Source organism: Vidua chalybeata, chromosome 23, assembly GCF_026979565.1.
Source record: "Vidua chalybeata isolate OUT-0048 chromosome 23, bVidCha1 merged haplotype, whole genome shotgun sequence".
NCBI classification, from domain to species: Eukaryota; Metazoa; Chordata; class Aves; order Passeriformes; family Viduidae; genus Vidua; species Vidua chalybeata.
The window spans coordinates 3,081,644-3,152,685 of record NC_071552.1 but is presented as its reverse complement, the minus strand read 5'-3'; the positions used below and the strand labels follow the sequence as shown (position 1 = coordinate 3,152,685).

At 45.3% G+C, this 71,042-nt stretch overlaps 1 long non-coding RNA gene across 3 annotated transcripts; it reads left to right on the top strand.

The window, feature by feature from the left end:
* Positions 1-23,905: 23,905 nt before the first annotated feature.
* LOC128799260 (uncharacterized) lies at positions 23,906-65,142 on the top strand. 3 transcript variants are annotated; one of them, XR_008434685.1, is made up of 5 exons: positions 23,906-23,990; positions 26,028-26,200; positions 36,348-36,441; positions 51,248-51,323; positions 64,715-65,142. It is a non-coding gene; the product is annotated as an uncharacterized LOC128799260 (long non-coding RNA). The 3 variants fall into 3 exon arrangements; XR_008434686.1 differs by lacking the exon at positions 64,715-65,142 and adding an exon at positions 51,933-52,186; XR_008434684.1 differs by lacking the exons at positions 23,906-23,990; positions 26,028-26,200; positions 36,348-36,441; positions 51,248-51,323 and adding an exon at positions 57,065-57,594.
* Positions 65,143-71,042: the final 5,900 nt, after the last annotated feature.

Sequence of the window (71,042 nt, the reverse complement as noted above, 5' to 3'; positions counted from 1 at the left end):
AAAGAGGGAGAAAAGGCAAAATGATTTTCTTGTGGTCATCCAGAAGGAAAACAGGCAAAGATAAATCTGACCTGCAGTGCTAAGCTCGTTCCCTCAGCACCCAGTGCCTCCCGAGCCTTGCCCCACGTCCCTGATATTCCCACTGAGCTCAGTGTGGCCAAGGAAACACAAATATTGTTCCTCAGGCGTGGGGAGCCGTCAGCCATCCATGCCAGCCCTGTGACAGCGCCCATCGCCCAGGTGCGTGTCTGCAGGCTCAGTGGGGGATTTTGGGATTTTGGCTGGGGCCTGCAGGAGGAGCCTCCAGCGTGTTTGGTTTGGGTTTTCTGTGGCAGAGCACAAATAACGTTTGCTCATGAAGGCAGAGCAGGGACACGGTGCCAGAAATAGAGGCTGACAGTCCTGCAGGATGTTGTGTGGTGTTATCATATGATTCATCCACTGTGAGGCTGAACAATCGCTAACCTCAAGACACTCTCACTTTCACACCCTCTGACACACATTCCACTGAGGACAAATATCCTCTGCATGAGTAAAACCTCAGCACTGGCGTTTTTAACTCGTAAAGGTCACTTTGTGAGCGTTCAGTTTGAACTCTGCTGCCCGGTCCTTGAGCGTGGGGAGGGTTTCTGTGAGCGCCGTGACGTGCTGGCTTAGAAAATCCTTTTTGGATGCTGATCACAGTGATGGCTTTGGAGAGGGACTCCAAAAAGCCCATGGTGGAAACCACTGAAATCAATTACAAAGTGAATAAATTTGGCCCAGATGTTGTGATACAACTGAGCTGAAGGCAGGAGGGAGTTGGGCTGAGGAAGAGATCCAGGAGAGCTGGAGAAGTCATGGCTGGAGGCATTCAGGGGCTTGCAGGAAGGTTCTTCTCATGAAAAAACTCTTGCTTGGTGGCAGCAATACCACCTGGTACCGGGTGAGCAGCTGGATTTGGAGACTTTCAGTTTCAAGCTTGCACATCCTGAACGCCCCCCACCGTGGAGAACAGCTGGATCATGGACGAGCCTCTGTGCAATTCCTTCTATTGGAAGTGTTTTGTTATTGGGCCACGGTTGAGGGCCACCAGTGGCTGCGCACTTGGTGATTCTATTTATTTCATTGGATTTCATTTACTCCTGGAACCCCCTTTCCGAGCTGGTGGTGGCCCCTCCAGGCCTGGGCTCCTTTCCCTTGCGAGCTCGCAGCACTAGATGGCAGTGTAATGGCAAAAACCCGCCCTGCCGGGGAGGAAAAGGCGAATTTCACCCCCAAAACCACCCGGGATGAAATTTAAAATTTGAACGCAAAACAACCAGACTTTAAAAGTGCCTCTCCAAGCTCCTTTAATTCCCATGACGGGCTCCGGGAAGAACCAGGACAAGGTCTTCACTGATGACCCAGTGGCACAGGAACGATGCCAATTTATGCCACCCACAGGTTTGGCCCACAAAAGTATCACAGGCAGACTTGTACAGAATATTTGATCAGGAGATTTGGGTGAGGTCTAAAATGCAGAAGCACCAAAACAAACAAACATGATATTTTTCTTCAAAATGAAGCTCATAATTCCTTACCAGGGTGATGTTTGGAGTTACTTTGCAGCCCCAGAGGTGATGGTACAATAAATTAAGCTGTGGATCATCTCCTTTCCAATCCCTGCAGGATTCAATCGCAATTTTGTGGCCCCAAAAGGGGATTTAAGTGGTGCACAGGCTTGATGTTCTGTAGGGAAAATTCCATGCCATGGAGGCGCATGGGGTACGTGCATTTGGGTCTGTTTTCTTAGGTCTGGATTAACGCCCTCATTTATGACCAAACCTTTAAAAAAAAGGAGGAAAATGTCACAGTATAGAAAAATAAACAGGGTAAAAATAAATGGCAGAAGGACCACGCTGAACATGGCCCTTTCTGGACGTCACCAAGACAGCTGCTGGCCCCGAGCGAGATCTGAAGGTCTTTGTTGGGAAACGTTATTGCTGAGATTTTCACTGTTTGGATTTCCTGTTTTCCTCACTTCTGGACCCTTTAACTTTTGTAATCTAAGCAGGGTCAGGTCTGGTCATCCGTGGGGAAACAGGCTGGCTGTGAACAACAAGTGCTGCTGTAGGTGAACGCTGGGGAGGTGCTGGAGCCAGCCAGGATCCTCAGCACAGGCTGCTCTGACCTTCTGGGCACTGCTGGCCAAAAAACTTCCCTGTCTGGATGAAAAATACCCAGCCTTGGGTTTGAAATGTTGAGTGATGGAAATCCACCCACTGTCCTTCAGGAGCGCCTGCAGGGGGGAATTGCCTTTGGCTGATAAAAATGAGTGTCTTGCTTTTGGTCAAAACCTACTTAGGTTTAATCTCCTTGTGGCTCTACCTGTTTGTATTTCTCATGGAAATTTTTTCTACAAGTCTTTGATGCCCTTAGATAAAGATATGCTCCAAAAGAAGTTCCAAGAGCCATCAACTCCCAGATAAGACGTGCAAGTCTGATAGGAACCAACTGATCTCTCTCAAAAACCATAATATTTTAGGATGTGCCAAAATCCATTCAGGTCTGACCATCCACAAACTCCCCAGGCAGCATCAGTGTCATGAATGCTTTTAGCAGTCCTGGGCTGGAGTGGGGATCTCAGTGTCTCCACTGGCTGGACACTGGACAACTTTCCCTGCAATAATTAAAGCAAATTCAGCTAGAAGGGATGAAATGAAAGCAGTGTAAAGGTGCAGGACTGAAAAGAAAGGTTTGAAAGTCCCACCCACTTGTTGGCAGGGGATTATAACCCCATTGTGGTAGGGGCTGGTGTAAGATTCTTTGTCACTGTGCAATATTTAACAGTTTCTCTGAGCGGAGTGATCACTCATGGATGTGATCACAGCTGTACATGCCAGGTACCAGGTGAGCCTGGGGGTAAATCTGTCTGTCAGCTTTGAGTGGAGACTGAAGGAACAACTGCCAAGGTGTGCTGAGCTCATTTTCCCTCCTGGACATGCTTTTGGTGTAAGACAAACTTGGTCCTGTGTCACCATCCCTGGGGCATGGCCAGGAATTCTGCTGGGTACCATCAGCACCCTTTTCCTTTCCACCATTCCATTTCCTACCTCAAACACTGATTTTGGCCAGTTGGGTCTGCTCTGCAAGGTGATCTTCACATGGCTAAAAAGCTTCATTCCCTTCCTGATTATCCATGGTCCATTGTCTCACAGTTGGCTTTTCTCAGGGTCATCGTGGCCATCCATGAGTTCTTTGGGACAGTGAAACCTTTCCAGCCCAACTGAAATTAGGTTTAATTGGGGAAACTTTTACGGGGTTGGATTTGTCCCAGGACCTCCAACCAACATTTTGGTTTTCACCTTCAAATCCGTGGGTCTAATTGATGCCAGGCAGGTGTTTAGGGCTTCTCATTTATGGGAAAGGCAGGCAGAGAAATCACCTGGGCCTATATCAGTGCTGTCAATGTACGAGGAGATTTGGGTCCGTGGCTTGCTGGATGGGCAATGTGTGGCTCCAGTGAGGTTGTCAGGAATCTGGAGGTGTCAGGGCACACTGAATTATGAATTATTGAATTCTGTGTGGAGCAAGAAGACGCAGGGTGCTGCTGTGCTACGGGGACAGTGTTCCCATCCCTCCTCTTCCCGGGCAGGTGGACCGGGCAGCAGCCCCGTCTCTCCCACTCCCTGACCTCCCAGCAGCGCTGCTCCAACAGGACGTGGTGATTTACAAGGCCAAGGGCCAGCAGGAAATTCCGACCTCCGCCCCCCCGGAGCACGGAGGAAGCCGGAGCAGCTCCGTGACTCAGAGCCGCTCCTGAGTCACCGCGGCCGCGGTTCCTGCGCTGCTCCCGACCCTGAGCCCTGCTCGCCGTTCCCTGGGTCCAGCTGGAATTCACTGGTGGTGCTGGAGGAGGAAATGCGTGGTGAAAAAAAAAAAAAAAAAAAAAAGCCCGATTTGGTTAATTTAATGCTATTCTTTAATAAACAACTTATGGCAGGTGCCTGGCGGCTTACGATAATTAACGGGGTATTTGCTGGGATCAGAAAATACGCTGAGCTGAACAAGTCTCTCATCTGTCCTTGGCTCGCTGCAGCGGGATGGGGTCATTGGCTGTCTGGCTGCAGATAATAAATCAAAGGGCTGGAGAAACTGCAGGAGAGAGGGCATGAACTGCCCGAACATTCGGCTCATTGTGGCAGCGAGCGCGCAGCTTTCCCAGCCGCATTTGCACTTCTCTCCAGCCCAGCTATTCCCTGCGGGGGCTGAGCTGTCCGAGTAAACAGAGGTCACTTCACCTTGCCCAAACAATGACTTTGCTGGAGCGGGTGCCAGCTCTGGAGCAGCCAGAGCGAGCTTTAAAGGCTGCCAGGGAGAGTGGATCAGCCAGCCCGGTGGGCTTGGGGCAGGATTTAGGATGCTCAGGGGTGCTGCCGTGGTGGGATCAGCTGATCCCGGGCTCTGAGTGGGGATGGAGCTCGCAAACGAGCAGAGTGGCTGAGGAGGAAACGGCCAGGAGCTGGGGGAGTGGAGAAGGGATGACTTTCCTCTGATGTCAAAAATCCCATCATTCAGTGCTCGCCGTGAAAAAGGCGAGAGGAGAAGAATGTGGAGAGAGGGAGAGAGAGACAGGGAGAAGAAATGAAGGGAAAGGACGTGCTCGTTCTTCTCCTGGATCTTGTAGGCTAAGCTTGTCCACCCTGGCAGGATGGAGAAATAAGGCTGGTCCCGAGTGCCAAGCCCTGCAGAGCCTTGCAAGCCCCAGGGATTGTTCCCAACCCCATCCCGATCTGGACTTGGTTAGTACTGCCTTGGTATGAATAATCAGGGAGATAAAAATTGTCAAGAAACTTACAGCAGTTTCCACAGGGCTCTCTTTGCCTTAGCTTTTATTTCTGGCAGTTTGAATTTCCTGCTTACTGTGTTCGTGCCTGATCCTCACAGGATTTCTGCAGGGCTGGGAGAAAGGATCAGGGCTGGATGGAAGTGAAGAAGCAGCAGAGCTGGAGCTGCCCTGGAGCTCTGTCCAGGTTCCTGTTTCTTCCTTCCGAGGGGCTGAATATCAAAAAGGTGCCAGGTTTTGTCCTTCATGCATTTTGCTGTGTGCCGTTGCCTGTAATTAGTTTGTCAACTGAAAAAGCTTTCTTAATTGGGGAGGGAAAAAAAAAAAAAAAAAAAAAAAAAGCAGAGGCAGGAAAACCAACCCCCCACATTTTTGGCAATGGGTTGTTTTTCTAAGCAATTAATTAAGAGCTGATTTTAAAAGAATTTGAATGAATCCTTCCACTCTGTGTCAAGCGTGGATTTTGTATTAATCACTTCACTACTCGCTGGCTGAATAAGGACTGAAAAAAGATGCAGGGAGTAAAAATTTCCCCAGGAAATGAATCAGACGAGGAACCTTTGCCTCATCTCGCCTCCTCCAAGTGAAGAAAGAGAGGATTTTGTCAATGGTGGGTCAGTTTACAAACGCGTCCTTTGCAGGGTGAGTCAGAGCAGTGATGCATTTCCCAGCAATGCAGCCACAGATGCAGCTGCAAGCAGCACTGCATGGCAGCTAAACGGGAGTGAGTGCTCGTGCCCGTGAGAGCCAGGAGAACGAAAATGCAACCTGTCAGATCTGCTTGTGTGTCAGCCAGCTCTTGCTGCGTTTGAAACCAGTGTCAAAATTCCCTCTGGCTTCCATGGGAGCAGGGAAACCCCTCGGGAGTTGGGATTTCCATTTGGTGAGGGAGAGATGTGGATTTTTATACGGCGGAGCTGGTGGAGGATCCAGTTTTCTCACTGGAATTTTCACTGGGATCCAGTGTCCAGTCAAACGTGGGTGCTCCCAGGTGGGCACCACCCCTTTGGGATAAAAATCAGGAGCGGGTGGGAAGTGCTGCTGTTTCCGGAGCTAGCTGCAATGCATTACAAGTTTGGAGTTTTCCAAAATGCTGTACAAATATTTATGGTTTTTTTTCTCCCCAAGCACCAGCCTTTGTTAGTGTTAGAGCTGTTAAGGGATGTGCAAAAGCTGTCGTCGTGAAAGTACCATCAAGATTTGTTGTTGATGTTTTGGTTGTGGGCGAGATAATGACATTTAGCTGAGAGTCTGAGCTGAAATATGAAAATTTTGAGCTGAAATATGAAAAATTTTAATAGTTTTCCCTAGTGCCACTTTCCCCAGTGTTTCCCGAGTCTAAACCTTGTTACGTGTGTTAGTCCTTGTGGGTTTGGGGTTGTTTCAGTGGGTTTTCTGTAGCTTTCCTGGCTGTAAAGGTGTTTAGGTCAGAGGGTGAAATATTTGGAGGGTCAGTGGTGAGATCACAATTTCTGCTGGCCAGGATTGGTGTCCTGGAGTGGGAAAAGGGGAATGGCTGAGGTGCTGCAGGTCTTTCTTTGGGATAATGGTCATCCTTGGAAAGATCTGTAATTAAAGCACTTCCTCGATCGAATGTGTGTTTGTCAGTGCAGGTTTTCAGCCTCTTGGCTCAAAGACCATCCCAGTTTGCAAATATCAGCAAAGTGGCAACACTGGGGCAGAAAAGGAGCTGGAGAATGGCAGACCTGGAGTCAAATTGAAATTTTTGAAGTCCTTGACCAGCACTTCAACCATGAGTCCTCTTCTCTTTAGGGTTAAAGGTTTCTTCTTAGAAAAAGAGCCAGAGGCTCTTGATTATCCATGCAAAACAGGCCAGGGCTTTGATTTGTAAGATTTTTTTTTTCAGTTTTAAACGGATGAAGCTTTATTTAGATCCCCACAAGAAAATCAGAATTCGACGGCGGAGACACAGCCCCACTTTCCCTTTCTTATCCCGAGGCACCATTCCCCACCCTTCCCCTTTTTCTCCTCCCCCCCAGAAAACCAACAACAACAACAACAACAACAACAACAAAAACACCAAAAATCCTCACTTTGAACGGAGCACATTTGGGGGATAGGGGAACAATTAAAGCAATGATGTGTGTGCTTCAAGGAGAAAAGCGAGCTGCGGTAGCTGTGCTTTGACAGGTCTTTGGAGGATTTCAAGGAAGTTACACCCACTTCATTCATGATAATCGGCTGTTTAACGCCGAGCAGCTCAGTGTTATGAATGAAAAGGGAGCGTGTTTTGGCTTGCAGAACAACTCGCAAATCTAATGCTTCACTCGTCAAATAACCAGCCACGTTCACCAAAAAAAAAAATTAAAAAATAAAATAAAAAAAAAAAGGGGAAAAAAAATTTCATTCTTGAAATTAATGGAAAAAAAAAATCCTGCAACACCTAAAGCTGCATCTTCTTTTTCTGTAGGGATCCAAAAACCTTTTGCCTCCCTTTGCCATATTTGTAACTCTTTGTGGCTGGGTGAGTTGGGGGAGAAAATGCAGCCTCTGCTGGACTTTGATGCAGCTAAAGCCAGGTCCTGGTGGCTTTTTGTGCATTTGAGCAGAACATGCTGAATTGTTGGACTTCACATCATTTTGGGGGCAAAAAGAAAACAGCAGGGAAGAAAGGAAGGAATACGTTTTGATCTGGATGGATTGCAGAGGCTCTGCTGTGCCTGAGCAGACTCATTGATTAGGAATATATTGATTTTTTTGAGTATTGAAGCTGGATTTCTGGATTTCTTGGAGCTGCCAGGTGCCTTCATCCCTTCTGCTTTATAGACTTGGATGCCACCCGGGAGGTTGTTGGAGGTTTGGGATATGTTGAATTAAAGGCAAAAATACTTTGAGGGAGCCTTTCTACCTTCCCTCATTCCCAGTTCTTTGGGCATAAAATGACTTTTTTGGAGGAGCAACGCGCCCATCCATCCCCACGGCCTCCTCCAGCAGGCAGGGAAGGGATCTGTGCCTGGGCAGGAAGGAATGCAGCTCCTTTGATCCCATAAACACCCACAGGTGGTTGCAAAACGTTTGTCATGGAGCTGAGCTGAATGTTTATGAATTGGAGTTGAGGCAGGAACGTGTGGAATCATTTCCCTCGTCTGGATTTGGGGTAAAAGTGCCAGCTGGGATGGTTTAAATTCTAGAGCAGAATTTGCCAAAGCTTTAATTGGTGCATCCATCCAGGGCTGTGCTGTGTTTGTGGAGATGACCTCTCCCTGAAAGGGGAACTTTTGCTCAAAAGAAGCCAAAAAAAAAAAAAAAAAAAAAAAAAAAAAAAAAAAAAAAAAAAAACCCAATTGGAGAAAACACAATTCCAGCTGATGATCTTCCATCTTTGGTCAGCAGCTGGGAGCCTCGGGTGGAAGGTGGGAAAAGAAATTTTCCCGAATTTCCTTGCTTTAGCACTAAAATAATTCCCAGAACAGCATTTGGCTCAAGGCAGGACCTCACTGGAGCCCTTAAAAGTTGGGGGGGAAAAGGGCATTTTGGGCAAAAAGGGCAAAAAGGGCTGAAGGCAAAGGTGGGTAGGATGGAGCCTGGCATGGGAGGGAGGCTGGGCATCACCTCTCCATCTCCTACACAATAAATTAACCCCTTCTTTCTTCTTTTCCTCCACAGAGCCGTGTTTGGATGAAACCAAGAACTGAGCAGATCCTGGTTTATTTCCACTCCTTTTCAGGGTGAGTGAATCCTCTTGTCCCCACTCCTGCTGTCGTGTCCTGTGCAGCTCCAAAGTGTGACTTAAGGTTCAGAGGAAAATCTCTTTTTTCCTAATCTTTGCACTGATAACACAGAGCTTAATTTAGCAGCAGTCGGGCAGAACGTTTGGATTTTGTCATCCATTTCCAAAACTATTGTTGGCTTCTTATTCCTTTGTTTCCACACACCACCACCCCCAAGTCGTTTCAGATTTACATTTTCTTGGAGGTGCCAAAAGATAAGTTAATGCCAACTAGATGATTAATTAGCTAATACTTTCCTCTGCCCTGAGATGGAAAGCCTTTATCTGAGTCACCTATTAATTATTATTTTATTTATTGCTGCATGGGTGCATTTGAAGGGACTCGAGTTCCACCCTCCCGAGAAATTTGGGCAGGAATTTATAGGAAAAGGATGAAAGAAAGCCAAAGGAACTTCAACTTGTATTCAGAAAATAAGTCTTAATGTTGAGATCAGGGTTTTTTTAATCTATATTTTGCAAGCCCCGAGCAATATCAGAGTCTTATTGTTGAAATCACTGGAAATAACAGAGTTCTGAGGCTTTCCAGTGTCCTTAGAGATGCAGAAATCAATAAAAAGCTTGGTTTTCCAGAGGCTGTGGGAATGGCTCAGCTATTCCTAAGCTCAGCCTACTTGCCTGAGCTTGGAAAAGTTGTGGGGAAAACTCACCTGGGGCACTTCCAATGTGGAAGGTTCCAGAAGCTTGGGGCTGGTTCTTTTTTTTTTTTTTTTTTTTTTGGGGGGAGCTTGGGAGCTGGGAAGAGGCTGCAGACATCTCCTCCCAAGTCAGAGCCTTTCCAGTGGGATATTTGGAATTCAAGGTGGAGCTCAGGCCGAGGGGATGGTAATTCAAGGTGCCATAAATGCATTAACACAGGGACAGGGACGTGGAGAAGTTTAATTTAATAATGATAAAAATGGGGGAAACTGGGGTTGGGAAATGATGATGAATTTATTGGTGGGTGAGCTTGGTTACCTCATTCTCCTGCAATCAAGATGAGCAGTGAGGTAAGTGCATGTTTTGTGGCACTGAGAACCCTGCCCGTGGGCAGGAGTGAGCGCACGGGAGAGGAGCTGCACACCCCAGGGAGAATTCAGGACAGCGGGCAGCAGGAAAAGCTGGAGAATTCCAGGTGAACCACCCAGGCCGTCCCTTTGTAAACCTTTGAGGGGTTTGAAACTGTGAGGGAAGAATTTCTTCCCCATCTCCAACCTACCCCCACTGTCACTTTGAAGCCATTCCCCCTTGAACCATTTCCCATTTCCCTTTGGGAAGGCTCCAGGCAAAGATTTTCTGTTCTGTGTGAGCGCTGAGAGCCAGCTCTGCCCCTCCCTGCCCACTCCTGGATGTCCTAAAAGAGGTGGCACAGGTCTCACTGATGTCCCCAAAATGGAGATACCATGATATTATGGTCTGTGAGTGCTCCTGGAATTACCATCCCACTTTGTCCTGCTCAAATCCAGGTCCAAATGCCTTTTTTTTTTTTTTTTTTTGCCTTAATTAAGCCCTGGGCATGGTTTTGTTGTCACCTGTTAATCTGCTGAACTCACAGCCTAAATTAGAAGTGCCTAAATTAGAAGTTTTTAAGTTAGAATTAAAATTCGGAGCCTAAATTAGAAGTTTTATTCTAAATTAGAATAAAATTTATTTTATTCTAAATTAGAATAAAATTTATTTTATTCTAAATTATAATAAAATTTATTTTATTCTAAATTAGACTAAAACTCTAATTAGTTTTATTCTAAATTAGAATAAAATTTATTTTATTCTAAATTAGAATAAAACTCTCCTTGACTTCAGTTGGTTTAATCTGTTCCTGGGGCTGCTTTAAGGAGAAGGGAAGAAGGGGAATCAATGGGAGAATTGGGAAGTTCAGAGACAAAAATCTGCCCCAAAAGGGAATCTTTTCCCCTCACACCAATTTTTTTTTTTCTTTCAGGCTTAACATAAAATCTTTGCCTTCCCAAAGCAAAACAAGACAGTGATAGGGCAAGGGGGAATGGCTTCAGAGTGACAGTGGGTTTAGGTTGGATATTGGGGGGAAATTCTTCCCTGGGAGGGTGGTGAATGGATGGAGTGGATTTCCCAGAGAAACTTCCCTGGATCCCTGGGAGTGCCCAAGGCCAGGATGGACGGGGCTTGGAGCAAGCTGGGAGAGTGGAAGGTGTCCTTTTATAGGACATAAATATTTCTAAAATAATATTCTCATTTCTATTCTAATCTAATAAATTATTTCTCATCTTACGCCCATGGCGTGGAATTAGAGGAGCTTTAAACTCCCTTCCAGGCCCAAGCATTCTGGGATCTGATGGAAATTCAGCTCTCAGGGCTGGGTTTGGCAGCATGAGGGAGGAGTGGGAGGCAGCGGGGGCAGCTCCTTTCCCTCGCGTGTCTCAGCATTCCGTGTGGTCACCTCAGATGTGGGACAGCCTGCTGTGCTTCCCTCCCTTCCTGCAGGAAACCTGAGCCGCAGCCAGGCTGCAGGAATGTGTGCTGAATTCCAGCCTGCACTAATGCTGCCCTGCTCTGCACGAGCAGCCAAGGGCTGACAGAGGCAGGCTCTTACTGCAGGCATTCCCTTCCTGCTTCCTCCAGAGGCTAGGAAGGCTTGGACTGCTGAATTGTTTCATTTCACTCCTTATTTTTAATGAGATTATAGCTTTGAGGGCTGACGGTGCATTTTAATTGCTGATTCTTTAATGCAGGAGCAGGGAGCAGAGCCCAGGTTTCCCCCTTTGCCAGGTGAGTGCCAAAGGCAGCACATCAGTGAGCAATTTTCAGTGCACTAAATCCATTTTTTCCCTACTGAAAACGTGAAAATTCCATCTTTCTTTCCCCACAGCTTTAGCAGGAGCTGTGGTGAGTCAGGACAGCTGGCAGCTGGGTGTTTGAGGCACTGAGGGCCTGGATGGGCAGCACATCCTTCTCTATTTCCTTGGCCTTTTCCCACTGCTCTGCTGCAGAAATTGACCTTTTTCTAGGACTTTCTGTGTGATCTGCCGTGGTCACTGCATTTTATGCACAGGGTTGGGGGCTGAATTGTATCTGAGATTTGGGAATTACCCTCCTGGGCACCTGAGATCCCCAAGTTTCTGTGTAAGGAATCCTGGACCATTCTGTGGAGCGAGCAGATTTCTCACTGTGTGAATTTTACCTGCAGGAGCTGAAGCCCCTGCGAGGTTTTTATGGACCTTGTGAGCTGCAGAAAAGGTGAGGGCAGTGCACTAATAGCAGTTCTCTCTCTTCCACATCCAAAGGGAATTCCCAGCCGAGGCAAAAGAGCATTTGTGGAGCAGTTTCCTAATTTAGAGCAGTTGCTGGATGTTGAAATGTTGTGCCAGTGGAGCAATGTCCAGCTCTAAATTTGGAGGGCATTAAGCTACAGCCCTGGGCTCTGTGTCCTGGTGCCTTGGCATGGGGGGGTGCTTCTCCTGGATTATGGAGCAGCTGGGGAGAGCAGGGAGATTGGAGCCAGTGGAGGTAACAAAAAACAAATGTCATTTGAGGCTGAGGCTGGGGGGGAGGCACAGGGATGCCTGGGGAGAGCACAGAGCCCTCAGCTCATGTGAGCTCAGGGAGCTGCAGAGAGAAGTAAAAACAGAGAGGAGCGAGGAGCAAAGTGTCCAAAAAGTTGGGAACCAGCTGGTGGAGGAAGGTGATGTCCCACAGAGAGATGGGCTTTGGTCAATGTGTTCCTCCCCAGAGAGGTTTTAGCTCTTCAGAGGGGTCTTTGACCAGGAGGGAGAGGTGGAAATAGCAGCTCTGGGTCCTGCCTCTCCCTCCTTCCAGAGGGATTTTCCTCTCTTTCTCCAGCTCTGTGCTCTTCCCAAGGGCCCTCTCCTTTTCCCCTCAGCCTGTGCTGTTCCCTGGAGACCCAGGCTCGTTCTCCAGGCACTGTTCCATAGTAAAAAAGGGCACCCCAGACTCAGGGAAGAAATGCTGGTGTCTGCTCCAGATCAGAATGCTGAACGCTTGCTTTATTAAAACTATACTATATTCCATTAATATACTATTTAAAGAGATACTATTTTATTCTATATATTTATTTCTTACTTACCTATCTAACTCAAACTCGTGACTCTCTGCTGAGAGCCCGAGGCACAGCTGGATCCCACTGGTCACTGACCCCAAACAACCTTCACCAGAATCCAGCCCAGCAATCCCTGCAGGTGAACAATCTCCACACCACATTCCACATGGGCAAAACCAAGGAGCAGAGAGAAAGATTGTTTTCTCCTCTCCTCTCCTCTCTGTGCAATCCTGAGAGACAGAATTGTGTCTGTCTGTCCAGAGAAGGTGAATGTCACACTGTTCCATGGTGAGGCTCAGCTGAGCAGGTCCTGAGCATCCCTGCTGGTCTCTGTCCAACATCAGAGGGGCAGAGCTCCACGCTGCAGCAGCAGCTCTGCAGGCACACACCTACCACCACTCTTGGAGCATCTGTGGCTGCAAGAGCTGGCCAGGACTCACCACTATTAGCATTTTAATCCATCAGAGAGGAGGTTTGGAGGCTGCAGTGGCTTTGGAAGCTGGGGATTGCTGGCAGGAGCGAGGTGAGGCTCCTGGTGTTTATTTTATAGCCCATCAGGCTGTGCCTGATCCTGCTCACTCATCCATGCTGGGAACAGCTTATCCATGGGGCTCGGGGAATGCCGTGCCAAAATCCTCCTGTAGCCCTTCAGCAGGGCTGTCAGAGCACCTCACGAGGCTCTAGAAGGAGCAAAACTGCATCAGGACCTGGGGCTCCTTCTCCTTTCCTACAAGCAGGGGATGCTCGCAGTGGTTAAATTGTTGGGGCTTTGTAGGAGGTGTGGGGCTGAACAAAGGGACTCTGAGCTGCCAGGAGAGATTCCTCAGGGGAGTTCTTCCTCTGAGGTGTCACGTACCTGTGTTCTGGGTCACAAGAACAGCACTGCCCAAGAGACCGAGACCCTCCCTGCCCTCAGCAAGTTGTATGTGGTTTGTTTTGGAGGTTTTTTTTGTTATCTGCAGGTAAAACTCACACAGTGAGAAATCTGCTCCCTTCACAAAATGGTTCAGGATTCCTTACACAGAAATTTGGGGATCTGAGGTGCCCAGGAGGGTGATTCCTGTGCTTGAGGCAGCAAATGGATGGCAGAGGGAACAGAAAATAGGGATGGAAATGAGCAGAGCACTGCCAGGAACACATCTGTGGGTACCACACGTGGTTTGTGATTTTTGGTAAAATATTCTGTCCTGGTTGTAGCTCTGATCTACTCTCATGCTGCTTTGAACTTTGTGCTTTGCTTGTTTTAGAGAATCCCAGGATGGTTTGGGTGGGAAGGGACCTTAAAGCTCATCCAGTTCCACCCTGACACCTTCCACTCTCCCGGGATGCTCCAAGCCTGGCCCAGCACGGCCTTGAGGACTTCTAGGGATGGGGAGCTGTGCTCTGAGCAGTTTCTCAGTGAGTTTTCAGGTGTGGAGCATCCCTACAGGTCTAGGGAGGATGATCCTGGAATGGCAGTGGGACAACAGATAACATCTCCCATCCAGCTGTCCTTGAAATGTATCCCAGACCCTGCAGCCTCTGCCTGCAGCCCAGAACTGAAGGCAGGAGGGGCTCAGCGTTTCTTTGAGCCCCTCGTGGTGCTGCTGGCAGTGCTCTGCTCCTTTCCATCCCTATTTGCTGTTCCATTTGCTGCCGCCCTTCCCTCCCTCTGCACCCTCCCGACACAATGGGTTCCTTTCTGCGGTGGATCCCCTGCTCCACGCAGACATTTGCTGGCTCCTCTCTTTGGGATGCCTTTCAATGGGAAGAAGAGGGGAAAGTATTCCCTGTTCCCAGTGAAAACCAGCACTGGCAGCCTGGGTTATTTTGTCGGACGTGTGGCTTTAAGTGACGCCTTTGCCATCTGTTCCGTCTGCTAATTATGAATGCAAAACAAACGGAGCCCACAATTGCTTCATTTAGAATAAGAGAGATGGCAGTGACCAAAACAGTTTTATTTTGGTGTCAGATGCTCTTTTTATTTCTCCTGTCTCTTCCCAATCCAAAGCAGGGCTGGAGCACTTCTCCCTCTCCCAGTGTGCAGCAGTGGAGGTTGCTCTGACAAACGGGACCAACTCCTACGTGCTCAGCCTTTAGGGCCTTGAAGGGACAGTCCCACAAGAGCAAGGAAAGAGAAAAAAAAAAACTTCATTTTCAACTGGTTTCAGCTTTTCTGTTTTCAATTCAGTCGTGCTGGTCTCAGACCTGCAGAGAGACATTCAGGGTACCTGCAGAGAGTTTGCCAGCAGCGTGTGAAGCCCTTCCTCAGCCTGTCCCACCCCTGGTTCCTCTCTCCACAGATGAGTTTTGCAGCCAGCCTGGAACAGGATGGGGGGAAGGAATGATGCACTCTGCTGGGGCTGTGTCCAGCAGCCCAGGAGATGAGTTTTATAGCTTTTGGTTGGGAGTGAATCATCCCCAGGTTGGTGATCCATCTCCTCTGGTGACTGGGCTATAAGGAGCCCCCTCCATTTATTCATTGGGTGCTGTCAGCTCTTTAACATCCCCAAAATTGCTGCTGACTTACTCCAAACCGTGGGAAATGGGGGAGGTATCCCTGGCAGCACAGCCACAGATTGATGGGAGCTAGCTTGGGAAAATGGACCCTCTCTTCCTCCTCCTTCTTTCCCTCCCCAGCCATCACTCTTGCTGTGATAATCAGCATGCATTTAATTGGATTTTTTGGCTGGGTCTGTGCTGAAGGGCACTGGGCTGGCAGTGTTTTTATGCCTGGACAGTAGAAGACCTCCCTCTTTGCTCCCCACAAATCTCCATGAAAACTTGTCAGCTTGTGCTTAAAGATTATTTTAAAATTATTCTCACTGCCATCGGGTTTTCCTAAAGTTCCCATTCCATCTTTTTTCCCAGTTGGAAAGGAATGGCAGGGGACACCCTCCCAGTGAGAAATTGTATCTGAAAAGTTCTCTCTCCCCATTTCCAGCTCCCAGCAAACTGCCCTAGCCCAGCTGAGGCAGAAATACGTGGAGGGCTCTGTCATGAAATGCCCAAATCTGAGATTAAACCCGGCGTGGGCTGAGATCCCAAACTGGGCAGCCAGATCAGGATCCTGCCCCAGCCTGGAGGCCACCTCTGCTGTAAAAATGATGGGAAATGATTGAGGAGGCTCCAGCACGAGGGTTAAAGGTTCTCTTGGTGTCCCAGGCCTGAAGGATGATGTTGTGGTTTAAACATTTGGACTGGAACCAAGAGATGCGAGATAAATTCCAGGCTCTGGTGGTCACTTCCTCTGTCAGCTCCTGGAAATCTCTGCTGCTCCTTTTGCTCCCATCCTCTGCCTGTGACCATTTCAGTCGTGAATTGAACTGATAATCCAGGTAGTTTTCTGAAATCCTTCAGTTTAGGGTGAAAGTAGTCTTCTATCCCCATGTGCCTACAAGGTGGAAACCGTTTAAAGTTGGAAATGAAGGACAAAACGCTCAGAAAGTTTGAAGGGCGTGGATGAATTCCCTTTCCTCAGCCTGGTGGCAGTGAGGAACAGCCTGGATCAGTGACTGAGGGGTGACAACGCCAGGAAATGAAGGCAGGGTGCATTTTTCCCTGGCTTTGGTTAGATTCCCAAAGAATGAGTGTCCATGAGCAATGCTGAAAGGATCAATGCAAAGAAGAATTAATTTTGTACCTCCAAAGCTGCATTTAGGAAGTCATGGTCACTGAAATCCACTTAATTGAAGAAGTTCTTTGCCAATGTCACAGTCTGATGGATGAAGGTTTGTCCTCCTGGTGCCTGACATGTCAGGAGGGAAGGACAATTTCTGGATGTTTTCTTTAGGTGTGTCAACATCTATTTTCTGCTAAATTAATTTGTACTTGAAGGTTTGTGTGTCTAGAAGAGTTTACAGGATCAGCTGCCCTGGTTTGGTGTTAAAATTTGCCTTCATCACAGCTTTAATTTCAAGCTGGAAGAAGATAAATTTTCTTTTTTCTGTGGGATTTCTAGAACAGGGCATGTAGAGGTCATGCTCTGTGAAAACCCTGACAGGTATGAAAAATTTAATCCAAACCATTGATAAGGCATGATTCTCTTCACCACTCGATGTGTTTAACCTGCTCTGGGACAGCGAGTCAGCTTTTATTCCAAATATCAGCAGTCTTAGGTCAAATCTGGGCTCTTGCTTGTCAGGAATGGAAATTCTGCATATCCTGCTGGTGCTTTGTGGCCCATCTGAGTGTTTGCAGTTTCAGGCATCACTCCTGCTCTGCCTCAGCTGGAACCCAGAGCTGGAGAATTTGGGTCTCGTGCTTCTTTGCCCAAATTGTGGTACCTGTAACAAAAAAAAAAAAAAAAAAAAAGGTGTGGTTTGCCTGCTGTAGGAAGAGATTGGAGAAAATCTCCTTTTTTTTTGGTGATGAGGCAATCAAAACCACCGTGGCCATCAGCAGCAGCAGCAAGGTGGAGTTTCCATGAGGGAAACTGCAGAAGGGAAAAGGCTCCCTAAATTAAATGACCTGAGCTGCATTTACACCACATTCTAGCAGCACTTAAGTGGGGTTTTCTCCTTCTTTTCTGGGGATTTATCTACTCTGTGGATGCTTCCAAGCAGTTTTATTTTTTTTCCTAGATAACTTGGGATTTCTTTTCCTTTCATTGGGATGCACCAGCTTGTTCCAAGTATTTTCCCAAAATATTTGCTGGAAGGGAAGCAACTCTCAGCCCCCCTGCAAGGATTTTATCTCTCCTTTAAATTACCCAGTTCAAATGCACGGGTAATGACACTTGTAATGATGATAAAATGGGAGTCTGGCTGCACGGAGTAACATTTAAAAATAATGATACACCTCTAAGTAGGTCTTATAAAAGGAAATCTTAAATAGCTCCAGGGAAACAGATGCTTTGGGGGACTTGTGGATAAAAATAGTGGCTTCCAATTGGCAACCAAAACAAAAATGTAGCCCCGCTCAGTCAACCTCAGCAGCAGAAATTCCTCTGAAAACCTCAGGGCCCGAAAGTGGGAAGGTGTGAAAAGCACCTGGTGCTGCACCTGCAGTGGGGTTGAGCATCTTTTTGCCTCTTCTGCTTTTCGTCAGAGAACCTTGGAGTGGTTTGGGTGGGAAGGACATTAAAGCTCATCCAGTTCCACCCTGACACCTTCCACCATCCCAGGCTGCTCCAGCCTGGCCTTGGGCACTGCCAGGGATCCAGGGCAGCCCCAGCTGCTCTGGGCACCCTGTGCCAGGGCCTGCCCACCCTCCCAGGGGAGAATTCCTTCCCAATATCCCAACTAAACCTGCTCTCTGTCAGTTCAAAGTGATTTTTTTTTTTTTGCTGTTTCTCAGCTTTCTCTCCCTAGTGGTGCCTTTCAAGTGCTCTGTGCAGTCGGGAGCTTTGCCCAGGGTTCCTTTTTGGGGCTGCTCAGGGCTCGGTGCTTTTCAAGGATGAGAAAGGGCTGAGCCAGCCCCAGCAGAGCTGGAGCTTTCTGTTTTGCAGAGTGAGGCTTTCAAAGGAGAGCTGCCAGTGGCTGGCTCCAGGCAAAGGCAGGGAATGTTTTCCCTGCTCACCTGGGCTGGTTGAAGGTCTGCAGGCAGCTCCCTCGGGGCACAGAGGTGTGTGGGCAGCCCCAGTCCAGCTCAGCGTCTGCTTAGGTACCAAATCCACTGATTTTAAGTTAAAATAACTGAGATTTCATGGACATGAGGAGCTGTGGCTTGATCCCTTCTCCTGGCTCTGCTGTGGCAGTGAAAAGCTCCTTCAACATCCCCTTGAACCTCATTCCAGCTGTTTGTCCTTCATCAGCCTCAGCAACCACTCAAACCTCATTCCAGCTGTTTCTTGATGTGTGGAGCTCAAGGCAGGTGCCTCAACCCCACATTTTTGGGTTTGAGACAGAAACACCAGCTTGTACAAAGGAACTGAGAAAGCTGAAGAAAGGGGAATGTTTATTTTGTGTGCTTTTGTTTAACTCAGAGAAACACTCCAAAATCCTGGTTTTGTGATGATTACTGCTTTTTCCTTAAGTGTTAGGGCAAAAGCCAAATCTCAAAGGAACAGTTTTAACTTGTTGGCTTGGTATTTTTCTTTTAGGTGGTTTCTCCCAAACCAAGACAAGCAGTCAGGTGAGTCAAATATCGACCCCCTACTCCCAACTCCTGGAATAATTCTCTTGCCCGGGGTGACATGGACACAAGGAATTCCCTCTCCTGTGCTTTTGTCCCAGGTAGGCAGCAAAGATGATGCTCCTTAGGGAGCTTTGGGTTCCTGTTATGGGATGTGCTGCCTTCAGGACAATCCCTCACTCAGAGAATCCCAGACTGGTCTCAGGTTTGATGGGACTTTAAATCCCACCTCATTCCAGCCCCTGCCTTGGGAAGACTTTTCCTTGGGAGCTGAAAGTGCTCCTGAATGCTGAATGCTCCAAGGCACAGCCCATGAAATTGGCTTTTCCCACGTGTGCTGCTGCTGGTTTTGTAGATTCCTGGATTCCTTGCGTGAGGATGGAAATCCTCATCTCCTCCAGTGCAGGGCACAAAAGGAGCAGGAAAAGCAGGTGTTGAATGATCCCACTGAGCTGTCCATCAGCAGGAGAGGATTTGAGATGGAGAAGAGAGGGAAGGAGGGCTTAAAGAAAGAGATGGATTTCCTGCATCCAAATCAAGGAACAGCCAACAAAAAAAGAAAACCCCGCCAAGTTTAATCCTGTCCCAGACAAGGTCAGCAGGCACCACGCACAAATAGCTCAGGCTTTGATTTGATCTGCCCCTTCCTAAAAGTGGAAGGTGAAAATATTACATCCAAGTGTCTGCTTTGGGAACAGGCAGGGGGAGAAAACTGAAAGGGGGAGGGGAAAGAAAGGTTGTTTAACGTGGATATATGACCCCAGCGTGCTGGGAGAACGAGCCCGAGTGTCTGGTGGCAGCGAGTGGGTCGGACATGGTTAGATCTGGCAGGGATTCAGACATCTGCCAGGGAACGGGGATTTTGTCAGGAGAAGTGGGGGAGAGAGAGAGGGAGAGACGCAGCGAGAGCCTCGCAGCGTTCTATATCTGCCCGGATAACACTTCCTCTTTAAAATTCCCTTACTAAGCTGGGCTCCTATATTTTATATTCAGCAGCGAGGTCCCCGCCCCCCCAGCCCTCCCCACCCACCGCCACCCTGGCTGCCTTTAACTTGTTAAGTTTGAAAGATGATCCAGAGCCACGCTCTGCTCTGCCAGGCAGCCCCGTTTAAGGCCAAGATTAATGCAGTGCATTGGTGCAATCGTGCCGCAGTGGTGCGTGATCGGAATGCGAGATGGAATATGGGGGGAAAGGCCACAAATGTGCCTGGATTCCCAGTTTACACAAGTCTCCTTAGCAACTTGTCTGATTATTTTCTCTTTTTTTTTTTTTTTTTTTTTTTTCCCCCCATACATGTGCGTGCAGCAGCGTTGTCCCAAATCTCCAGCGAATAAAACATTCCCCGAGTTTTTAATCCGCTTCGGTCGATGGTCTCGGGGTTGTTTTGCCTTTTCCTTTTGTTAAATTAGTGGCTTAATTTTTATTATTTTGTTTTTTTCTCCTCCCCCTGGAGACAGTCCTCCCCTGTACCCTCCGAGAAGGATGGCAGAGGGGCTGGGGGTGGGGGCACTGGGACAGTTTTCATTGTGACTTCCCAAGAGTTGGTTCCTTTCCAGTTGTTCACATCTCAGCATGTGGAATTATTGTGCTTTCTCCCGATTTGCCACAGAACTGGCACTAGCCTGACATTGTTACTCACTGGAATTGTATTCGGAGCCGGGCTCTGATTTTCTTTTAATTTTTTTTTTTTTTTTCTTTTCAAACTTATTTATTTATTTTAATCACCCGCATGTTTTTTTGGTTTTTTTTTGTTTTTTTTTTTAATTTCATAACAACCCCTTTGATTTTGCAAACAATATATTTAACAGTCTGTAAAATGGAGGAGAGGAGGAAAAAAAAAAAAAACCCCACCAGGGTGAGAGGACTGTGGCAGTCTGTCCCTGAATCCCATATTCCCCTCCCCGTGCAATTTTTTTTTTTTTTTAGTTGCCTCCTGAAGAACCCCCTCCCTCCCCATAGAGGGAGTGGCCTTTTAGGGATCAAGGTACGTTGGATTAATTTTTTTTTTCCCAGTTTGTGTGATACTTTATTAATAGCATGGGGCAAGAGAGAGGCTGAAGGGTGGGGAGAGCAGGGGAGGAGGGTGGAGAGAAGCAAAGAATTCTCCTCCAAGCCCTGTACCTTGAAATAACTCAAGGGGAAAAGGGTGGCAGCCTCACTTGAGTTGTTTCAAAATCTTCCTGGGCGCTTTTACTTTTTCTTTTGCTTCTATTTTTTATTTTTTTTTTTCTTCCAAGGGGAGGGGGTAGAAAAAGAAAAAAAAAAAAAAAAAAAAAAGAAGAAACTGAGCCAAAAAACATTTTGAAGGCTTGATCTTGGCTTCTATACAAACAGATGTTGCCTGTCATTCCGTTGTTAAGCAGGCAGCAGATTGGAGCAAGCAGCAGCAGTTTAGGGGGAACTGCAGCAGAACTGCAAAGTGGGAGATACAGAGGTATAAAATATATTTTTCTTTTATTTTTTTTCCTCTTTTTATGTTTGTTTTTTTGGTTTTTTTTTATTCTACACATAAATATTTTCCCCCTGGAATTACCTCTAATTACAACATGTCTCTCTTCAATTTTTTTTTTTTTTTTAATTCAATTTTTTTTTCCAAGTGGGCAAAACAACACCAAAACCAAATGGAAAAGCAGTAGGAGCTTTCACCCAAATTTTACCAAAGCAGCTATTTTTTAGGGCTGGTTTTGAGAGCTTTTTTTTTTTTTTTTTTTGGTTGTTCTTTTTCACACGTGTAGGGAAGGGGGTTCTGTTGGAAATGCTTTGGCATTCTCGGTAAGTGAACGAATCAGGTCAGGGCTTTCAGGGATTTTGGGGTTTTCCTTGCTGCTAGCCCTGCTCCTGGTGCCTTTAGCCCGGAGTTCTTGCTGGAGGTGCAGTTGTGGAGCTCGAAGGCCCTTTCTGCCTCCTCTCCAAGCTTTGGGAAGGCTGCAGGAGCCAGGAGCTCGTTGTTTGTCCAGCAGAACTCTCCTGGAGCACCGGGGCTCTTTTGTGCTCTGCGGGTGCTGCCTGTGGGTTTCATCCCCCCCCAAATCCTTTTTATGCTCTGGGATTTTTTCCTCCCCACTCCTTTTTTCACTTCTCCCCTCTGATTTAATCGCTGCCTGGCTGGGAGGAGAGAGGAAACAGCAAAACGCAGCGGGCTTTGAGCCGAAGGAGTTAAAAGTTTCTTGGCACCAGAGCAGCAGTTTAGCAACAGATCAGTTCATTTAAATGAAAGAAATCACAGCCCGAGCCATCTGATTTTGAAATTTCACATCTTCTGCTTCCACTTTAGAACAAAGCTTCTGTTTTTCTTTCCCCCTCTTATTAATTCCCGCTCCTTTTGTTCTAGACTCGGTGGGTTTGCACAGAAACTTTGGAGTTGGGCTGGGTTTTCCCTTGAAATCTGAAATTGGGGGGTGCCTTCATCATCTCCTGCTCCTGTGGAGCTCTGCGCAGCCAACAGCTGCTGGCAGGGCTGGCTGCACCTCGCTCTTTGTTTTATCTCCCATTTTTGGGATAAAGGCACCTCAGCCCTGGCAAAAGGAGCTGTGTCCAGCGGGGTTTTGTGTGTGGCTGCACCAGGAACCGAGCGGGGATTTTCCCCGCCCGCATCTGGAGTTTGTGTCCCTCCAACATCTGCAGCACCAAGTGGTTGCTCAGGGTTCCATTATCCTGCACTTTATGGTGTACACAGAGCATAACCCCCGTCATGCTTTTAATATTCCGGCCCAAAAGGATCACAAACAACTTTTTTTTTTGGTGCTGTTTGTTCATTTAAATGCGTTCGAGTCTTGGCACCGGTCCCGGGAGTTTTGTTTCTACGTCAAGGAAAATGAAATAAATCAACTCCTCGGCGGCGAAGTTGGGGATTTAAAAGATAGTAATGATGAAAAAAATTTCAAAAAATCTAAATAAATTTAAAAAAATTAAAAAGAAAAAAAAAAAGAAAAAAGGGAAAAAATTAAAAATTTTAAAATCGATCTGTTGACAAATTGTTAAAAAATTTTTAAAAATGAAATTCAGTGGCTTACGCTGAAGGAATGTGTTTGGAGGAGAACCCCACAGGGAGTTGGGACAAGAGGTTTTTCCGTGGAGCTTCTTCCCAGTGGCATCGCATCCAAGAGAGGCCGGGATGTTTGGGAATGGGTGAATCCTGTCACGGAAAAAGGGTGGGGTGGGCTGGGAGGAGGCGAGCAGGGGGGAATCCTTTTGTCAGGAGGCTGCTCCCCAAGCCCACCATCCCTGCAGCCCCTGGATGAAATCCTCAGTGGGGAGGAACAGCCTTGAGTGGATGAAAAATCGAGGTGGTGCTGCTGGGAGGGGGAGAGGTATCAACCTCCACCTCTGCCGTGGTTGCTCGTGGGTCTGGCTGGTTTTGGGTTTTGTTCTTCCCTGGTGGTGGGAAACGCCAGGATCGGGAGCCGGCCCGTCCCCCTCAATATTGGGAATATTTCTGTGGGTGTCGTTGTGGTTACATCACAGCGCTCTCCTTCCTCATCTCCATTCTTGTGCAAAATTCAAATAATTCCCCCCCTCCCCGATAGCAGCTGTGCATGGGGGGGTTTCTCTTTTTTTGTTTTTTTTTTTTTTTTTTAAGTCGCTCTTTAACGTTGCGAAAGGAACAATAAAATGAAAGGCAAAACCGGCATCTTAAAACTTGGCAAGTGAAAGCAGCTTGGACTGGCAGCCAAGAATCCTGCTGTGGTGCAAAAAGAATAGCATCCACGGAGCCACCACAACCCAGGGCTTCTCCTCTTTTAACAATCGCGGCGGCACAGAGAAATAATTATTCCTTGTATCAGTGTTAAAAGAGTCAACAAGCTTAAAAAAAGCTTGCTTGGTGAACCTCCTCCAGAGCAGGTAACGATGCTCCTCTTCGATTCTGCTTTCTCCAGCTGGACTTTTGGGCTGAGGATGTGGAGATGAGAGCTAATCACTTGCAGGAGTTGGTGCGTGCTACTGGCTGCCAGGGAAGGCGTTTGCCTCGCCGTTCCTTTATTTTCCTGAATGGATTTGGTGGGAATAGGACTGGCAAACTTCTGGAGAGGTTGTGTTACAAGGAACGTTTTATTTCCACGGGTTTAGCGTGGGGGGAGAGCGCGAGTGGGTTGAGCCAAGGTGGAACACGGGAAATAATCCCAAAAAAATTTCAAAATGAGGATGTTGGGAGGTGGGGAGTCATTTCTCTCATAGGAGCTTGGCTGTTCCTTTTGCTCCTGAAGCTGTAGCCTCTGGGTGTAGGAAAACAGCATCCATTCCTTGAAAATATGCCATGAAAATATCCATAAATATTTTGTCTTCCAGAATACGTTCCCGAGGAGTTGGGCCTAGCAATATGGCAGCGCACGTTCCATAGGAAATCCTGCAGAATGCTGCTGCTGCTGAGGTAATTTGGATTCTCAGTCAGTATCTCCCTTTTCCTTCTAATTCCTTAAAATTATTTCAAGCACAGAATTCCTTAAAAAGTTGCTTTTTGAAGCTAGGATAGAATGCATGTGTGTATATATATATATATATATATATATATATATATATATTTATATTTATAGGCCTAATTACATTTGGGTTAAAACTGGGGAGAAAAGAATGGGAATTATTTCACAGCTGTGTTTCTTATTTGCCTGGATTTCGGGGCAGGAGGACGAAATGGCTGCAAACAGCTTTTTGCTCAGGCACACAATGCATTCCGTAGTGATCGATTTCCCTGGACAGGGCATTTCTGCTTTGTGGTTTGCAAGAAAACCACCCACAGACCAAACCCCAGCGTTAGATCTTTAGAGATTTTATTTCTCCGTATTTCCCTCTGTATTCCTGTGGATATGAATCTCTAAAACACCAGCTTTATTTTGGGTTGTTACTGACAAAAATATTCTGTATTTTTGGCTGTCCCACGTACCAGAGCCTTGTTGATCCTGTGATCACTGATATTGTAAAATTAATAATGAAGTGTGCTCAGTATAAGAATATGAGAGACCTAAAGATAAATACCTTAATGTACAGGTTGAAACTTTTTATTTGTAATCTCAGCATTCGAGGCAAATACAGGCTGATGCTGATTGATTTGTTTGCCTCTGATGGATTTTCTGCCACTGTGTGTATGTTCATCAGGTTTTCACAAGGTACAATAGCTCTGGGATTAATCAATGGGGGGAAACGTTTCCAACCCCACATCTTGGCAAACCCATGGCTCTCTTTTAATCTCCCCGAATATATTGGATACAAGTGAAATTCCTGTTTAAAAAGCAGCTCTCGTTAAAAAAAAAAAAAAAACAAAAAAAACCCCTGCATTTTTCAACAAACAAAACTGCTGGTTTGCTGCTGCATTTCTCAATTTGCTGCCTTAAAGCTTGGCCATGGGTTTGTTTTCCAAAAGGAGCAGCTTGGTTCCTGGGTATTTGTAATTTACAGCACACAGGTGCCATGGAATGCCCTCCCTGTGCCCCATTCCTCCAGGGCTCTCAGGAATGCAGAGGGGCACAATCACATTTATAGCGGGGATTTCTTTGGAGCTTTCCCAGGGGTGGCTCTTGCTGCTTTTCCCCTTTTTCTCCCATTCCCCCCCCCCCCCCACAAAGTGAAGCCCTGGTGATGGATCCCAACTCTCCTTCTTGCCTTTTGTGTTGGAAAAGCCAATCAGGTGGGGAGTGGGAGGTGCAGCAGGGAAAAGGGTGGGTTTTCCCAACAAATCCCAGATTTCCTGGAGCATGTGCAGGGCTCCTCGAAGGTCTGGCTCTGGGTGTCCCCTCCAGGCAGAGCTGGGGACACGTGTCCCGGGAAAAAGCCGCCCAAATTTTACAGCTTGGTTTCTTTCATGGATTTCACCTATCCCAGGGAAAGGAGATTAGCCCAGGAATTAATGGGAAAGAAGAAGAAATGGTTTTGGAAATAGATAAAGTGAGGAAAATGTAACCTCATGATGATTCCAGTGAGATCATCTCATATGAAAAAATCAGGTATTTCTCTGCCAGAGCCATTCAAATTAGCTCACTTCATACCCATAACTGAATGTAAAGAATATTACATGTCAGTTTTTTTTTACTATCCTATTCTATGACATTTCTAAATGAATATTTCTTACCTCAACATTTACATACAAATACATACCGTATAAACCTTCTGTTAAACTTTTAAAATCCCCTACAAATTCACTTCCCACAACTAGGGTTAAAAAGAAAGTACTGAATAGAAAGAAAACATTCTGCCTGATGCAGTTTTGCATGACACACTGAGACTGAGGGCCAAATTCCCTGTCTCAGGAAGAAATCCTGGTGCAATCCCAGCAACAACTGACCCTAAAATTGTACCTTTAGGCCCTGTTGGACAACCTGGATTTTAACCTCAGGTTCCCTGCAATAAATGAGCTTTGTAGTGGAGGGCTGGGGTTATTTTTGGCCGGGTAACATTTGTTGTGTTCCATTTGCAGCTCTGTTCCCAAGGAGGGCACAATCCCTGTGCTCCCTGCCCCGCTCCAGCCTCGACCACTGCAGGGACAGAGCTTTCTCCACCCCAAAATCCCAGCAGGAAAGCCACCCAGGATTTTCAAAGATGCTGCAGCACGAATTTTGGCTGCTGGAAACTTTGGGAAAAGCTTTTAAGGTGAGTGTCAGCATAGGAATCTAAAGTTGGAGGATGAATTTAGATAACCTTTGGGCAGATGGTGAAAGTTTAACATCTATAACAGGAGTTTCTTGCCACCCAGCAATTCCAAATAAAGGAAAATTGTATTTTCTAATTGCATATTTACCAGGCTGGAAAGGTTGAAGTGATTTATTTTAAGAACCTGCACAAAAAAAAAAAAAAAAGGGAGAATTTTCTAACAGCATCCAAATAGCAAAATTCTTTTCCAAGTGGTGCCTGTTTGATTTTACAGAGGGTAATATTAACTTGAATTAATATGGTTTGTCTCCTGAAGGAAAATAAGTGAAATATTGGTGACCCTTTGAGCCAGAGTTGATCTCAGTGATTTTCTCCACCAGCTCCATGTGGAGCTCACAGCCAGGCTGCTTTTCAGCCTGATTCCCCACCAATAAAATGGGAAATATTCCTTCCACAGGAAAGCGAACTTGGAAACCTCAGGGGAAGGAGGGGACACCTCCTGCTTGCGGTGGCAAGACTTGGCTTTTCAAGCTTTATTAGAAAAATCCTAAAGAACTTTTATGTTTGTCTGTGTGGAAGAAATGCAGAGTTGAGGTTAGGGGGAACTGCCAGCTTGTTCAGCAGAGTGACAGGGGTTTTGTTTTTTTGCCTTTAAAAATAGAATTAAAGTAGAACCCCAGCCCAGTAATGACTTCTCTGAAAGTTAAAACAACTCTCAGGCAGTTGTTTCTTCTGCCTGCTTCAGCCAGGCTGCCAGAATGGAAACAACTTTTTGCAGGCTGGGGGGGAAGGCTGAGTATTGGAATTCTGTTTGTATCCCAAAATTTTGCTGTTGGATCATTTCCTACCCTGTTTCAGTGATATTCCTCCAATGCTGCTTGTTAATTCAATTCCTGTTAACTTCAGTACTGGGTGATATTCCGTCCAGCAAAGTGCTTGTGAGGAAGAAACACAGATCAGCTTTATTTTGGTGGGTTTAAATTCTTCTTTTATTTTATTTTACTGATTTTCTTAAGGCTCCCATGGGAGTGCAGGAATCTGTGGCTTTATGTCAGAACAAAATCAATAATCCACTCTGCCCCCACCCTCCAAGGAGGGGCTTTGAGGTGCCGAGAGAGAGAAGGCTCCTGGCTAAACTCAGAAATTCCACTTGCAGAAAGGTTTTTCCTCTTTCCATCCCCCCCTAAAAGTGACCCCAAACCCTGTCAGTGCCAGCAGAAATCCCTGCCTGCTGCCACAAACCCGTAGATCCGAACTTGTGCTCATATTCCACACAAGCTTGTATCTATAGGTCTGTGGCTGGCTGGCAAGTGCACCCTGGGGTGATGCTGCACTTCCCCTCCAAATATTCTTCCCTCTTTCCTCCTTTTTCCCCCATCCTCCCTCTTTTATTTTTGATTTTTTAATTTTTTTTTAATTTATTTAGAGGAATATAAAAGTGGAGCTGCAAAGGGTTGTTTGCTTGGTTGGTGCTGAGGAAAAGGGGATGAGGGGGGAGTTGATTTGACATCAGGCTGAAGAAATTAAATCCCACCCATGTCCTGCCCTGCTCTGGTGATGGGGATGTGATCGGGAGCATTCTTGTGTTGATTCTGAATCAGATAAAATAATTTCATTTATAAAGTAACATGGAGTTATTCTTTCCTTGCATAGTCCAGGAATTTGTGAGGGGAACAGTCACTTCTCCTCCTTTATATCCAGGAACTTGGAATCCCTTCTCTGACACAGCAGGGGCTTGGCCCTCCAACTCCTCTTTCAAAAATCAGTTTATTATAGAACCCCATTCCTCCCAGTTTCATGGCATTTGTGTCTTTTCAAATAGTTTTTAAGAGGAAATAATCATGCTGGAAAGTCCAAAAGAAGTGATAGGGCAGGAAAAAAGCCATGGGAGCAGGCAGTGCAAAGGCTGCTGTGGAAAAGTAACCTTTAAAGTTGGGAGAGTTGGAACACTTATTTTTGAAGAAGTCATTTTTTTTAAAACCCCAATGTACAGATTCTATATGAAAATAATTAGGCTGTAAACTCAAAATAAAGTCTGACTATTTCTTTCCGGCAGCTTTCAGTGTTAATTCCACCAAAGATTTGCTCTGCATTTCCACTCTTAAATTTCTCTGGGTTTGAACTTGGCTGCTTTGACATACACTGCTGTAGGCCAAATAAAAGGGTTTTTTTTCCTCTCTTTGCTGAATTTCCAGGGTTTTCTATGTGTTTTCTATTTATTATAGAAGTTTTATTAAACATTTATATTAAAATTAAGTCAGAGAAGTCCAGCCACTCTTCTTTCTCCCTGTGAGCTGAAACTAAGTTTACAAAAAGGGGGAGGAAAATTGCATTTTGGTGTCCTATGTGATGCAAAGTTGGGTGTAAAAGCTGATCCTCAACACTCCCCAAATGTTTGGATGGGAAATCAAGGAATAAAAGCTGATGAGTCGTTTCCAGCAGAACTTTTGCTCCTGGGCTGTTCTGTGGTGGGATTTTTCCCAGAACAGGACCTGGAGTCAGGCTCTCCTTTGGGGTTTTGAGGGTTGTTCCATCCGTGCTGGGATGAGCAGGGGCTCACCATGGAAGCAGGAGGAGATTGGGGCAGTAAAAAAATGGTTTTCCCAGAAGGTCTGTGAATAATCTGTGCTGCTCTGGGGTTGTTGTTTTAAATGCTGTGAATGTCCATCCCCGTGGGTTCCCACCTGCTGGCTCCAAGGGAAGCATTGGCTCGTTTAGTCTGAGCTCCAAGGAGAAATGAGCTGGTAAAACCCAATAAAATCCATATTTCTGGAGGGGGCTCTGTCCTCTGTAAAGCCATTTGGGGTAGAATGGGCTGAGAAAAGCCTGGAATTTGTCAAGGATGTTCTGGCACTTCAGGTGACATTGGAGAGTGCCAAACGACCCCTGGCAGGGGAATTGGGTCAGATATGTCCCAAAATGAGGTACCACCATTCGCTTTGGTATTTTCTTTTTTTTTTTTTAATTTAGGAAATCTATTTGTTTTTTGCTCTTAAAAATGGATTTAAAGTAGAACCCCAGCCCAGTTATGACTTCTCTGAAAGTTAAAACAACTTTAACTCTTGAATCATGAAAGAGGAAAGAAGAAGCACTTTTTTTTTTTTTTTTTCTTCTCTATAAAATATTTTTGTGCAATTTCTCTCTGCCTATGTTGGGACCTGCTAATCAATATCTGATTTTTTTTTTTTTTACCTCGTTTTGGTGAGAGGCTTGGTCTAAACACAGCTGGGTGCTTAGAAAGGAAACTTTAGAGAAGTGGCAACAGGAGTGGGGCGAGCTGCTGGGAGGAGGAGCTCAGTTATTTCTGAGGCTGAGCGTGTTTGCTGACTGCCCCTGGTTTTTGGGGTGAGTTTGGGGTGACGCTGTGGCCTCAGCTTTGTGGGACAGGCTCAGGGAAGCCTCTGGCAGGCTCCTGGCTTGTGCAGGGAGGAGGGAAGGAGGGCACTGCTGGCAGCACCAGCAGCTCCTTTTCGTGACACAAAGCAGAGACATTCTCCTGCCCTATTAACTACAACAAGTCAACATAAAACATTAATAAAAAATAACAGCGACTTCAACTAGCTTTCTAAAAATACTTTATCTACCTACAAAGTCCCCTCCTTATCTTTCTTTCATTTCTCTCTTCTTTTAGTCCCCTTAGTAGCAACCTTAAAGAAAACTCCTTATCAACTTCTTATTTCTCAGCTTCTTCTCACCCCTTTAGCTGGCAGACCCGCTGTGAGCCCCTTCTACAGCGTCTCTGGGCTCAGCTCGTCCAGCAAACCCAAGAAAACCCGTTCTCGCTGAGTTTGAAAATGCATTTTGGCTTGTCTCCTGCTAAACTGCCCCCTGCTCTTTTTTAGCTGCAGCCTCCCCATATTCTGCCCCTTTGCTCTCCAGCTTTTTGAAAAGCACTGCATTGTGCCTCCAGCCTTAATTTGTATTTCTGCGCTGCTGCTTGTGTCCCACTGCACTTCATTAAGCACCAGAGTGAAACTGGAGTCTGACAAAATGATGTGAAGAACCTTGAAATGTGTCTTCCTTTTAGGATGGAGGAGCATAACTGGAGTCTGTGCAGCTCCTACCTCTGCTTACAAGGAGTTCTTTTATTCTTCTTCTTCTTCTTCTTCTTCTTATTATTATTATTATTATTATTATTATGTCACCTTTAAAAATTATTATTCATTATTGTTATATTCATTATTATGGATATAATTCATTATTATATATTATATATATCACATATATTATATATATTATATATATTATATTATATATTATATATTATGCATTATATTTTATATTTTATCTTTTCTTTATTATATAATATATTTTATATATCCAATATTATATAATATGTAATATATTATATATTTTATATATAATTCATTGTTATAATATGTTTCTATTCATTGTATGCATTATATTTTATATTTATTATTATTATTATTATTATTATTATTATTATTATTATTATTATTATTATTATTATTATTATTATTATTATTATTATTATATTTCCCACCCTGTGGGTGAGGAGCTGGCATTTGTGCAGCAGCTTTGATCCAGGGTGCACAGAGCTCCCTTCATCTGCCACTGAGCCTCCGAGCCCTGCACCCACCTGGAACCAAACCAAACCAGAGCACCTGGACGTGGGAATTACCCCAGAACGTCCCAATATCCTCTCCAAAAATCAGTGCCTTCATGAATGCACCTCCTGGCTCTGGGAATGGGCAGAGTAGCTGCTTTAGAGGTTAAAAAAAAAAAAAAAAAACCCTCCTGTGTGGCTGCATCTGCATCTGGGGAGGTTTTGCTGGGCTTCTTTCCTCTGGCCAGAGTTGGAGTTGAAAGCAGCAGAATTTCTTCTCTGAGGAAGCAAAGCTTGCCCAAATCTCCTCTCTTTTTTTTTTTTTTTTTTTCCTTTTAATTTAAATTTTAATATTTGGTAAATCTTCTTTTCCTCCCTCAAAAACATCACTGTGCCATTTCTCACTGAGCATTTCTCACTCCTGCTGCTGCCTGAGAACACCTGTAAGGTCTCCTGCAGACCAGGATGTCTCGTGGTCCCCACTGAGGGATGAAAAGGGAATTTATTTGTGTGTTCCCTCCTTTCCCAGCCTGGTGAGGAGCACAGTGAGCCCTTGTCAGCAGAGGAGCACACAATAGCACTCTGATAGCAATTAGAATAACCATATGCAGTGGCAAATGGGATTCATGAGCAGCAGAATGGAATTGTGTACCCTGGAATTTGAACCGTATCCAAATACTCTTATTCAGATAATCAAATCTGGTTAAACTCTTAAAAGGCAGAAAAATTTCAGTATTCTGGTTATTTCAGTAATCTGATTTTTTTCTTTTTTTACTCCCCTCCTCCCTCTCTTTTTGTTTATTTGCTTCTAATCAGTAAGGGAGAAAAGGAGAGGATTTTTAGGGGAGGGATCCAAGCCTTGGGCACCTGCCCTTGAGCCAGGAATGCTCCGTGGCTCAGGAGCTTTGCAGGAGTGGCATTCCCTGAGCTGCAAGTGCTCCAGCTGGGCTGGGGAGCCTGTGGTGGGATTTTTGCAGGTTCGTGGTGAAATCCAGCCCCAACAATCCGCCCTGCAAGTGGCACCAGCTCTTGCTTCAGCTTCCTGTCAGTTCCTTCATTTTTCGTCATGAAGGTGAAACCAGCTCCAGGTCCAGACTGTGCTGTGCAGGGTTTCTGTCACAAAGCAGGCCTGGGATAAGCCAAAAAATCCCCCCCCCAAAAAAAAAAAAAAAAGTTTTGGGGTCATTTAAAGTCATCAGCACTTATTACTTGTGCCACTTTCCCCCCTTAGGTCAGCACGGCGTGTTCAGGTTCTGTTGTCTCACCCAGAGCTGATGCTCCAGCTCCTCCCAAAAACCACACTTGGTTCAGGAGTGAAATCTCAGCCACCTTTCCCCTAGAAAAACCCAGAGATTGAAATGCAATATTGAGCAAACCTTCAGATTGCTGCAACCCCGGCTAAAAGTTGAGGCGCGGTTTTCGTCATGAGTTGAAAAATTTTGGAGAGCTTTCAAAACATCTACTTGCTCTGGATTTCAGCTGAACCCAGATGAGGCTTCTTTCCCTTCTTTGCAGCCTCTTGGACTTCCAGCCCTTTTCAGCGTGTTTGCCAGACTTCTAGGAGAGCTCTCTGAGCTGGGGTAAACCTTTGGACCTCTTGAGGTTCCTCATGACAACCAACTTCTAAGAAAGTTTCACCAAATAAAGCTGAAGGAGTGAGGTGAGCAGCAGGAATCGTGTCAGCGTTTCCAGTGTGAAACCCCCTCCTGTCTGAGGTTTATGAAAATCAGCTGCAAAAGAAAAAAAAAAAAAAAAAAAAAAGAAAAAAAAGATCACTCCAGGCTGAAATTTGGCAAATGGGATCTCAGCCCTCCAGCTGGAACGATGGCATTTGTGGGTTTTTGTGTTTAGTTTTTGCTCACTGACTTCAGGAAATGCATTTGCTTCAGGAATATTTTCTGTTTTCCCACCCCTTCCTTGGCAAGCCCTGCCTGGGATCTGAGAGGGAAGGTGAGTTCCTCCTTCTTCTGCATGGTTCACAGCCCAAAAGATTCAGAGCCAAACCTCAGCTGATGGTTTTCCTGATTATAATGGGACAAAATTCAGCTTCCCTGACCATCCATAGTGAGTGTCCATTGCTGGAATCCTGTTCAAAGTCAGCAGGTCTGTAAATGCCTATAAAGTGTGATTTAGGGCAGGGGATTAATGCACGAGGCACTGTTTTATGGCATTATTTGGGAATATTCTGCCCTCTGCACCCCTGCTTTTCTGTGTGACTGAATTGTTCCTTTCCACTGTTTGAAAAGAATGGGATATTCCAGCCAGGCAGGTCCCAAAAATCAGCTCTGGGTTGGGATTCTCACCTCACTCCTGGGGAAATCCAATAGGAAATGTGGGTAGGGGAAGCAGCTTTGTGAATTTTTCTCTCACCTGAAGCCAGCGAAGGGACAGGCAGTGAAACCAGTGAGGAGTGAAAACTCCCCAGTCCAGACTGAAGCTCGGTCCTGGTGTCTCCTGAGGTCGGGGGCGTGGGCATTCTGCCTCCTTTGGGAAAGAAATATTCACTGGATGTGAATCCCAGCATTTCTGTGGTAGGAGAGCAGCTGGAATCACGTTTCCTTCAGGAATCAGAGAGTTACAGGGAGAGAAAAGACACAATTTTTTAATTACACTGTAGCTTTAGAATAAGGCTGGGCTGGGCTGGGCCAGAGATTCCCTTTGGTCCCCAGAAGTGTGAAATCATTTCTGGGATTCTGAAACAGCAAGAGGCCCAAAAGGGGTCCCAGACAAAAGGCCCTGGGGCCCCATGAGCTGATTGAGGAGCACAGAGCTCCACGTGTTCAACAGGAGCTTCCTGACATCGATAACGTACCGCAGCATTGTCATTGCATGACGGATTCGCCCTAATTGCGTAATTAGGTATGATTGTGCTAATTGGGTAAAGACATAATTGACAAAAATCACCAGAAAACAAACAGGGAGCTCGGTGCCACCACGAGGAAGTGTCACAAGTGCTGTGCCTGCCTCTGCTCTGCTCTTCCCCAGAGCAGGCACGGAGAGGGGACGCGGAGGGACACAAACCATGGCACAAATCACAGCTCCTGTTTTAAAATCTGACCTCAATTCCCAACCTCCTCCTTCCTGCCTTTATGACCAGCAGATATTCTAAGTGACAGCACGACTTGAATGCCTGGCACCTTTTCCTGCTGGGAATTGCAGTTCCTCTGGGATGCAAATGCACTTTTGAGGGAGCAAAACACCTGTAGTGAGCGATGAAGCCGTAAATGGGGGGAATTCTCCGGGATAATTTGTGCAGCAGGGTGGGGAGGCGTCTAAAAGTTGACCCCAGAGGGTGAGTTAGGTGTCAAACTCTGGGACAGAAATTTTTCTGGTGTTTAGAAAGTTCTTGAAGTCTCTTTGTGGAGATGGAAGAGCAGCAAGGAGAGGCAGGGAGTCATTAGCTTTGGCCAAGCTGGGAAAAATTTAGGTTATTTTGGCCTAAATCTAAAGTAAGGAATTCATTGTTGAAATTTATCCATGAAAAGACCTTTGCTGAGTGTACAAATGAAGCAAAACTCTCTACCTTCCATTTTAGAGAAAATTATTGGAGAGTTTTGGGGATTTTTTTTGCTCAGCTCTGCTTTTAAATACCTGGTGTGCAAGGGGTGTCTGTGTTAGTGTTAACAGCACCTTCTCATTAAACTGATCAGATATAGGTAATAATTGATCAATTTTCCATTGTGAAATGTTGGATATTACAAGAGTGAGATGCAGAAAAGTTCTTCAGGGATAAGTTGTAGAAAACGAGTGGTTTAGCTGGAATGGTTTTGTTTATAAAATGTGGAACAGGTTGGTTTTGGAAGTCTGAGTGGGAATTTGTCTGCTCTGTGATTGGGTAGGATTTGGGATTTTCCATCAGCCTGACGCAGCACACAGGTTCACTCCTTCCCATAAAACGACTTGAGTTAAATAATTGGATTTCCTGTTGGACAAAAGCTGTTCAGTGCTCAGAAATGATGGTGTTGCATCAAGGAGCTGGGCCCAGGATGCTTTTAGACAAGGATAAAGCTCCTGGTTGGAGTTGAGGGACAGAAATCCGTGGTTTGCTTATCCAGAGCTGTGCTTTGGTCCCTGCTCCAACTAATCAAACAGTTAACAGTGACTGTGCTCTCTGCTGCTGACTAAAATATGCTGCATTTCCATGCTTTGGTCAAAGTAAACTTTACCGAATATGGAGTCATAAGAAATTGGGTTACCATCAACATCATGGGCACTCAGACACCACAGAAAGATTATTCTGCGTTTTTTCCAACGTGTTCTCCTGCTCTTGCAGGCTGAATTCTGAGCAGTGATGCTGCTTCCCATCTGCCCCCTTCATTTCCTGCCAGGCTTGGGGTGTAAAGGCAGGGCAGTGCCTTTTCCATCATCAGCAATTCTGCTTTATCCTGGGAAAACAGAGCAGCACGTGCGTTCAGAGCGTTCATCCCTGAGGTCTGATTCCCTTGGAATCCCCTTCCAGCACAGAGCTGCTGTGCCAGGGGCTGGATTCACCTGGGGGGCAGCGCCTGCCCCACCAGCACATTTGAGGATAATAACAATAATAGCAATAATAATAATAATAATAATAATAATAATAATAATAATAGTAATAAATCAGGCAGCCTGCTGCTTTAAGTGCCACCTTGGTGGGTGCTGGGTGAGCAAGGGTAACATCCTGCTTGTTTGGCTGGGAATTAGCACAAGCTGAAATCGTGTGGCTTGTGAAGGGAACGTGGCTGGCTGCTGAGGGAGGCTCGGTGCTGCTTTCCCAGAATGGTTCATTTGCACCCTTTGGTGCAAGGGTCAAATTCACCTCAGGATTTGTACCCCTTCTGCCGTTCTCTCCCCACCCCATTCCTGCACATCCTTCAAACCTCCAGGAGCCAAGGTCTAGGTTGGCGTGGTGGGTTCAGAAAGAAAAAGACTTGTCAGGACAAGTTTCACCCTAAGCCTTCTTTAAATGCTTTTCTTAAAAAAAAAAAAAAAAAAAAAAAAAAAAGTCTGTGTATGTTCTGAATCTGCTGTGGAAGGGGAACACCATTATTTTGGCCAGGGAAAAAAATTCCATCTCGTGTGAAAACCTCCGTGATCTTGTCCAAACCCAGCAGGAATAACCCTGGCCTGTTGTGTCTTATGACATTTCCACTGTGGGGAGCTGAATTTGGGGTTGGTGTCTTTCCCCCAGCAGTTTATTCCCTCTAAATTAAACCACTGAGGATTTGGAGGCATTTTTTTTTTTTTTTGTGTGTGTGTGTAAGTAGAAGCCCCTGAGGTTATGAATTTTTGACTGCATGCATCCAGGTTGAGGTAGTAGGTTGTATAGTTTAGAATTACACCAAGGGAGATAACTGTACAACCTCCTAGCTTTCCTTGGGTCTTGCACACACCGGCGTGAGGAGCGACCAAAAATCCTCAGCACTCTTTGCTCTGGACAGCTGGAACAGGAAAGAGCAGGTAAGACAAGCTGGAAACCCTTTTTAAATCCTTCTGCCTCTCTAGAATTATCAAAATGTTGATTTTTTTTTAAAGCGTTTTTCTACTTGTTGGTGCTGTTTTATTGAGTTTGTAGCAAATCCAGTGATGTTTGTCTTCCTTCATTAGCCCTCGAGCAGCACGGTGTTAACATTCCCAAAAAGCACCATGGCAACCTCTCAGTGTTCTTGCCTTCGTGGTCAGCAAGCAGAAGTCTCCAAAGGTAAAAATATCCTGTATTTTTGTCCCCTCTTTCCATTAATCTTTGATTGGCTCACTTAATTCTGCACTTGGAGTGAAACAAGGCCGGTGATTGTGGATAAAGCCTTGGAGGGTTTTGGTGAAAGTACCAAAATCTGCAGAGCCCTCAGGAGAGCTGTTCCTTGGGAATACCCAGTGGGGAATGCACTCGGCTAAAATGGGGATTTTTAGGGGGTTTTGTACATTAAAGTTGGGTGTTTCAAAGCAGAGGTTTGCTTCTCCCTCCCAGCAGTTTGGGTGAAGGAGATGGGGAACACCCCAAATGTTGTGGAAAAACAAAAAGGAGATGGGGAACACCCCAAATGTTGTGGGGAAACAAAAAAAGGAGATGGGGAACACCCCAAATGTTGTGGAGAAACAAAAAGGAGATGGGGAACACCCCAAATGTTGTGGAGAAACAAAAAAAGGAGATGGGGAACACCCCAAATGTTGTGGAGAAACAAAAAGGAGATGGGGAACACCCCAAATGTTGTGGAGAAACAAAAAAGGAGATGGGGAACACCCCAAATGTTGTGGAGAAACAAAAAAAGGAGATGGGGAACACCCCAAGTGTTGTGGGACCAAACCCCCCCCACGTTTCTGATGTGTTTTACAGGTCTAAAATGCAGGGAATTGGGAACGTCCAATTTACCCAATTGCTCCTGAAATTCTTGGTTTTATTTGCCTGAATATTAGAGACCTGAAAAACCCTTGAAACTCACCTGAAGCTGGAACAGAAAAGTGAACATTTCGATGTTGGCAGCACTCAGGGTCCAGGTCCTCTGGGGGCCTGGGTGAAGGTGGTGGCCACAACCCTTGGTCAGGGCCCAGGACCTGAACTTAAATCTTTTCACTCTCTAGATGAGTAATTCTGGCAAGGTTTTCTGAGTTCCCAGAAATAAGAGGCTCCGTCTCTTCCTAAACTTGTTCAGTTGGTGAAGAAAAATAAAGAGCAGGCACTGGGTTAATTTCATTAGGTTAATCTGGAAGTGTGAACACGATAGTGATACTTCAAGGTATCTAAATAACCCAGAAAATTGGTTTTTTTTTTTTGGTAAAGTGGCCCTTAAAAACTTAAATATCTGCAAATCCCTGTTTGCTGAATGCAAGGAGAAGCTGTAGGGTTACTCAGGGCTCACTTAGGAGTTATTCCAAGAGTGGATTCATGGGATTTTATCCCATCTTGCTTTCAAAGAGGTTACAGGTATCACTGCCATGGTTTATAGCTCTGCAGCTCCTCGGGACAAGGAAAGGATCTGGGAGAACACAAGGCTGCTTCTGTGTTTCAGGAAGGCACATGCCCCAAACACATGCAGGTAGTTAAAAAATGAGGAATCTTCTTGGCACGTTCTAGGCACTACCTTATTTCCCCCCCATAAATCTTCCTGCAGATGGAAGTGCAGATTTTCAGCTGCATTGATTCCCATCCAACGCAGAGGTTTTTTTTCCATGAGGATTGGGTTTTTTATCCTGTTTGGGACTTCTGTAGGAGCAACTTTGTGAAAAATCCCAAGAACAGGCTCTTCTTTTTTTGGGGTTTTTTAAACAGGTTTTTAAACCTGTTTAGGACTTCTTTAAGAGCAGCTTTGTGAATAATCCCAAGTAGGAACAGGCTCTTCTTTTTTTTGGTTTTTTTTTTTTTTGGGGGGGGGGTTTTTTTGTGGTTTTTTTTGGTGTTTTTGTGTTTTTTTAACCTGTTTAGGACTTCTTTAGGAACAGCTTTGTGAATAATCCCAAGTAAGAACAGGCTCTTCTTTTTTTGGGTTTTTTTTTTGTGTTTTTTAACATGCTTGGGACTTCTTTAGGAACAGCTTTGTGAATAATCCCAAATAAAAACAGGCTCTTCTTTTTATTGGCTTTTTTTGGTGGTTTTTTAACCTGTTTAGGACTTCTTTGGGGGCAGTTTTGTGAATAATCCCAAACAAGAACAGGCTTTTCTTTGGGGTTATTTTTTTGTGCTTTTTAACATGTTTGGGACTTCTTTAGGAACAGCTTTGTGAATAATCCCAAGTAAGAACAGGCTCTTCTTTTGTTGTTTTTGTTTGTTTGTTTGTTTGTTTGTTTGTTTTGTTGGGTTTTTTTTGTGTTTTTTTGTGATTTTTTAACCTGTTTAGGACTTCTTTAGGAGCAGCTTTTTGGATAATCCCAAATATGAACAGGCTCTTTTATTTTTTTTTTTTTTTTTGGTGGTAGATTTCAGATTCGCTCCTCACGCTCAAAACTTCAGGAGCTTCAAAACTAAGGATTATTTATAATAATCCCAGCAAACACCACTTGATGCTAACGCTGCGAGATGCAAATGAAAAGATCCATCCCGCTCCAAAACCCGAGGAGCCGTCATTAAAGAGGAGAATGGTCAGTGGTGAACATAATTCAATGTGCATATTTTCCCTCTGAACAAAACAGCATTCCAGCTCTCCCCCTGATGAGAGGAATGTATTGTCAATTAATTAGACTCCCATCATATGTCCTCGGATGCCCTTCCATCATATGCCTTCCATATGTCCCTATGTCATATGCCTTCCATATGCCCCCTGTGTAATTAAGCTCCCATCATATGGCTTCCATCATGTGCATTTTAAGTAGATTTCCAGGAGAACGTGGCACTGTTACAGTTATGGACCTTTTGCGACGAGGAAAGGAGCAGCTCAGGAGCTGGAAATGAGGCGAGGAGGAAGCAAAAAGGAAGGTGGCTCGCCCTGAGAGCTGCCTTTAATTGCTGGGTTTGTTTCGCTCAGCTTGAGCAGTGGAGGCACAAAAAGGGTCCTGTTTTCCTTGGGTTCCAGTCCCAGTTTTTATTCAGTTCAGCCTCTGGATAGCCAGGGAGATAGCGACTGTTTTTCAGGGAATGTTTGCACTGGAATGTGAAATGCAAAAGAAACAATCCACCTCCCAGAAAAGTGTTTGTCCTGCGATAGGGAAATGGGAACTTTGTCCTTGTTTTGGGTCCCTGAACGTGAAGTGGAGGACCAGAAATAGCCTGGGAAGGAATTCGTGGAGAGGGGATGGCCCACTCCATTCCATCCCTGGTCTCTGGACCATGGATGTGCAGGGCATTGAACTTTCCTTGCCATGGGAGGCCTTGGGAGATAATGCCCAAGGAAATGAGAGATGGATTCCAAATTTACTGAGATTTATTAGGGATAAAGACCAAAAAAAGGCACTGATGCTTGCACGTGTAATGAAGGAAACTGCAAACATCCAAGGAATTATGGAATGGTTTCCCATGAAAGGACAGCTCGTTTGCCTTGTGTGCAGTTGTGTCTCTGTGCCTTCCTTCTTCCCAACAACTTCTGAGGCTCTTTTCAATCCCAATCACACCTGGCCGAAGAGCAGTGACTTCCAAGGGTGCTCTGCTCCAGCTTTGCAGGAATTGCAGAAATCCCAGCCGTTCATCCCAAAATCCCAGCCACACACCCAGAAATCCCAGCCACACACCCAGAAATCCCAGCCATGCATCCCAAAATCCCATCCATGCATCCCAAAATCCCATCCATGCACCCAGAAATCCCATCCATGCATCCCAAAATCCCATCCATGCACCCAGAAATCCCATCCATGCATCCCAAAATCCCATCCATGCATCCCAAAATCCCATCCATGCACCCAGAAATCCCAGCTGTGCATCCAGCAGTCAGGAAGGAGGTTGAAAGGACAAAAAGAAGGTAAAATAGTCATTTGTGCTGAGATCTCTCAGTTAAAAAAAGCAGAATATTTTGTAACATATCCCAGTTTACCTGGATTGAATGGCAACAATTCCAGCTCCCCCAGGCTGGGAACCAGTGTATCCCTAAAAACTTTGTATTCCAGCTGCTGGAGCAAGGTAAAACCCAATATTTGGATGTGCTCTGCCTAGATTAAGTCAGTATTGACCCCAAAATCATCCTGTATTTGCTGTGTAGGCATTCTGCACTGTTTGTAAGACAGGTGCATTCCTAAGAGACAGGGGACAGCTCTTGCTCTGGCTTAATCTTTAATTTTGAACTCAATCCTCATTTAAATCACACGCAGCAAATACCACCAGCCCATCTGAAAGCTCCAGGTCATTAGGGAAATGATTGGGGAAATATTTTGTGGTCTTGCACCATCATTAGTTTGCCACAGTTGTAAAGTGCATATTAAGGGAAGCCTCTTGTAGAGCACCACTGGAATCATCTGCCCAGAATTGCTACTCAAGTGTTGTGTTCTGAAATCTTTTATTCTTCTGCCTTGCTGGGCCAGCAAGAAAATCCTCACAGTAGCACTCATGTTTTGCTGCTCTGTTCTCACATGGCTCCGATTCATTTCCATTTTCTGAAAATGATTTTTCATTTTCATTGTGAAAAAATGAAACTTCTCATCATTTGAGGGATTTTTTTTTTTATTTTTAACCACTGAGTTCCATCTACTTCTCCACCCAGCTGAAACTCTGCTGCCTCCCTCCTCAATCAGAGGCATTAAGCAGAGTCAAATGTGTACAGAAAAGTTCTGTAGGGACTGGGATGAGATGGAGTGGAATGCCAGAATGACTCATTGTTCCATGAATAAGGCCCTGAGTGTTCTGCTGATGCCATCTCTAAATCTGGGTAATATCCATCAAATTCCTGTCATAACTGGAATTCCAAGCACAGCAACCTTGGTGATGATGATGATGATGGTGATGGTGATGTGGTTTCATCTGGATTCTGGCACGCTCCTGCCTGAGAGCTGATCAGACACTTAAAAAAAGACAATTTCATTCCCCAGACTCAGGGCTGCTCCTCACGCCTTTGGGAGCGCCGGGAGAGGGAAGTTCTGTGTACGTGTGCTGGAGTTTAACAGCCTAGAACTTGATATAAAATGATGGATAAATTAAAATATGGAAAGAAATACATTAAAATAATGCTAAAAGTCTAGAATTTGATATGAAATGATGGATAAATTAAAATATTGAAAGAAATACATTGAAAGAATACTAAAAGTCTAGAATTTGATATGAAATGATAAATTAAAATATGTGAGTAAATACATTGAAATTAAACTAAAAGTATGGAATTTTATATGAAATGATAAATTAAAATATGTGAGTAAATACATTAAAATAACCCTAAAAGTCTAGAATTTTATATAAAATTATGAATAAATTAAAATATTGAAAGAAATACATTGAAATAATACTAAAAGTATGGAATTTTATATGAAATGATAAATTATGTGAGTAAATACATTAAAATAACCCTAAAAGTCTAGAATTTTATATAAAATGATGAATAAATTAAAATATTGAAAGAAATACATTGAAATAATACTAAAAGTATGGAATTTTATATGAAATGATAAATTAAAATATGTGAGTAAATACATTAAAATAATACTAAAAGTCTAGAATTTTATATGAAATGATGAATAAATTAAAATATTGAAAGAAATACATTGAAATAATACTAAAAGTCTAGAATTTGATCTGAAATGATAAATTAAAATATGTGAGTAAATACATTAAAATAATACTAAAAGTCTAGAATTTTATATGAAATGATGGATAAATTAAAATATTGAAAGAAATACATTGAAATAATACTAAAAGTATGGAATTTTATATGAAATGATAAATTAAAATATGTGAGTAAATACATTAAAATAATACTAAAAGTCTAGAATTTTATATGAAATGATGAATAAATTAAAATATTGAAAGAAATACATTGAAATAATACTAAAAGTCTAGAATTTTATATGAAATGATGGATATATTAAAATATTGAAAGAAATACATTGAAATAAAACTAAAAGTCTAGAATTTGATATGAAATGATAAATTATGTGAGTAAATACATTAAAATAACCCTAAAAGTCTAGAATTTGATATAAAATGATGAATAAATTAAAATATTGAAAGAAATACATTGAAATAAAGCTAAAAGTCTAGAATTTGACATAAAATGATGAATAAATTAAAATATGTAAAGAAATACATTAAAATAATACTAAAAGTCTAGAATTTTATATGAAATGATAAAGAAATTAAAATATTGAAAGAAATACATTAAAATAATACTAAAAGCCTAGAATTTTATATAAAATGATAAATTAAAATGTTGAAAGAAATACAATAAAAAATACTAAAAGTCTTGAATTGTATATAAAATGATAAATAAATTAAAATATTTAAATGAATACATTAAAATAATACTAAAAGTCTAGAATTTGATACAAAATGATGAATAAATTAAAATATTGAAAGAAATGCATTAAAATAACACATCAATAAATTACAATATTTAAATAAATAAAATTATTTCTATCAAATTTTAATCTCTTAGGGACACAGATGTGCTCTCAGTGAGATGGGGACATTGATTTCAATTCTCAGTGGACGGCTGAGCTGGTTTCAATATTTGGAAATGAACGCTCTGAGGCCACAGCAGAGATGGGAGTGCACATCTCGCTCTTTTAACCAACTTTTTCCTTCTCGTTCCCATTTTTCCCTCTTCAGAGCTTGGGGATTTAGGTGTAAAACTAAGTTCAGCATCTCTGGTGGGAGTTTTTGGGGTAAATTCAGTGCCCACTCAGCCTTCAGTCAGGGACAAAGCCATAATTGTGGTGTTGGACTAGCAGGGTTTCAGCAAACTGAAACAGAAATCTCATGTCTGGAAATTTCCCACAGCAAGGGAAAATCCCAAATATTTGGGAATGCATCCCCCCCTTCCTTTTAATTTGCTCTTTAAATAAGACAAAACTCCTGAAACAGAAATCTCATGTCTGGAAATTTCCCACAGCAAGGGAAAATCCCAAATATTTGGGAATGCATCCCCCCCTTCCTTTTAATTTGCTCTTTAAATAAGACAAAACTCCTGGTTGCCCTGACTCTGCTGGTGCTCCAGGCAGTCCCACTTGCATATATTTAGATTTAGACATTCAAAATATAAAATGTATTGTCCCCGGGCAAATAATCTGTCCATGCTATAGGGTGAATTTAGCCTCTTTGTGCAATGTCGTGGCCCTGTTTCCTGGGGAAAGAAGTTCAAGAATCAGGTTTCTGGGGCAGACATGGAAAGAAATTGAAATTCTTCTTTCTGTCTTATCAGCAGTGGCTCCTCCCTCCCATCACCTCCACTCCAGACCCTTTTTAAAAAACATTGAATTCTTGATGGGCAACCAGACTTTGCTGCTTGTTTTTCTTATATCTGGTAGATTTATAACTCAAGCCATGAATTTTAGTTTTTATGAACATTTTAGGCCTCGTTCCTCTTATAAAATGGGGGTGGATAAACCTCTGCTCAACACTACAGGGAAATTTTTGGGTCCAAAGACACTGAGATGGCAGAGGAGCTGTTCCACCAGATCTGAGAGGACAAAAAGTGGCTAAAAAGGTGCCAGCAACAAGCAGAGATAAATCTGAAATGGAGGCACTGAACCATTCCCATCAGGAAGGAAAAAAACCAAAAAGAATGTTCTGAGGAAAAGAAAGGATGAGGAGGGAGTCTGGGAATATCTCAGTTTCACAAAGTGAGTGCAGGGAGTGAAATGAAATAGTGACAAATTCAAACTGTTTTATAGAGCCATTTTTGCACCAGTATTTAATTAAAAAAAAAAAAAAAAAAAGCAACTTAATTGCTTTTAGAAGTGAATGGGAACTTTGCAAGTCTAGAACAGATTAGATACTTGTGTTCTTAATAACCATACACAGAATTATGGGCGTTCATTGTAATAACTTTGGAACTGAGCTTAGACTCCATAAGGTTTGGGATGAAAAGCAGCAACTCAAGAGCAGGGAAAATCCAGTGGGAAGGGCAGGTTTGGGCTGTCCAAAGCTGCTAATTCTGGTCACTACTGGGGGAAAATGCTGGGGAAGTCAGGAGCGTGGCCCAGTCCATGGATGGCTCCTCCAAAGGACTGAGCACAGAATTTCCCACTGGCAAATAAAAGTGAAGAGGGGATGGATGTTTGCCCTGCTGCCAGGCTGAGCAGCTGTCGGAGCCCAGCACATCCCTCTGGCTGCCCTGGCTGGCTCCAGACCCTGGAGGGGGTTTGGAGACCTTGGCACGAAGTCAAAACCACCTGTGGCTTCAATTTCAGCCTGTGGGAAAAACTGCCAACTTTGTGTGAGGAATTACAAGCCACAAGGGTTTGAGTAGTGTGGTAGTTGAGTTAACACAGGGTGAAAAAGTGGAATTTTGGGAATTTTAGAATGAAGTTCAAGGGGACAAGATGGAGGGATTTGGACCTGTCCTGAGCTTCTTCTCCTTCCCCTTGCCCTCCATGTCTTGCTGTGCTGGTGACACTTTTCTGTTGGTTTCAGGCACAGACACACTGTCCAACATCAATGGCAGACATTGGCACGTTATTGTAACCACGGCACACGGAGTTTTTGGTATAAAATGTGAACACTGCCCTGAGGGCAGACAGAATGCCATGGCCGAGCTGCTGGACAGAGCTCAGCAGGGCAGAGAGAGAATGTTCTAGAGAAGGGAAAATGAACAACCTTGGGAAGCCGACCCTGCGCATTCAGACTCCTCCTTTGGCTGTGGGGCTGGGAAATGAGGACTTTTACACTCTTGGGGTCACCTCGACACCCAGACCCTGAGAAGCAGCTGCAGTGCTGCAGTGGTCATGGCAATTATTCCAACGTGTGGCACTGAGTAATTCCTGTCCAGTGCAAACGAGAGCAGAGGAAGGGCAGCGACATCCCAGGCCAGACAGAGCATCACTGGAGGGCTGGGCACAAAACCCAGCTCAGTCAGCCACAGACCTGCACCTAAGCATGGGCTGTGGCTTTTTTCCTCCTCAGGAAATGAATTTCCTGTAGGCCTGGCACTACCAGAAGTCACAGAAGTTTCAGAAGCAGTGAGGGTCACAGCTGGCTCTGCTTTCCCAGCCCTGTTTCACTCCCAAGCCACCCTGGCTGGAGATTTGTGGTGCAGCAGCCCAGGCTGGTGTGAGATTTGGGGTCACCACAGTCCCTGGCGAGTGCAGGCAGCCCCTTTGTGCTCCTCAGCTTAAGTGAGATTTAAGGAATTGCTGCAAACAGCAGGTCAAACCCATTCTGGGATTAATGGCACTGGTGTGGCTTTAGGGAGAAGTTTGCTTTGCTTGTGTTTGAAGTGGCCTCTCATCTCCTCTGACAACAAACAGCAGCCGTGGTGTCCCAGAGGGGTGGCTGCAGCCTCAGCTTCCCCTTGGCTCTGCATTTCCTGCCTCAAAGGATGCGGAGGATGGGATTTGGAAAAAAGAACGAGGAGGAGATGGGAAAACACGAAGGAAATGGGAAGGGAAGAAGGGAAAACACAAAGAAATTGGAAGGGAAGAAGGGGAAACACAAAGGAAATTGGAAGGGAAGAAGGGAAAACACAAAGAAATTGGAAGGGAAGAAGGGAAAACACAAAGAAATTGGAAGGGAAGAAGGGAAGGAAATTGCAAGGGAAGAAGGGAAAACAAGAAGGAATTTGGAGGGGACGAAGAGATAACGAAGGAAATTGGAAGGGAAGAGGAGAAAACACAACAAAAGGAAGTTGGAAGGGAAGGAGGGGAAGAAGGGAAAACAGGAAGGAATTTGGAAGGGAAGAAGAGAAAATACAAAGGAAATGGGAAGGGAAGAAGGGAAAACAGGAAATTGGAAGGGACAAAGGGATAACAGGAAGGAAACTGGAGGAGAAGGAGGCATAACAGGAAGGAATTTGGAAGGGAAGAAGGGAAAACATGAAATTGGAAGGGAAGAAGGGAAAGCAGGAAGGAATTTGGAAGGAAAGAAGGGAAGGCTCCACTGCTCTGTGCTGCAGTTCTACAGCTGATTTTAGAGAGTGGGAAAGGAACTGATTTTCTAAGAGCCCTGAGATAGTTCAGTCACGTGCTTGCCTTCATTTGCATGTGAGAATAATTATTGAATGAGGAATTAACCAGGGGAGGTGTTAATGGAGAAACCCCGATCAGTGTCCAGTGCATTCCGTGTTTGTAAAGATGTAGTGAGGCTGCTGAATCAGGGCTGGTGGGAGGTTTTAGGATAGAAGTCACCGCTCAGAAATATCATATTTAATTTTTTATTATTATTATATAACACACTAAATTTATAATACAAGAAAATATAGTTTGCAATGTATAATATTATAAATAAAGTATTTATAATATTATATAAATTTTTATTATTGCTTAACTCTCAGCAACAGGAAACTCTCAATCCATACTCAAGTCAAGGGTTAAATGTTTAATCCATAAATTAGTGATGGGAATCAAGAAAAGTCTGCTTGACATCTGAAATCACAGAGAGGTTTTATTCTCTGTAAGAAAAAAAAAAAAAAAAAAACCCTCTCCAAATTGTTTAAAGCCTTTTTCTCTGGGCCAGTGTTTGCTCTTGGTTAGGAGTGACTTTGTTCACTCAGGATTTTCCTCTTCAAGAGGAGTTGGCTCCTGGTTTAAATTGCGAAGGAAATGTCTCCAGGTGCCATTCCCATGGATTCTGCTCTGAATTTGGGGTATGGAATCGATGTCATGTGGCCACCTCCCTGTCCCTAGGTGAGCTCACAGCCAGGCTCTGGCACTGACACTCAGCCTGTCTTTAACAGCGTTGCCTTCAGCCCCAGGAGTGATGAGCTCTGCTGGAAATTCACTTTTTTGTTTGCTTCTTACTCTGAAATCTCAATGGGTTCAGAATCCCAGCATGGTTTGGGTTGGAAGGGACCTTAAAAATAATTTAATTCCACCCCTGCCATGGGCAGGGACACCTTCCACCGTCCCAGGATTCTCCAGCCTGGCTTTGGACACTTCCAGGCATCCAGGGACAGCCACAGCTTCTCTGGGAAATCCATTCCAGGGCCTCCCCACCCTCACAGGGAAGAATTTATTGCCAATATCCCATCCAACCCTGCCCTCTGTCAGATTGCAGCCATTTCTGGAATAACAGCAAGCACAAAACCAATCTCTCCTGTGCCTGGGTAGCTGAGGGAGCTTTAAAAGCCCCAAAGAGGACAAAGAACTCCCTTGGGAAGCTGCAGGACTGTAAAGCAGCTCCCTCCCTGCCTCCTGCCACATTGCATCACATCTGAGCAGGGCTTTTGCATTATATATTAGCAGAGATTTGTCCTCACATAGCCTCCTCTGGAGAAGACCATTTTTAAATCTTTAATAGGGCATTAGAGCAATTTGCCTGTGATTTAGCTCTAAGTGGGCAAGGAGAGTGGTGACAAACGAAGCCGGGAGGCCCTGAAATTCTTTGAATATTCCATGTTTTCCTGGAACTGTGAGGAAAATGCTGCCAGAGAGGTCTTGGCAGGTTTTCTAGGTGGCTGGCCAAGTCTGAAGCAAACGTGGATGGTTAACAGGCTAATGCAGCTCTGGTTCCAAGTTCAGACATATAGAACATACGTTTTTATTTAAGAAATCCCACCACATGGAGGAGCAAATGTAGTGCTAATATATCTTCCTGAAGGAAAATGGCAAGGGGAAAAACAGTGTCATCTTGCCACGATAAAATAAAGGCTCTTTTGCCCTTGCTTTTTAGGGACTTGGGGCTGTCAGCTGAAGGAAATGAAATCCAGTGGCTTTCCCACGAGGGCCCCTTATTAATCAGGAATGGCTTATAGAGCAATAGTTTGTGTCTGAGGGAAGAGGCAGAAGTTGTTCAAAGAATGGATTTCCGTTGCCAGATTGACTTTTTGTTGTTGCCATGCGAGTAATTAAAGCTGGCAATTAAGCAGGAAAGTGATCAAATAATCACTTGGGAGCTGCTGCTGCGCTCAGCTCCACGTGGACCAGCAGCTCCAGCGAGGAGCAGGGACCACCCATGTGGGTCAAACAGTGAGAATGAGGGGTTGCTCCTGAACTACCCCAGGCAAAGGTGCCTTTGGGAGGGATTTCTCTGGGAATTGGTGTTTCCTGTGGGAAGCACGAGTTTGGATTTCCTGGAGACACCAGGTGGATGAAAGTTGTCGTTTTAATCTCGTCCCTTGCTCGTGTGCAGCTCATGGGGCTTGTCTCGTTTTATTATTGATGGGGCAAAGCTGCACAGCCTCTACCTTTAGAGTGAAATAATTTATTTTTCTTTATTAAGCCCTTGGTGCAGGCCCAGAAGTTCTGCTGTGGACTCCCTGTGGGGTCTGGGATGAGTCACTTATTTCTCTTTGGTTCTACTCCCTGCCTATAAAATAGAGGTCCTTGTTCCTCCTAAGGGAGTTGTAAAGGCAGAGGAAGTGATCCTGAATGAGCTGTTCAGAGACACTCATGTTGGAATTGCAAGGATCACGCTGGGAAGAAATGTTTCTGATGGGCTGACACCTTTTTTAGCTTTACAGAGTCAACACTGATAAGAGTTATCATCCAAAATTATTTTTATGCAATCGACTCGAGAACGTTATTACAACACATTAGAAATCCTAAATAACGTGATTTATTATCACAGTAAATAAGCCGAAATTCAGATTTTTCCGCCTGTTTCCTTCACGTTGCATCTCCTGGAAGTGTTAAGGCTGTCTTTTTGCATTATGGCCAGGAGGAGCTGTGAGTTTAGGGTGGAGCAGAGGCTGCAGTGAAGCGATGCAGAAGTGCAGAGGGGCACCGGGAGCTGCGCCTGCCTCCTGCTGCTATTTCTGGCACGCAGACGCTGAGCGGTGTCTGCTGGGCCCAGCACAGGTCCTGACACTCATTCTGTCTGTCACGTCCCTCTCCAGACGTGGCTCCCTGGCTTTTAATCCGCTCCCAGCACCAGTGGAGTGCCTGGACACGAGCTGGGCGTGAGGCTCTCTGCGTCCACAGCCACAGCGAGACCATTTTCCTTTTCCTTTGCTTTAGCACCTTAAGATCCAATCATTTTCTGGCCTTCTCACCTTTATTATTTCAATATTTCCCCGTTATCCAGGGAGGGGTGGAGTTGGAGCTCAAGGAGAGCCTGTTCCACCACAGGCAGAATTCCCCACCTGGAGACCCCAGAGCTTTGATTTCTTTGCTAGCAACACCGAAATATCTCAGCATCCCAGAGTCTCCCCTGTGAGGAGACATCCCTTTTCCCCAGGAGTTTGCAGTCTGGGTGGATAAAGCAGGCAGGAAAGGGGAAGGGATGGAGAGACTCAGAGTGTCACTGAGCGTGTGGGATCCTCTCTGCTGGTTTGGGATTGCTCTGTGCCAGCTCCTGCCTGTCCCTGTGCAGGGATTGGTGCCTTGCACCCACCACCAGCTGGAGAAAATATTTTGGTGTCCTACCCTTGGGTTTCTTTCTTAAGCAGTGGCTGGAACATGTATTTTTTTTTTTTTTTTGTGAGAAATATGTTTTGAGGAATTTTTTTTTTTCTGTTTTAAGTTGTTTCAAGTGTAGTAATAGAAAACCTGGGAAAGATGCTTTCGTTTTGTCTTTTAGGTAATTCCAGCCTCTCTTTAAAAAGAAAGCAGTGCTGGTGAGAAGGGTGAGGAGTCTGACAGGAGCTCTGGGGGATGTTGAAGAATTCTGGAACTTTGAGGTTCCTCAGGTCCCGCTGATCTCTCAGGGCTCCTCCCAGACATTAATTAAGGCTCAGGCCCCCAGCTCCTTTCTTAGGTGCAATAGTTATGTTACCAAGGATTGAAAATAGCCCACAGTGAATTTCTGGAGGAGATGGGAATGGATCTGTGGACTGCAGCACTCCAATCTGGGAATTACAATCTCTATTTTCCATAGTAACCCTTGCACTCCTTTCCTACTGAAACACAATTCATTCTAGCTCTTCTCACGGTCCCATGGATCTTTAATTTAATTTTTCCACTTTTCCTGCCAGCTCAGATTCCCAAGTTGTCCCTAAACTTTCTGCAAGTTGAATTTAGGTTCAGCAGTTTAAGCTCCAATTGAACAGCCTCAACAGGTATTATTTTTACTGGCTTTAAAAAAAAAAAATGAAAGCAAAAAAGATATGATTGAGGGACTCCACCTTTTCATGCAACAATTCTATTGGAATTTGAATTAAAGTTTAAAAAAGCATTAAATGTTGACCAGACTTTTTTTTTTTTTTTTTTTTTTGTGGCAGCCTTGTAGGGTAACATTTTCCTACAGCTCCATCTTTTAGTAACTGATGTATTTCAAAATTTGCCAGATTTCAGGGTGAAACCTCAAATCTTAAGAAATTACATCCTCAAACCAGGTTAGATTTATCTTAAATAAGAGTGACCTTCTTGGAGCTTTTTTTTTGTGTTCTGAATTAATCGAGTCTTAAACTTTTGGTGGCCCTGAACCCACGTGAAATCTGAGGGCTTTGGATGCTTTATGTGAGGTGGAATTGGCAAATCATGCCAGAGTGATGTTAATAGTTCATTGTGTGGCTTCATCCAGGTAACTTTGGGTTTCACCTTGAATTTCAAATTGGTTAAATCCATTTTGTTTTAGGAGAACTCGGGATCAGGACAGACAAAACAGAAATTCTGGGTACGGTGTTGCCACTTCTCTGATTTTGGATGAATCAGTCTTTGTGACCTTTCTCTCCAAATCCCTCTGTGATATTGGCTGACCTTTTGTTGAATTCTTCCCTTTTCCCTAATCCTGGGTTTCAGTAAGTGCAGAGTCCCAGGGCCTTTCCCACTGCCTCATTTTCCTTTTCCCTTGCTTTACCTCCTTAAGATCCAATCCTTTTATGGCTTTCTCACCTTTATTATTTCCATTTTTGCCCGTTATCCAGGGAGGGCTGGAGTTGGGGCTCAAGGAGAACCTGTTGGCAGAACTGAAGGGTGGGGGGAAAATCCAACCACCACTTTTTAATGCTTGGGGGAGGCAAAATCTGTTGGTTTGGAGGGGAAAGCTGCTGGGTGGAAAGGATTTGGTGGTGCTGAAATGGGCCTGGGACGATTTTGAAGCACACTCTGTCCTCTCTGTTGAATACCAGGGGATCAGATGAGGGTGACAAAAGCGATCTGGACACTGCAGCTTCTTCCAGGGATCCACAATCCAGCAGGGATGTGGTAAGTGTTGTCCTGATGGTTCTGTGTTTTTACAGAATGTTGATTTTATCAGTGATTTGGTGTGGAATTGCTCTGCAAAACAGTGAGGCTCAAATTAGAAGCTTTTGGTTGTCAAGAGCACCGTTCTGGAAATGTCCAAATCATGACAACTTTGCCCAGTTTTGCTTTCCACTCTGAATTTTACCTTTCCTCGCATCATTCAAATTCTTGATTTTTATTATTGAATGTTTTTTACTCCACTGAAGACGTTTTATTAATTTGGAGACTATTCTCATGTATGCTGTCCTTACAGCTGAGCTCTAAGCATTATTTTAAAGATATTTCCTAAATGATCTCTGTCCACTTTGCCCAGAGTGAAGTTATTGACTGGTCTCAAAAAGGCCTCAGGATTTTAGAGTTAATGCTGAAGTCCCTAAAGCTTCCTCCCTGGCTGAACATCCCTTCTCCTGTGTGTCTTCCCCTTTGAATTGCTAATTCCAATTGATCTGAGGGGGAAAAAAAATTGTAATCGTTTGTATTTACTTTCTGCTACAACAGCACCTACCAAGGACTCTCCTTCCTTTGATCCTGTCTCCATGATTAAATTCATTCTTCCTTTCTGTTTTCCAGCTTCTCTCTGCAAACTTTCTTTCACTCCATTTCTGCAAGAAGTTCCTGCAAACCATGTCCCTGAGAGGATTAGTGGAGGGGGCACCAATTTTATTTATATTTATTTACAAACGGACTGCAGAGACTTGGCCCCTTTTTAAAGATGAGAACAATTTTCAGGCCTCTTTCTGTTGTGGTTATTTCACTCCAGAAAAAAAAAAATCCCCAAACCCCAAACCAAACAAACCACAGAACAACAGAGAAATACGAGAAGTTGTGGAAACCCCTCAAACTTTCTCTGTTTAAATTTTGAATTCCTGGTCACAGGTGATGCTGCCAGTTGTGGTTTTTTTGTGTAGTGCCTGGCCCAGAGCAGTAAGTTGAGTTAAATGCAAAGCTGGGATCAAACCAAACAGAATGACACCTCTATTTTTTTTTTTAATAATTATTTTTATTTTATTATTTTTGCCAGCCCGGAGACCTTTAACATTTTGGAATTTGAGTGTTTGCAAAACAGGGTTGCTGGACTCCAGTAAATGAAGTGCCTGGATGTCGGTGGTGATTCATAAAAGCAATTAAAAGAGGAAAGTGCTTTTCCTCTGAGTGGGATGTCTGGGTTGAGGATGTCCTTAAGTGAGTGTGAAGTGCTCCGGCAGTGGTCAGGGGATGGGGGCTCTGTGTTCCAGGCCATGGATCTGTTTCCAGCAAACACTTCTTTATCACGTGCTGCTGCTGATTAAAACCAATTTTATTTTTTTTTCCAGAGTCCCAGAGCATTTGGGGTGGGAAGGGAGCTCTGGAGATCCCCCAGTCCAACCCCCCTGCCCAGGCAGGGTCACCTGGAGCAGGGACACGGGGACACATCCAGGTGGGGCTGGGATGGCTCCGGACAGGGAGAATCCAAAAACCTCCCAGGGCAGCTGAACAGGGATCCGCCACCTCCGTGGGAAGCTCTTCCCCAGGTTGAGGTGGAACTTGTTGAATTTTACTTTCTGTCTGTTGCTCCTTTTCCTGTCACCCAAACCAGTCTGGCACCCTCCTCTGACACCTGCCTTGGGGATATTTTGTATGGATTTAAGAACTGAATCTTATTTAGTCTCTATTTCAATATAGTTCCCATTTCTCCCTTCTTAAATTTGAGGACAATCCCCCTGAGGATGCAACATTTCCCGTGGGGGAAATGTGGTTGTGGCAACATAAATATTGGCGGTGATGGATAATCGAAATTCATCAAATATGATATTTTTTTCCCTGGCATTTCTGACCCCACTCAAACATAAAACACCCCATTTGTACAACTCCAAAAATCATTTGGAGTGATTTTCCAGGAGCTCGGTTGGAGCACGATGGAGTTGCACACAAGGATCCATCGGCACGGCCACGTTACCTAAGCCAGAGGCAGACCCCGAGGCGCTCCCTACAAACCTCCCACGTGGCTTTTCCAGCCTTCCCAACCAACCTGGTGGCTTTTGGGGATGCTTATCAGGCTGTCCCAGAGCAGGCACTTCCAGTCTCGCTGCCTGCTCCGAGGGGATCCCTCTCTCTTCTCTTGGAGCTTGCACAAATTGAAGTTGTGCCTTCCGTTGGCTTCGCCCTCCCTTCCTGCCCTTGGTTATCCCATCCAAGGGAGGCAGAAGAGTTTACTGATTTATCATGGATCATTAGGTGGAAGTAACCATTCTTAAAACATCAGGATGGATGCAATAATTAGGGATGTGCTTTTGTTAACACCGCCAGCCTCTACCCTCTTGTACAGTACCCTTGGGTACTAAATAATTACCCACTTTGTGTGGTTATCTAGCTCACTAATTACCCACAAAAATTGGGGTCAGGTGTTAACTGCTTGAAATAAGTATCCTCCAAAGGCTTGGCTAAAGTGTGTAAAGAAATTATGTGTTTGCTACAAAACTTTTGGGGAAAAAAAATTCAAACATTTTTTATTGGGAAGGAAGATAAGGAGACAATGGAAGTGAAATGCTGTGTGATGGCAAAATCTTGCAGTGGTGAGGGACTCTAAAGGGAGCGAAAGCATGGTTGGCAGATAAACTCACTAATCCAGACTATTTTTCCCAAAGATTAGATCCTTCAGTACCCAGGTTTGATTCTTCCCCTATCTAGGCTGATGCCAATCAGGATTATGCCAGTCTAAATAAGAAAATTTGTACTTGTGCATTCCCAAACTGGCTTTGCTGCATAATCCCACCTCTTCCATCACCCAGAGACTTCTGCATTGCACCCAATAATTTAATTACGGGCTGTATATTTGTTTCCATGCGTTCATTTTAGCTGTCCCCAGCTCTGTGTGCACGCAGAATTTCATTCTGAGGCTGCTGCCCATAAAACGCAGTTTGCTTGGAGCAATAATTTGATTCCTGTGCTCAGGGAGTTACCCCAGTGAGTCAAAGATTTCTAGATAGCCCCACCCTCCCCAACTTCCCGAACACTCACACTGCAGCCACTTTCTCTTTGCCAGACCCACACAAGCTGCCTAACCAGCCAAAATCCCAAGGGGCAATCCCAAGCTCCTGCCTCCCCTGTTTCAGCCGCAGAAAACTGGGAAATAAAGCCACGGCAGCCCTAAAGCCCTTGAAATACCTGGCAGAGGGATGTTTAACAGCCCTTCTTCCCAGCCTGGTGTCTTGCATAGGTGATCCCTGCCTTCAGTACAAAGGAAAGGGATTTCAGGGGGAGCTGAAAGGTGTTTCTGGAAATCCGTGTGTCTTTGGGTGCCCCGATACCTTTAATTCCTGAGCTTCTGTGCGGTGCTCAGCGTAACAAAGAAACTGCCTGGATTTATTGCTGTGTTTTGCGTGAGGTGCTTCCTCTCCTCCATAGCCAGACCCACCTTCTGTTCCTGCAGACACCTTTTGAAGCCTGTGTGGGTTCAGGTATTAGACATCACCATCCCCAGCGTTTGGGCTAACGGGGGGTCTGGGGAAGGCCCCAGGGCCAGGTGAGGGCTCGGTTTTGGGGCTACCTGCGCCCCGCATTGTGCGGAGCATCTCTGGGAAAGGCAGGGCTCAGCCTCCTAAAGCACAATGCAGATTTAGTCGTCATCTTTGTCTCTCCCCCCGCGCCCCCCCGCTCCACTCCCCGCTGATGTTAACTGTCTGTATTATTATTTATTGTTATCAGGGGATTTGGTTTGATCAATGAAGTGTATATGCGTCTGACGGACATTCGGGGAGGAAATGCTTGGAGAATGAGTAACATGTCTGCAGTGGAGGGTGTGTGTGAGGGAGAGAGGGAGCATCGCTACTAGAAACATTGACTGATGAGTTCATTTTAAAATCCAAGGGCATATAGCTGGTAAATTAGCACATATTGCAAATATAGTCTGGTGCGAGAGGCAGCAGCGCTGCCATTGAGCGCAGGGGTGGGTGTGGAGGGGAAGGGGGGGTCGAGGAGAGGAGGTTGTCAGCTCTAAAGTCATCACGGGCATGAGCCAGGCAGTCTGCCTGCCTCACTGCAGACGTGGGGCGTGCGATTTCCACGGGCGGCTGCGGGCTGCGGCGTGGCGGAGGGGGGGAGCGGGGGGCACCCGCGAGAGCCAGCGCTGGATTTTATTGTTTTAAAATCCACCGCCGGCCGCAGGGATGCGAGGCGAAGGGCTGCAGCCCCTCCGCTTCCCCCTCTGCTTCCCCTTCAGCCCCCTGCACCCCCTTAGGAAGGCGGAGGGGGGAGCGGGAGCGGCCGCCCGGAGGGTCCCGGGGCTGGTACCCGGCGGGGATGCGGCGGGGCCGGGGATGCGGCGGGGATGCGCCGGCGGGTTTCTCCCGGCAGCTTAAGAGATTATTGGGAAGGGTGACCGGCAGTGGAGTGTGTGAGTGTGTGAGTGTGTGCGGGGCTGGCGGCGGGGGGAGCCGGGTCCTTATTCTGTTAAAGATTTAAGTAGGCATGCAAGGAATCTCTAGGATAGTTGGCAAAGGGCGAGGGTGGGGAGCGGGGGGAAGGATCCAAAAGAGTCTGTAACCAGACACTGAAGCTTTCCAGGAGTGAGAGTGTGTGAGAGAGAAGGAGACAGAGCGAGAGGAAGAGAGGGGGCAGTGTGGTCTAGTACATTTTCATCTGGTCGTTGATTTGAGCCTGATGCTTGCTGTCCCTCAACAGCCTCCCTTGCCTGGATTTTTTCTTTCCCCCTCTCCTCTCCTTTTCCCTTCTAATTCATCGAAGCCTAGGGGAGCCAGGAAAGATTAAATGTGCTTTCGAAAAGGCAGCCACTTCATGCAGCTATGTCTGCTTCCCCCCCCACACCCCCCAGCCACCCCCCCCTACTCCCCCTTTTTGAAATAAAAAGAAAAAAAAAAGAGAGGGGGAGACAGAGAGGGGGAGAAGGAAGGAGGAGGAAGAGGAGGACTATAGTTTAATGATGTCGGGACTGGCTGATCCAGAAGGAGAAAAAAAAAAAAAAAGGGAAAAAAAAAAAAGAAAATATTTGAGCTCCTGGACGAGGAAGGACTTTGGTGAATGGGCTCAGACTCCTGAGGTGAGAAAAGGACGGAGTGAATGATGATGATGATGATGATGGTTCCGTAATGGTGCCTGTTACCGCTGCCCCCGGCCGGGCGGCGGCGGGGCCGGGGCCGGGGGGGACCTGCCTGCGGCCGCGCCGGATATTTTGCATTTTTAACCTCGGGCCCTCCGGTAGGTTTCGGCTTCTCCCCGCTTATGCCGCTGGGCCTAAAGCGGTTCCAGAGCTGGGTGGAGGGTGCGGATCCGTATTATTTATTTGGGCGGGGGGGTGGGGGGGGGGGGGAAGAGGGAGGAAAGGGAGGGAGGGAAGGGGGAGAAGAGCGGAGGGAAGGAGGTGGCAAGCTGGGGACGAAATCCTGCTCTGGGTTATGGCCGGCGTAAATTTCCATTGGCTGGGGGTGCACAAGGTGCTCGGAGAGAGGAGTCGGTGCAGGATGGAGTCCCTTTGTGTGTGTGTGCTGTGTGCTGTGTGTGCGCGGGGCTCGCACCCTCCTCTCCCGGGCGAGCGGCTTTTTCTCCAGGTTTTCCTTTGAAGCCCCGGCCGGCGGCTGGCAGGGGAGGGCGGCCGGGGCTGCGGCGCTGCTGCCCGCGCCCTTCCTCCCTCCTCCTCCTCCTCCACCTCCTCCTCCTCCTCCTCCTCCTCCTCCTCCTCCCCGCTGACAGTCTGGGGCTCGCTCCGGCACCGGGCTGGCCCCGGCTCCCGCAGCCCCCCAGCCCCGTCTCTTCATCATAATAATAATAACAACAGCAGCAGCGGCGGCAGCGGCATTGCCGGGGAGCGCGGAGGGCGGCAGGCGAGAGGAGCTGCGGAGGAATTCGGTTCCTTTTCCTTTCCTCCCCCCACTCCCCCAACCAACCCCCCCACCAGCACCTCTTTTTTTTTTTTTTTTTTCCCTCCCTTTTCCTTGCTATATTCCCTAATTTTTTCTTTTAACCAAAAAAAAAAAAAAAAAAAAAAAAAAAAAAAGGAAAAAAAAAAAAAAAAAGAAAAAAGAGAGAGAGGGAGATGTTTTAAAAATGCAAGCGGCTTGCCCAGCTGCACACACCCGCCCTCCCTCGGCCGCCTCCCTCCCCCGGCTGCGCACACACCGCACGCTCGCACCCGCTCGGGTGTCAAACCCCGCCGGGCACCCAGCCTGGTGCGGGCACTGCCCCGGCCCCCCCGGCCGCTCCCAGCGCCGCCGATCGGAGCCTCCCCCGCTTCCAAATGGTGAGTTTCTACCTGGTTTTGTGGCGACTCGGGGGTTTTTCTCCATCCCCGGGGCTGGCGGAGGGGGCGGGGAGGCAGCGCCTTGCTGCTGCTGCACGCTTTGTGCCAGGGGCCGGGAGCGAGCCTGCAGATTCCTGCTCTTATTTCTGCATTCCTTCTCGTTGAAACAATGAAAATAATTCCGTCACTGCCCCAAACTTCCTCTTCGTTATTTAAATGCGGAGACTTTTCGTGTATTTGTCGCAAGCGACCTTGTTGGGAGCTGTAAGGAACCTGCCGCGCCATGTCATTTTCTTTTTTTTTTTTTTTTTTTTTTGTAAAAACGATTAAAAATGGAATGTATTCTCTCAACAGAGGGTCCTTAGAGAAGCTCTTTCCTTCCACCTGTGTGTCCTGTTTTGTAATCTTGAGCCATGAATTGAACTTGCCTGCTATTCTTTTCCTCTTTCTCCTTTTGATCTTTTTTTTTTATGATTATTATTTTTTGATCCCCGTTGGTTTTGGTATTTTTATTATATTTTTTTAATTTTTTTTTTTTTTTTTTTTTTTTTGCAAGGACTAGTTTGTTGCGCCCCTCTCAATCCCTGAGACCCTAACTTGTGATGTTTAGCTTTTAAATCCACGGGTTAGGCTCTTGGGAGCTGTGAGTTGTGCTTTGACATCTTTATTTTATTTTAGAACTATATCCTCTCTCTCTGTGTATATGTGTGAGCGCGGGTGTGTATATTTAGAGCCGTATACACACACATACAATAGTGTTTAGAGACCTTTTAAGGAAAAAAATAAGTGTATTTCTCCTCCTTAGGCTCCATCGGCTGATGTAGGGCGGTGGTTATGGCCATTTTCTGTATAAAAATCAAATTAAAATTAGCGTTCGTACCGCAGAGATTTTTTTTTTATTATTTTTTTCTTTTTTAATGCGTGTGTGTGTATTCACGAGATAATTTTCCAGCTGATCCAGATATGGGGGTGTATGTGTGTACACACAGAGTGATTATTATATATTCGTGTGTAGATAAGATATACATGATATGGATGCGTGTAAATACAGTTCTTGAGGTGTGCGTGGCGATCCACAGACGTATGAATTAAAATAGGTAAATAAAACCATAAATATAGATATTTCAATATGGAGGAATATTAATATCACGCCTGTGGTAAAAGAGGGAGATTTTTTTTTTGCTGCAGGCCACTGCATAGAGCATCTCAATTTTGATTTTTTTTTTTTTTTTTTTTTTTTTTTTGCCTTCCCCCCCTTCTTGAGAGCAACACAGAGTACCCTGAGAGCGTAACAGTAACAGCTCGGTACATTGGTGCTTGACCTCAGCTGAAATCCCAGCATGCCTCATGCTTCCAAGTTTAAAACTGAACGATTAATCTTGGAAATGTGCTCTATGGACACACCAAAAAAAAAAAAAAAAAAGGATAAAAAAAAAATTAAAAAAAAAAAAAAAAGGAGAGAGGGAAAAAAAAAAAAAAAAAGCCAGGATATGGGTTGGATTTTATAGGTTGGAAAAATAAACTGCAGAATAAAATGGTTGCATGCATTAATGGTTGGAAAGTAAAAAGAAATGCCGAAGTTTTCTTTGAGTCCTTTTCTAGAACTTCCAGCTTTGCTGCTTTTCTGGGCAATATGATATGTAAATAATGAATCAGAAATGTTCAAAATGTTTCCTGCTGCTGCTGTTTTTTCTTTATTAGATTTTTTTTTATGCTGCTGTAAAATTAATTATGGTTGGAACTGTATTTCTTATCTCTGTTCTGCAAGGCAATTTATAATGAAGTTACTGTACCTTGTTATGGCACCGAATTACTGTTTGATATTTGAATGCAAATGCTTGAACTTAAAACGATGCACCAAAAATTAATTGATGGTGTAACATTTTGGTATTTAAGAGCTTTAGGATATGTTTGCTGGTTCCTGTTGTTTAACAGTTATTGAACTGGAAAAGGTTGCTTGTTTGATTTTGATTTTGATTTTTTTTTTTTAATGAATTTTAGCTGCTTTTTCTTACCACTGTAATTTCACTGAGCGTTTTACCTCCGCGGGAAAAAAAACAATGCCAAGAAAGCCTTGTCCTTTCTGAATTTCTATATTATTGCAGACGTTCTTTAATTCCAAAGCGAGCCGCATTTATTTTCTGTTACCTGCACGGCGTTGTAAATTGAAATGCGGAGCGCTGGAGCCCCGCACCTTTGCCCAGCCATTACCACACCCGCAAAAAGTCGCTTTTTTGGGGTGCTTTTTCCCCTTTCCCGAAGCTTTTCATCGCGATTTCCCCCCCCCCCACCCCGCTCCGCCAGAAGGGAAGGAGCGAGCGCTTTGTCTGCGAGGCTGGGATGGGTCCTCCGCGCATCTCCGCGCATCCCTCCGCATCCTCCGCTTCTGGGGGGGGGGGGGTCCCCGCGTTTGGAGCCCCCCCCCCCCCCCATGTCCCCGTTGTCCCCTCCCCGGGGGTCGCTATTGTGTCCGCGCTGCTTGCGCGGTGCGGGGCGGGGGTTGCGCGGGGCTGCGGCAAAACAATGGGCGGGGAGGGCTGGGTTGGGGAAGGGGGGAGAGGGGGAGGACGGAGCCCGCGCAGGCTCCGCGCCCCTGCGCGCAGCGTGGTTGGGAGCCGCTTGAGTCGCTCCCAGTCTAGACTGGCCCAGACACATCAATTACAGGCGCTGGAGCTTTAAAGGGACAGAGCGGCCGCGGGCGCGGGGGGAGCGCGCAGAGCTGGCCCCAAAAATTGAGCGGAGGGGATGAAAATAAGCGGGGGAAGAGCGAACCCTGCGCTCCCCCGAGGATGATTTTCCAGGGGGGAAAGGCGAGGTGCTGGCGAGGAGGGAATAGCGGCTGGAATAGAAGGAGTCCCCCCCAGCCTTTTCCCTTCCCTTCGCTGCCTTCCCACTGCAGAATTCCAGGCACAGGGCGGGCAGGTTCGGGGGGATTCTCAGCCACGGTCGTGCCCGGGAGCTGCAGAAATGTCAGCGCTGTTAAAACTCAGCCCCATTATAAATTCCCAGCCGGAATCGTTTCTGTTCGAGCAGACAGAACTCAATCCAGAACGATTCCTGCAGCGATTTTTTACCTTCTGCAGACAAAAGCCGGGATATTGCGCTTGAGGTTTATTTTTTGTCTTATTCCTGTGGCTCCAAGGCTTTCTCCTTTTAGTGTTACAGAGTTTTTCTAATAACAATTTCACCAGTTTCCATGATTTTATGTTTTCGTTAGAAAAAAACGGATCTGTGGACGAAAAGACGGTTTTGTCTCTTACAAGGAAAATGGAAGAGAAAATAAATATTAGGCATTAATTTAATCAATAACTAGAATAAGTAAAGCTTAATATGGATTGAAGATCTTTTTCAGCACTAAAATAAAAACCAGCAGGCTGGAACAAGTTTCAATTAAAAGTATATCTAATACGCTGCCACTATATTTAATATAACACATTGCTAAATATTCTGTGCAATATGTGATGCAAATAATTAAGAAGGAGAAAGATAAGCAAATGAGGCGTGGGATTTTTTTTTACTATAGTTATTTAAAAAAAAAAATCGTAACTTTTGCACAGCTCTGGTGTCTGGGAGTTTTGTCTGAGCAGCAACTGTAGCTTTGAGCTCGGTGACTTTGACCTCGTTGTGGCTGAGTTGGAACTTGCTCTCCCAAGTTGAAAGGCGCAGGGTTTGGTGGCAGGAAAAGGTAAAAATAAAAGGTCCGAGGCATTCTGCAGTTTTCCATTGTTGCTCTTTTATTTTTATTTCCAGGGGTTTAACAGGACCTAAAGTTGCACAGTGCTGCAGCTATTAAAAAAAAAAAAAAAAAAAAAAAAAAAAAAGAGAAAAAAAAAAAGAAAAGAATACTTTTACTGCCTTTCCTCCCTGAATCATTTCCAAGGTACTTAAGGATTTATTGGGCCAGATAGCAAATTGCAGTTGAGATGCTGTGTAGTGGCTAGTGCTGATTAGATGATTGATTAATTCCTGATCGATTTCTAATTCCGAACTTAAATCACATTATAAATGCTCGATATTAAAATGCACTTTATGCCGAAATCTGATTGCACGCTCTTCACAAAGTCGGTCAGAATGCCAGTTGGAAATACCATAATATTCCTATTTTTTGTTGGATTTGTTAACCCTTTAATTCCTCTGTAAGGAAGTGCTTGGCCATACCTCAGTGCTTTAGAGCAACAAAATGTTTTTTCATAGGAGGTTTGTGCACAATCCCTGGAATAACAGGAGACCCTGCAATTCCCAGAGCGTTACCTCCACGCTCATCTGCACCTCTGACCACTGCCAAACCATTTTGATTTTTTTTTTTTTCTCATTTTTCCACCCTAAATTTTGTTCCCTTCTCCGTGAGCAAGGAGGGGGGGAAGGCAGGGTTGAGGAGTTCAAGGCGTGGGTTTCCCAAAGGTACAATTCCAGTTCTGCACGAGGCTGGAGCTCGGGGAGAGGAGCCTCGGTGCCAACTGTGCCGCATTCCTGCTGCCCTGCCTTTTTCCCAGGGCTCCCAAGGAAAGAGCATCCCAGTTCTTCCTCACTCTTGGGAACACACACATTGTTTCAATAATCCAGGCAATAAATGCTAATTAGTAATGCTTAAGGACCCTACCAGTCAGAGTAATTATCATAATTTACCTCTTCCTTGGTAAAAAAAAAACATTCCTTGCAGATTTTTATTTTTTTTTTCCAAATGGATGTTTTCTCCTTTTTTCTCCCCTCTGGAAAGAATTCCTGGTTGGATTAGCAATAAATGTATAGCTTTGAGACACGCTTTGTGTATGGCACAGGGAGCTGGAGCTGAGCATGTGTAAAGATTTTCCCAGACATCCAAATTTCTTTAAAACCTGAGATTTTTCCTCAGCCTCCTCTCTGCGCTCTCCCCTCCTTCCCCAGCACCACCAAAAACCACTTGCAGAGGGAGAACAAAGGAAATCAGGAACTCTAAAGGCATCATTAAGTATGAAGAGCAACAGCAAGACAGAGTGTGATATGACAACATATTTTATGGCACAAAAGTAGAGATAATTAAATAATTCAGTGGTATTCTTAGCTAATTAGCACAAAGATCTTTCAGAAGCCATCAAGAAAATGGATCTCATCAGACCTAATAATACGTGGGGTTTCCCAAAGATCCTGTGTTTTCCAGTATTGCTGCTGCTTCCCCACCTGATTCTGTAACACCAAAGGTTGCAAAGACTTGCACAATTTAATTGGGCTCTTCCTCAAGATAATATTTTCCATGGAAGGGGATCAGGTATTTAGAGGAAATGAATATGCATAGCTGGAATTTTCAATATTGGTCAATAGCAGAGGAGAAGCCAGATCTGTTACGAGGGATCCATCGGAAAGATTAAATTTTCAGCCAGGAGCCTCTCTTGGGTTGATTGGGATGGGGCTGACATTTGGAGCTGCTGGATGAGTGCTGGAGCCCAAGATCCTTTTATAGAGGTAATTGGGGTCCTGGATTGGCTCGTTGCAGCTTTTTTTTTTGGGCATTGAGAAATGTGTGCCCAAGTCCAGAGGAGGTTTGGGGTCTCTGGTTTAACTTGGGCTCTCATTCCAATGCCAAAACCAAACTGGGAAGAGCTCCATCATCATCTGTGGAATTGTTTTAGGTCTTCAGTAGGATGGCTACAATTCTCATGCCATGCAAATCTATTTTTCCTTTGGATCCATGAGTTTTTTCTACCTGGAATCAGTGACTGCTGATGCTCCTGAGCTCAATCCAGGCTGGCAATCCACAGATCCTATCCATGGGCAGGGACCTGCAGGGCATTGATCCTGCTCCTGGAAAACCCAGTGAGGCACGTTCTCAGTAATTAGGTGCATCAAATATTGCTCAGAATAGCTCTCTGTGTTATTCAGAATATCTCATTATGCTCCTTTGATCTGAATGCATCCCCAAGTTCACAAGAGGCATTTGCAAACTCTCATTGACTGCCTCTGTGTTTGATATATTTGGGGTTCCTTTTCCCTCTGCCAAACAAAGGAATGCCTGAAAATTTGATTTTGCCAGCCAGTTAAAAATCTCCTGCTTTAAATAACAGAAGGGGATGTGCATCAGTCTTGGATTCAGAACTAATTCTGGTTTTTACCCTGGGCCCAGACTGAACTTTGCTCCTGTGTTACAGTTTTGGTGCTTTTGACTCCATGGATACCCACACGAGTCATGCAGTGGGGTAAGGTCTTACAGTTTGGGATTATTGTTATGCATGGAGGGGAAAAACCTCCAGGCTCCCTTGAAATTGTCCCTAGAACATGGAAACAGATTTTACCCTGCCCAAAAAGAGGTGGAGACTCATTTATACAAGGTAAAAGGAGGGAATAGGAGGGGAAAAGGCACCCAGAAGTGCTTTGCCCAAGGAAGCAAAGCACATCAGGATATTTCTGTCTCCTGGTTTACAGGGCTGCTATTCTTTAAGCACAAATTCTTCCTCTCTGGAATTTTCCTGCTTGAGAATGAGGTTCTGACATGCCAGGAGAGCCTCTGGTGTAGCCCCACATGTAACAATGAAATCCATGGTACTTCTGTGAACAAGCCATGCATTTTTTCTCTTCTGTTTTTCTGTCGTTCACCCAATGCTCTGGCACTGCATTTCAATATATGAGGGCATTCTAACCAATTAAAAAAAAAAAAAAAAAGTATAATTTCCAAGATGAAGGAGGAATCTCTGCTTTCCTTGGTGAGCCTGCTTGCAATTGTTTTTATTTAACAGCTCTTCCCACACTGCAGTCAATGAATCTCTAATCTCCTGGACTGAAATGTCTGACACTTCCAGAATCATTTATTTGCTGCCTCGACTCGCAGAGCTCCACCTCCAGCAGTGTCTCAGCAGTGGGCTGGTGGTGTATCCGAGAGAAATGTCTGCTCTTTGGGGGCTGGGAGGGAGGGAGGGATGGAAGGATGAGCACGGGCTCTGCTGTGCAGTGTGTGCCTCTCACACCACCCTTCCAGCGAGGGGTGGCTCCAGCAGCAGCTGCTGAAGGATCTGAGGGACAAGGAGTGGAGGAGCTCTGGCTGAGTTTATTCCTTGCTGCTGAATAAATTGAGTTTATTCCATGGCTGCTCCTGCCAAACACCGACACTGACCAAACCCTGGTGCTCTTTGCTGTTGCATCCCTCTGGAAGGTGGACAGAAGGGCAAGCAGGAGAAGCTCAGCTCCTGAGAGAAGGCTCCAGACTGCTCCCTCTGGCTGCTCCAAGAAGCTGAACTTTCCCTGGAAGCTGTGCCTGGTGCTCCCAGGCCATTACACACTTCTCACCTGGCTGCCCTGCTGGAAGCTTCACTTTTAGGATGAATTCTGCAAGAAATGCTGTGAAGCAGCAGAAACGCTGAGGATTGAGAAGGGTCCTCTCAGTGCACGAACTCATTGGTGGATAAAGTCACACTCACCTGGATTCCAGCTCCTCCAGAACGGGACACGAGGTGTGCAAAGGATCACAAATTAATCAGTGGACTTTGGTTTTGCTTTGGTGTGCTTGTATCATGTCTGAACATGCAAAGAACTTGGTTTTCCACAAGGAACCCAGTAAATGGCACCTCTGTAAATCAGTGACTTGAAGTGTGTTTGTCTCATTTGCTCACCCCTTCCTCCCCTTCCCACCAGGGCTTGCAGAGCACCTCCTTCCCTGGATGGAGTGGTTGGGGCTGGGTTCTTCCTGGGGTTTGGGAAAAGGGTTGGTGGGCTCGTGGAGCACCTCACACACAAAATTTGCCTTTCCACTGAATTGTGCTTTCACTCCACCAATGCCTGCCTGTTGCATCTCACTGTTGAAGGCCCAAATAGGGAAAAAATTCCTGAAATCTGTATTTTTCTCTCCCCTGTTTGATGGATAATTCAGAAATAACAGCACAGCTTTGGTGTAATTCCTGTTTTCCTTCATCCCCCTTTGCTCTTTTTCACATGGCCTGACCTTCTGTGTGTAGTTTTGGGGGATAATGTGGATTTTGGAAGATGCTGCAGCAAAATTGTAGCAGGAGGGAAGCCCTGGTTTTGAATTAGTGGTGTCCTTCTTGGTGTCATTACATCGGCATCCAATTCCTTTTGGAATATATGAGCAGACAACTCAAAAATAGTGATCAAAACCCAGAAGAAGGACAACATTTTGGTTCACTTGCTGAAAGTATTCAACAAGGGGCTGAAGTCCCCATATTCCCGAGGCAGCCAAATGCTCCTTTTCCTTACAGCCATGGCACTCAACCTGGCACTGCAAAGGCAAATAAAATTGCTCCTGTTCCCTGGCCTCGATTTTGGGATATTTTAGGAGGAATTTCCCCCAGATTCCAGCCCACCAAAGCACAGCCTCTGTCTGTTGTGTGGAGGACTCTGTGCTGGTGTGAATTCTCCAGGAGATGGGAGGCAAGAGGAGTGGCAAAAGCAAAGCTTCCAGCAGTTATTTGTCCTGAGGGATCTGTCCCAGCCCAGCCACGACACTGCACTGGGACAGTGGGGGAGGTGTTTCCACATTTATCTCTTCAGCTGAGATATGAAACCCAAGGTCTCCTCTGTGCTTCAGGGACAGATGTCGAGGGAGAAGTTTTGTTCCTTTGGCACATGCTGTGTGAAACCTTCCCTTCTTATTTTTCTTTTTTTTTAAGAAATCCCATTTTTGGTTTCAACACCCCAAAAAGAAACAACAATGCTGTCCTCTCAGAAATAAAAAAAAAAAAAGACAAAATATTCTGGGAAGTGTTTGATCCTCTGCAGGTTGGAATGGATGAGGCTGGTGGAAAACACCACAGTGTTCTAAAACATGTGGAGAAACATCTAAGAGTGTTTTGTTCACATGTGATGGCCCCTCATTATTTCATAATGCAGCCCTTCTACAGCAGCTCCATCTGTGGAGCTCCAGCCACTTTCTGCAGAGGCCTCAATTAACTCTCACAAGTCCCTTTGTGAGGCGGGTATGGAAATGTTCCTGATCCTGATCCACACAGGGAGAGAATCACGTCCCTCATTTTTGCCATTTTTATCCTCTTTTCCTCACTTTGATTTTCCTGACAACTTGGAGTAAGATTGTTGATTTTCAACCCAGCTATCGAAAATATTTATCAAGTACAGTAGTATCAAATATAATCTGATTTAATGGGTTCTTTTAGGGTTTTTTTAATCTATTTTTTTCCTCCTGGACAGGGGAGGGGAGAATGGTTTTCCATGCTGTGGGTTTGCTTTGCAGAAGGCCAGGGATATGTTATTTTTGTGGGGTAAGGAAGTGCTGAGCACCTCTGAAAAGCAACCCGAACCTAAAAGCACTGATTAGAAAGTTTGGCTTAAGCATTTTGCCTGAGATGGCAGGGCTGATAATTGGATTTCATCTTGCTGAGACCCAGTCCATTACTGCAGCTATAAATCACCGTGCTGCAATCACTCCTCTAATGCACCCTCAGTTTTCAAATGTTTCCTTTACAGCCTTTTCCATCTGTGCCTGTGAAGACACCTCCAGCATAGGTAATGTAGCAGTGGGGGGATCAAGCTGTGCCCTCAGCAGCTCTGAGTGCTCTGAAAGTTGTTGACTCCCACCCTTCAAGCAGTTTTTGGGTGTTTGGAGCTGAGTGTGCTGCATTTGGCAGCTTTGCACAGCTTTTAGGGAAGATTTTCCTCTGTTAACTCACGTTAGTCAGAAGAAAAGTCACACAGAAAAAATTGCACAGGCAAATCTTGGCTTAATAAAGACTTCTTGAGATGCTCAGGTTGTTTTGACCTCAAGACTCAAAAGCTGCAGAAGTCCTGCTTCTTAATTAATTTAATTTTTTAAATAGATTATGATAAACCCCTCACTCTGCACATATTTTCCTCTATCATTAAATTCTGCCTCACAGACAGCCAGGCCTCATGGTAGATAAATACAGCAGCAGTGAGGTGGGTCTGGGAATATCAGGATCAGGGAATTCCCTGGAATAAAGCACAGGGTTTGCCATGGGAAGCACTGGCTCTTTTGGGATCCCTGCACTTCACAGCTCCATCTCCACCACTGACTGCAGAATTACCTTCAGGGACTTCTATAGTTCATGTAAATCTTGCCAGGAGGCCCAGGAAAGCCCAGCCCAGAGGGGTTTGGAAGCTGCAAGTGGGGGATTAACCAGGGAGGGCAATTCCATGAGGGAATTTCTGATTTTGATAGCAGCCTGCCCTTATTTTTACATCACATGGCCCAGAATATCCTTTCATAGCCTTTCCTTTCAGCTTTTCCCTGCTTGCTGCTAAAACAGAAGACAAAGGTAACAGCCCTCTGGTGACCCCCCTCCCTCCCCTCACAATTAGCAATATCTAAGCAATTAATCCCTGAAATCCTCAGCATTGGTGGTGCTTCCATGTTTCTTCCATAAACCCAATCATTTTTACTTCTAGAGGAGATGCAAAAATAGAGATGTTTAAAGGAATGAGCACTTAAACCTGCTCCTTTCTATTTTTAAATGAATCTCTTTCTGAATTTTGGCTCTTTCTCTCTATCTGCTGCCTTCAGAGCCTTGCCTTGTTCCTAAGAGCTGGACTTTGGTGGATTCAAAACCCACCCATGCACTGGAAGGAATTCTTCCCTAAGCTGACCCTAATGTCATTGTCAAAATTGCACCAGGCATCATTTCGACCCAGGGACAGTAAGATCAGATGTTAAAACACTGAAGCAAGAGCTCAGCAGCAGGAGCTCTCGTTCCTGCTGGGATCAGTCCAGCCAGCCCTCCTAGACATTTTTTATCCATATCAAGAGGAAGTTTGGAACTAGATTTAATCTGTTTCCCAGAAGCTGCTGATGCTTTCATGTGAAATGAAGAGTTTGCTGTCAAGACAGCAACACATTTTTGGAGCCATCGGGGCCCTTTCCCTGATCTGTGTCCCGAGGAACTGAACCAGTCTGGTGTAGGATGGCCAGAATGGTTAATGCTGTCCTTCAGAATACACATCTCGAATTCCCTTCGCACCTAAACACGCCCTCAGCCCCTGCCCCGCTTAGGAACACAAGAAAAGGAGAATTAGGCCACACCTGAGCACTCAGTGCTCCTAAAGTGACCCAGCTGAGTAAACCAAAGGGATTGCAACAAGCCTTTCATCTCCTAATGGGATCCCTTTGTGTTGATTTTAGCACTTTCTCCTCTGGCCTGAATTAAAGAATCCACTACACTAACAGGAACCTTTTATTGTTGTGCCACGTTATTCATGAATTATTCCAGTTCCAGGGTTATTTTTGCTTTGGCGTGGAGCCTTATCCTAAAATATTTGTCAAACAAAAGACAGGAGCACCGGTTTTTTTTTCCATTTCCCGTCTGTCTGTCTGGAGCTGTGGGTCCAAGCAGCTTCCAGCTTGGAGGATCCACCTGATAATTTATGAGGACGGGATGGTGTGAATCAAGAACTTGGCATCCAGAGACTTGCATGTGTTCTAGTCCTGCTGCTCATAAATTGTCGTGGCTGACCCATCCCTACAGAATGTGAGAACACCAAAATCCGTGTCCTGAGTCTCTTTAAACTGCAGGCAAAATCTGGGCTTGGCTTTTCCTGCCAGCCTCTCTCTCTCAGAAGATTCAGCAGAGGGTGTCAAGAACTTGGTCTCACCTTTGATGAACAAAATCTTGTGACATTCAGCTCTGCACTTAAAAAGAGCAGAACACAGAGGTACCAGCAGAACCACGTGAGAAGGGAAATCCCCCTGCCCCCTCTGTAAAAAACTGATCAGGCCATCTAATATTGCACAAACTGACACCTCTGTCCTAAAAATAGCTGTCTGCACATTCAGTCAATGGGCTAATCCAATTGCCTGAACATTCTTGGGTGCTTTATCATTTAAATTGTAATAAATCACAATGCTCGCACCAAAAACATGCGGGAACCAGATGAAATCAGGGTGACATGATGTCATTGAACTGAAAATTCAATGCACACTCTGTTTTGTCTTGAAAAGTTGGCTTGAGGGTCTCTTCAAAATTAGGGGGATTTTCCAAAAATCCCTGCTCCTGTCACATTTTGATTCATTATTTCTTCCCTTCATTTATTTTAAATAATGAGCACATGGGGCCTGCCTGTAAATCCATGGAACTCTATTGAAAAATTACTATTGATTCCAGACTTTGGACCTGCCTGATCGGGAATTTTGCAGTAAAACGTGGAAGAAAAACTATCATGCATATTTTAGGGCAGCTGAACTAACACACTAATGCTCCCATGAGCTCCTCAGGAATATGCTCCCACAAACTAATACCATTGTTCAGAAAAATTTAGTTAGATTTAGTTTCCCTTGGTTTCTTTCTAAAGAAAAAGTAATGGGATAAACCATTTTTAACTCTCCTAAGCAGCCCCTTGTTCCTCAGAGCAACATTCCCCTTGACCACCTTAATGAATTCCCTCCTCTCCTTGGTTCTATACATGTTCCAGATATTTATACAAGATGTATGAACATAAAAGGATTATTCATAACGTTATTGTTTCTGAAACGGGGGACTAAAGCTAAACATAATCTGGTCCAATCCCCAGCTGATATAAATATTCCTGCTCTCCTGGAAGTTGCTGGAAGCTGTGCTCCCAGTCAGGAATTGCTTTCTGCAGGGATGGGAAGAGGGAGAGCACTGGGGAAAACGGGTGGAAACAAAATCAGGTCGCCTGTGGATGGAAATTCATCCCAGAGTTTGGCTCTGCTGCCAGAGGGGAAGGTGTGATGAGGTTGTGGCTCTGCTCACGGGTAAAGGTGGGGTGGAAATGCAGCAGCACAGAAATGAGCCTGACCCAGTCCCCTGGATAAGAACCCAGAGCCCTTACTCAGCTCCAGCCCAGGAATTGCAAATGATGTGGTTTAGCTCCTTCAGACCCAGGTCCATCTCCTGCTCTCCACTGCTGTGCACTCCAGCCCTGTCCAGTTCCAAATTTATTGCTGCAGGGTTTCAGTGACCAAGGGAAGCCGCTGGGGTTGGAACAGGCTGGTGGTGGGCAGAGCTGGGCTGTAGGGATGGGCAATTTCCCATCTGACTCGTTGTCCCCAGTGTAAAAGGGAGGTCGAGGGAGGGAGTGACCTGATGAGAAAGATGATGAGGATGGAACAGGAAACTGAAGGAGAAAAATGTGGGGAAGGGGGGAAAATAAACCAGTAAGGCTTTCTTCTCCCACTAGAAACCCTGTGAAAGGGAAGGTGCTGGCCAGCATCAGCCACTGGGAGCAGGTCACTGTGCCAGCAGGGACGCTGCTCAGGCACTGCAGTGTCCCTGGGCACGGAACAGGTCACTGTAGGGCACCTCCAAAGGAGGGCAGGACTCACCTCCCTCACCTGCAGCTGCCCAGCCCTGCCGCAGGGTGCAGCCCTGCCTCCCCCTGGGCTGCTCAACAGGTTCCACTGCACCTTAAACCGCCCTTTTTAACCCCAAACTGAGACGTAGTAGTGCAGGCAACAGTGCTGGCATATTTAGTGGGAGATGCCACCCCTATCCCCCTCCACTGGAAGCTGCAATGAGCAGCAGCTGCTGAAAATAGCCTTG